At 51.2% G+C, this 70733-nt stretch overlaps 2 protein-coding genes across 2 annotated transcripts in view; one reads left to right on the forward strand and one right to left on the reverse strand.

Annotated features, from left to right (window-relative positions):
* Positions 1-7676: 7676 nt before the first annotated feature.
* On the reverse strand, positions 7677-36884 carry SOCS7 (suppressor of cytokine signaling 7). Its single transcript, XM_065422820.1, has 10 exons — positions 36046-36884; positions 28256-28320; positions 24411-24515; positions 23652-23753; positions 22593-22723; positions 21572-21740; positions 17550-17678; positions 14620-14755; positions 13996-14153; positions 7677-8087 (listed from the first exon to the last, which is right to left on the reverse strand). The coding sequence occupies exons 1-9, from the start codon at positions 36882-36884 to the stop codon at positions 14033-14035; spliced, it is 1797 nt and encodes a 598-aa protein (XP_065278892.1). The 3' UTR covers positions 7677-8087; positions 13996-14032.
* Positions 36885-46028: 9144 nt separating this feature from the next.
* The window catches only part of GPR179 (G protein-coupled receptor 179), a 31673-nt gene continuing 6968 nt past the window's right edge, over positions 46029-70733 (forward strand). The window contains 8 exon segments of the mRNA XM_065422481.1: positions 46029-46897; positions 57220-57328; positions 60650-60752; positions 62511-62740; positions 64021-64089; positions 66128-66237; positions 68149-68387; positions 69816-69954. Of these exon segments, the coding sequence (XP_065278553.1) occupies positions 46029-46897; positions 57220-57328; positions 60650-60752; positions 62511-62740; positions 64021-64089; positions 66128-66237; positions 68149-68387; positions 69816-69954 (1868 nt within the window).

Genomic DNA, 70733 nt, shown 5'->3' on the forward strand with positions numbered 1-70733 from the left:
CACTCAAAGTGCATTTGTTATGTTTATATCAAAAAACTATTTATTTTTTTTAAGATTGGCCTGCAAGTCTGGTTACCATTTAGTAACCTTTTTAATATAGTTTATGAAAATAAATTATACAGCAACTATTTTAATAAATTAAGCCAAAAAAAAAAAAGACCAAAAAATTAAGCAAAGCTGCATTTCTGCTGGATGGTGGTTAAAGAGTCTGGGGCTTGGAAACACGTCAGATCAGAAGCTTTTATCCACTTGGTTTACAACATGCGCCACACAGAGGGAAGTTCCTTATCTGGATTACCCAAGAGTCAGTGTCTTTGAGCTATGCAAGAATTTTGCATGCTACTTTGATTGAAATTAATCAAGATCAAATACAGTAGATATTTGCCTATATAAGCTCTGTTTTTTTTTTAAAAAGGATAGGAGGCTGCAACTCCAGTGTTTGTTTTATTGGTCACTGGTTTTAAAGAGTGATGTGCAAAAAAAAAAAAAAGGGGGGGGTGGCCCCCTTTTTTTGCTTTTTTGTATTAAGGCTTGGAAGTTTTTTTGTTTCATTTTTAGAGAGCGCACAAGAGTTTGCCCACATTTTTCTTGATTAGCACCTATAGCATTTTTCATCTGAAAGCACTTTAAAAGGAAGCATCTTTCGCCCCATTTTACAACTGGGGAAATCAGACATAGTGTTTAAGAGACTTGACCAAGGTCTCACCATGGCAAGTCAGTGGCAGAGAGAAAGAACCCAGGTTTAACACCTAGCAGAGTATGCTATCCCCTTGGGACTCACCTGCCCCTAATTTGTAGATTAGAACTTCAGGTCTGGTCAACCCTGTTTTACCGAGAAGACGTGGCATCAGCGATCAGCCAAGTGACACCTGATTGAAAGAGGGAAGGGATTTCTATTCAGGGTGTTTTTAAAAAAGCCTCCTATGAAATGCTTCATTGGTTTAAAGTTCAACTGAAAGCCGAGACGGCTGAATGCACATCCGAGACCTCCAATGAATGTTCCAACAGGGAGGCCTAAACCTGACAGTGATTTTAATGGTAGGATACAAGCCAAACCTGAGGCTTTATTTATCAATTCTGAAGAATCGAGAAAGGGCACAACCTAATTCTTCCCACACCCTGTATGTTTAGCAAACTCTGCTGCCTGGATTCCCTCATTGCCTGCCCTACAGTGAGCTAGAAAAATCCCACCGCTGGCCACCACCTGCACTAGAATTCCACCATCCTGCTCAGATCCACAAACAGCTGTTGTAAGCCTCTACATTGAGCTTATGTACTTGTCTATCCTACAAGATACGCGACCACGTACCTGGCTGGTGTTGCCAAAGAGGTACAAGCCCAATTGCCAGAGGGGCACAGTAGCACAAGCCCCTGAGGAGGAATGAACACTTTTGGGGTCTTCAATTGCTGGATGTGTAATGTGGTGCCATGGGCCTGGAAAACGTGCAGCAAGAGTTGAAATTCCCTCCCTAGCATCAGGGGTCTCTATAGCCCAGCTGCATCGCACCCAACCCAACCAGGATTCAGCTTTCGCTTTTTTAGCCCCAGGAGTTGCTAGTTCCTGAAATGGCAACGGAAAACTTTCTTGCACCAGTACAACTTACGGCATGACTTTAAACCGATTTCGGTAAATCCGTGTAAAAGGACTGTGTCGGGAGCTCTTCTTTCTGTAGACAAGTGGCTTACTGACGTTTAACTTAAGTCAATTAGGAACAGAGGTTTAAACTGAAATGAAGCCCTTCAAAAATCATCCACATGGCCTTTTGCAGTGGTTTCACTGTCAGTTTAAAAAACTGATTCGAGTTCTCAGTGCAACTTTCTCATCTTAGACTAAGCTCCTTGGGGCAAGGAACATCCAATTTTTACAGCACTTAACACCATGGGGCCTGGTGTGCCTACGCATTATGGTGATACAAATAATGAAACATGGGCAAGCCCTTACAGAAATAAACTATCGGAGTAAGTGCCTTTATACTGGTAGAACGGCGTGCACTAGGGGGTAGTACTGCTTTCATTGGGTGTAGACCAGGCCTGATTCTCAAGAATAGCCAAAATTAGGAGGCTCTGATGACTAAGATCTTGTCTAGATGGGAAAATCATTTTCACTATAAGCTAAGGTATGAATTTAAAGAGATACAGTTAGAGCTGTATAGTCCAAGCCCAGTGGGCACTTACCTCCTCTTGCATTAGGTTATCTTTTGGTTTAACTTCAACCCCTTCCCAAGCAACAAACTAAACTGACACAATCCACTTGTTCTGGTACAAGTGTCCAGAGAGAGGGTTACAGCCGTATCCTATACGCATCACCGGTATATCTTTAGACAAGGCAGAAGAGAGCAATGTCTATAAGGTGCTGCGCACTCTGCTTCCATTGACTTCATTTGGATTGAGGGGGCTTAGTCTCCGACTGTGTAAACAGGACTACAGGGCCTCTTGAGATTCGCTTGGTTAAGTCAACCACTTTAACTCTTTAAGCCACTGAAGAGAAGAGCTGTCTCCCTGTCATTTGACAGCAGGCACCAGGTCATAACTAGGAGTGGGGAAGGGGCTGGACATGCAGTGGGGAGCCCTTTAGAGAAGACCCTAGCCAGAAGTGTCACGCTGTGAACGAGACAATTTGGGCTCTTGCGCACTGAACTCACTGTACAGGGATATGGGATGGTTACTTACAGTAAGTTCTGGGTTTGAAGACTGAGCCAAATATTTGAAACACCATTTGATTTTGAGCTCCGCCTCCTTGCACTGTTTCCCCGTCAGAGAAGAGGTCTTCAAAATTTCTACACTCTTAGTTTTCAACTTAAGTATGGGAGCCTCACAGTTCAAATCCTGAGCTCCCTGCTGACCCTATTGCTGACAGCTGGCTTCCTAAACTAATGTCTCACTAGTGAAAAATGTCTGCAGCGTAACACCACTGGGGACATCAACTATGTTCTTCCCTCTTCCTCCAAAGATTCAGAGCTGCTTTAACACCAGGTCACTCTCATAAGTAAATTGCACCTGATGCTCAAAAAACAGTTGCCTTTTTTATTTAAAAAAGTTTACTCCCCAGGAGCAAGTCAAGTCATCTCACTACCTATAGACTCTGCTGCCGTGAAAAGAAAGATGGCGACGTATGCAACAGGACAAATTTGGTGTTTGAGCTAGCTACCTTTAAAGGCACCTTGTCAACTTGAATATGTTTGACTGGAAATTTTGTACCAGCTGTAGTTACAACCTCAGAGATCAGCATGCTTGAAAAGATCATGGAAGAGATTTCTTTCAACTTTAATTTGTGCATTTGACAGCACTTTAGTATTAGTCAATTTCACTGTCCATCTCCCTCGCCTCATCAATAGTCAAATTCTCCCTTACTAAAGGGCCCCAATAATCTGCAGCAGAAAAACCCCATGGTTACAGGACTCTAAGGGGCCTCCTTGGGTCATCTCATTCAGTCCCCTGCTAGCGCAGGCAAACCCATCATATAATCCTATTTATAAACTTATCAAACTTCCTTTTTCTTAAAGGAATCAGAGATCAGGACACTAAAGAACGCTTCAAGTAACTTTAAGAGAATCAAATTGATCGTGTCCCTTTAAATCTAGATAAGCCCACTAACCTACAAGGAAAACAAAATATTCCCATAAAAATGTGAAATGTTCCTCCCTACGTGGGGACAGGGATCATTGACCAAATGGGAACTAGGAACAGGTCACCTATAAGATCTCCATCCACAGGCCTGCTACATCCAGTAAGGAAGAACAGTGCCCACTTGGAGAGGAGATGGCTCTGTCCATTCCCCTCAGACCTTGATAGTCTCTGAATTGGAGCAGGAAAAAACATTTACACCTGCTGCTGGAATCCATGACGTTCCCATCCCTCCAGCAGGAAGAGCTACCAGCTCAGAAACCTAACCCTGAAGTAATAAGAGGTGCTTTCAATATGAACAAACTTCTTTTAAACATGGATTTCAAAAGCGTTCTTATTTACTGCAAGAGTGTCGGGAATGTTATCCAAGCGATACTAAAGAGGCAGCAGAATGGTTATGCAGTATGTGTGCCTCCCTTCGCTTGGCTATGCCAGAGAAATGTGGAGGTGGGGTAAATTTATAGGACAGGTGTGTAGCACCCTGTCACCCTTACATGTAGTGTTGCTGCTACGCCTGCCTCCATTCACAGATCACTAAAATGATCTTGCGTAAGAGACATGCTTCAGATTAGCCCATTTACAGATTAGCATGCAGAACCCTGCAAGCCCGTGGGAACAGTTTGGTGGAGTTTCCTACTGTTGAAGGCAACTAAAGTTGAGCCTTACAAATTATACTTGCCCAGAGTAATTTGCGGACAGATAAAGCCTTGTTCATTTCTCCATGGAAAAAGTACAGGCTAGTAAAATTGTGATAAGCTTCTGACTCTTGCAAGGTGCTTTTGGAATACCTGTTGGTAAAACTGAGGCTTCCACTAACAGAGGTACCTCCTATGCTCAGTAGCGGACAGCATTACATTCCATACCAAGGAATCCCTGGCACCAGGCAGAGGAAAATAAAGCATCTCTGACCAGCAGCTCAAGGATGCAAGCCACAGCCCTTGTTAGCCGACCACCATCCGGCTAGAACGCTCACCCGCTGCAGCGTTCAAGTTTCAAGTACCAGCAGAAATTGCCAAACAGCCCATGGGGGAAATTCCTTTTCGAGGATGCTTACAGCAGACCAAATACAGATGCAACAGCATTTCAAAAAGTTACGCTGCTTCTTGGACTGCTCCTGATGTTTTATGTATATGACCTGCCCTAGGACTCAATGGCTGAGCAGGAACAAGTCCTCAGTAGTTGCATCGGGCTTAAAAAAGGAGAGAAGTGGAGAATTAACATGCCAGAGAATTAAGAGGTCAAATAGTTGAGATCAGCATTTCTCTTTAAACCAGCCAATGCTGGGGTGTAGATTTGTGCGTTTTTATCCCGCCCCCCTCAAAAAAAAAAAAAAAAAAAAAAAAAAAAAAAGATTTCCCCCCCCAGGCAACCCCATTCAGGGATAGTAGTTCATTCTACAGGTTATTTCAGTGTTTGGCCATTCCAAATACATTTCCTCTTCTTTTTCCAGCCTGCCTATTTAAGTCTCCACCTTGCTTCCCCAAATCCAGCATCAATTTGACAGCTTGAATCTTTATCTGCTCCAGAAAGAACTGGGTGGGAGGTATGTGAGAAACAGCACAGACGTCTTCCGAATTTAAGGGGGGGGGGGGGGGAGGATAGGTCCTCCCCCCACTCTCTTTACAAGCAGATCCACAAGACTCCCAGACCCATGTTGATTGCAGGTGTTCCCCATGGCTGGCGGAAAACAAGGGACCATTGGAGTCCAACAGCCAGCCCCTTCACACTCTGCATTGCTCTCCCAATCCAGTGCCTCTCGGAGCTGTCCAATTAGAGGGAAGGTTAATGAGCTGTTAGTCTGCAGCTGCACATAAGTTTACAGACATTTTGGAGGTGTCAGATCCTCCTTTGCAGTCACTCCAGGGAAGCAGATTTTTTCCAGTGTATGAATTCGCTGGAGGTTGAATATTTGGATTCTTAATCCATGGCTAGGATGAGCTGTATCAAAGCTGGAGGGGCTACGCATCTAGGGATTGCTTTCACATCCAGGCCACCTCCCACTGTAAAGGAAGATGCAATCAGTCTTGTGCATCCAAGCGGCACGGCTGGATTTTCAAGCTGTGGATCATTCGTCCCAATTTGCTGTGCGCTCCTTGATCTTAACCAGGCCCATGACTATATGTGAACTGCAAATCTCTGGCTGGTGGGGGGGACGTAGGGTTTATGAGAGAGATTAAACTTCTGGAGCCTCGCTGGTGGGTCATGTTGTGCTATGGACCTAAAGAGCCCAGATTTCACAAGGGGACAAGACATGCTATAGCTTTGTCTACACTGCAATAAAACCCAAAGTAGCACGTCTCAGAGCCCAGATCAACTGGCTCTGCCTTGCGTTACGGGGCTAAAAATAGCAACCCAGCCGTTCCCGCTTGGGCTCTGAAACCTGGCCAGGGAGGTGGGTCTCGGGGCTTGAACACCAGCACAAAGAAGGAACATCTACACTGTTATTTTTAGTCTCCATAGCCTGACCCAGGCTCCGAGACTTGCAGTCATGGGTTGGTTGTTTTTTTGTTTTTGTTTTTTGTTTTGTTTTTTTGGGGGGGGTGGGAGGAGGAAGAGAGAAAAGGGCAGTGTAGACTTACTGTAAATGACCAGTCTAAGAGGGTATTCATCCCTCTCTGCTACCCGCTGCCCGAATAGGTAACCACCAACGGGATGCAGATTCAGTAGCAAATTTTTTCAGATGAGGTATTTCTAGAGACTGCTTAAGCCTTGTTGTGGTTTCATCCGGAAGTTAAGCTGTTCTCATTTACACAGGAAAGGACGAGCCCTGGCCTCCAGCCTGCTCTAGAGGAGCTCTTTACAGAGAGCGAGGCAGATTTCATGCTGCTCTCTCTAACCTCAATACGTACATCATTCCTTAAGGAACGGTGCGAATCCTAAAGGCTCACCAACTGCTACATCCAACGTAGGGGACACTCAGACCTCAGCGAACGGATGCCAGGTTAGAAGACCGCAGCCCGAGTGCCAGACACAAACATCACAACTTCCAGATCACCACACGGCTGGGAGGGGAGGTGGGCAGCAGTCACGCTCCCCTCCTTAGAAGGGCCTCATCCCCACCAAAGGGCAGACACTACGTTTTGCTATAAAAACAACTCCTTAGTAGCTGTGAAGACAGCAGCAGACCAGGCTCCTGGAGATGAGAGAGCTATTACTAGTGCCAAACCCAGTAAGCCATGGAAAATTTAGGAGCCACATGGCAAATACAGTAGAAGCAACTCTGTTTTAGCTCTCCTGTTACTGGCCCCATCTGCAGGAATTGTTCTGTGCTGCAATACTCCCAGATCACGTTCTAGTTCATCACCAGAAAGGCTAGAAATACAGAGCATCGCCCTCACAGGAAGATCAGGAAGCCGTCTCCAAGCATGCTGGGATCATCCTTCTCTCCTGCATCATCCCACCTAACCCATGGTCAGGGTCAAACATCGGTTCCCCATCCGTTGAGTCGGAGAGATGTCCCACAACAGTCTTCGCAATTAGTCGTCAGGATTCGACACGGCTCCTTTGATTAAAAAGCCATTTCATTCACAGCTTTTGGGAATAGCCAGCACAGAGGCCTGAACAAAACTCCCCGTGGTTCTGCACCAGTGAGGCAGGAATGCCCTTGGCTCACAGATTGCTGGAATTTAGACACAACAGCTTTGCCAGATTCCACAGCTATCACAGGAGGAACTGTAAAGGACTTTAGCCCGAAAAACTCTTGGGCTAGATCTTCTGGCATTTGCTGGGTGGCTGATAACCTCTTGCCCCTCAATGCTACAAGCTATTCCACTGGCAGAAGGCTTCAGAACATTTGAATGGAGCGCACACAGTTCCCCTCCTTGGGTAGGATGTGAAACCGCACAGGACCACTCGGCTACTCCAGGCTAGGTTGGGCTCTTGCACCGTCTCCTAGAAAGCACAGGATCTACGCAGCTGCACTGTTTAGAGCGCTAGCGCCTCCCCTCCCCCCACCCGCAATTATTCTACATAGCTGCACACGAATCTGGCTCAGTTTCCTTCCCAGCAGCTCTTTGGCTACCATCCATGTGGCTGTGGCCAAAGAGCAGTTTTACCAGGATGGCTGGATTGGATGATCTTGCTGCAAGATCCCTCTCTTCCCTCACCCTTGAATCTGCGGTGGACTAAAATCCAGCTGCTCTTAAAGACAATATTTCCCATGCTGAGAAATGGAAACATCAAAAATAAAAACTGAAATCGTAACTAGTGCCATGACATTCGCCGTTCTGCGAGGAGTCTGGGATCCAGTTCACTTGCTGTCAAAGGCTCCATCCCCAAGCCAGGAGCCAGAGCTCCAATTTCCATTCTGCTGTGCTTCTTAGGAGTCCTGAAGCCTCTTCAGAGGACAAAAGAGCTTGCGAGCAGAAGTCACTACTGCAGAGGCAGGCTTCCCCCTTCCTGCGCCTCCTTTCTGCTGTAGCTTTGCTACGGCTCTTTGCTACAGGATCTCAGCAAGCAAATTCCTAATTGGAGAGAGAAGAGTAAGAGAATTAGTCAGCCTGTTTTACATGGAAGAATCCAATGCAGATCAGAGACTCCCACAGGAGAGCTGGGCTGGTACAGGAGTGCAGAGGGGAGCATAGGAACCGCCATACGGACAGACCCAGCAATGTGGATAAGGAGTAAGCTAAAGAGGAAACAAGACTCCCCCAGTCAGAGAGGTAGAACTCCATTCCTTGGCAAAAACCCGAGAGAGTCAGTTAATGGCTCATTTTGTTAACCACTTGGATACCAGTATTGACAGCTTGTTCCTAGAAGCCTAGCTCTTGGCTTCAAAGGGTTAGATTACAAGTAATTGTTTCCTGAGCTACCTCACACCTAGATTCCCAGCTAGGGAACCTCCCCTCCCCCTCCCCTTATCAGATTGATCTGCCCATCTCATTGCTTGCTCTCCTGTTGTCTTTCTCCTCTCCAAAAACGCCAAGCTAGCACTAGCCTCTCCCATAAAGCAATTGGTTTAGTCGGAGTATACTCCAGATCTGCTTAGCCAGCGTAGCTAGACAAACCCTTACCCAGCACCTTCTGGCCTGGCTCAAGAGCCAGAGTGAACTATTTACACACGGGGGTTTATGAAGTGCGGCCTAGCTAGCACATTTCAGGGAAAATGCACAAAAACATTCTACAACTCTTGCAATTGTTTTCCAAGGGGGGAAAAAGCCATTCCCATACAAACCCCTCCTGTCTCATGTACCCGAGACGCAGAGATACTGAATGAAGGACTCAAAACCTTCCTGTAACAGGGCACGGGGCTTTCGGGGCACATGCAGGCCCCCCAGTACACCTGTCATGACCATGGGGAGCTGAAGTCACAGTCACATGACTAACTGCAGGCACGTGACCTGCAGGAAGCCAGATACAAGGCTTCCCTCATAGGCAGGGACAACAGCCTGTAGGGACCCCAAGGGTGAGGGAAGCCCTAGTGTGGGTCCTTCTACAGTAGCCAGAAAGGCTCAATGGGGGAAAGGTGTGTCCTCTTCCCCTGAGATGGCGGAAGCTGGAAAGGCTTTGGGTGGTTAGTACCCAGTAGCATGCGTTGAACCGCCCTGGTTTCCAGCTGGTTTTGGAAATGAAGAAAGGGATGCAAGGACAGCTGTGGTTGGGGCACTTTTTCCATTGCTGGCTCAGGAGTCGGTGCACCAGACTACACTTGCTGCCTGTGTACTGCAGGGCAAGCTGGACATACCCTGCAACATTCCTACCCCCCCCCCCCCCGAGAACCAGGAAGTTTTGCACCCACTTTGTTTCCATTCAAAACCGAAGGGGTTTTTTACTGTACAACAGGGAAGCCCCGGGGGGTTGGAACTCGCTAACAGTGTGGCTTTGTTCCCTCTAGTGGCTAGACCATACAAAGGGGTGAGAGTCTGCTACTGCCTTTTAGCTAATGGGCGTGGCCCTCAGCTCAAGCAGTAGAGGTTCAAGATCTCACATCCTGAGGCACCAGGTACAATCCCTGCTGACAACCCAATCAAGAGGGTCATTACCTGTTATTTCAGTGCGCCGAACGTTCCCAGTGCACACTAGGTGTCGGTACTAGCACCACGGCATCGGGAAGTTCTAGGGGGGAGCAGGACTGCTGGCAGCTGAGATGGCATGGGGAGCAGTTTGGGATTGGGAAATAAGCACATTAGCCAAGTAACTGCTGATCATTTAAGCAGGAACTAAATAAATAAATGTTGGCATTTTAAGTGTCATTTCTAAGCTTTGAGCGGTAACAGCTCATTGAGACGTATGGGCCAGTCCAGCCCTCCCAGAGCTGTTGTTCCAGGCTCTGTGCAAACATCACTGCATTGGTTACATTCAGCTCAGGTTGAAGTTTGCCTTCACAACCATAAGGGCTACAGGCTTTTTTAAAATACAAGCTGGAACAAAATTCTGCACCAAGAGGTAGATTCTACAAGTCATGGAATTATGCAGTACAGGACGACACTGGCTATGGGAGATGGGTCCAACTTGCAGGCGGAAGCTTCCTTAATACCTCTAATCTCAGCAAGCAGAATGAGCCAGAACTCCTAGAGGAGACCTAGCATCTGTCCTCATTGGAAATGAATCTACCTCTTCGTGGCAGCAGATTCAGTCTGATCGATTTTATCCATGAAGTAGATGGAAAATTCCTTGCAGCTTGAAAGATCTGCTTCAAAGCAGAGCCAGAGAGGATTTATCAGGCTGTCAAGCACTCCAAACAGTTCCCTGCGGGTGCAAAGGTGGAGAAGAAAATTCTCCTGCTCCTCCTGCTAAGCCTTGACATTGTTTACCAATCAGACAATAAAATAACCATTGGCATTTTAACTTCCACCCCAAGTGTTGACTCCGGCGCAGGTCATTACCACACCATGGAGTTCGGAGGGCAGTGGATAGCAGAGAGGTGCTTCAAGAGGTAGGACAAGTGATCCCTGTTAGTGGGCCTGCCACAGAGTGTTATCCCGTAAGAGAGTTTTGGAACCCAGTGGAGTCCTGCAATCTTTGTGGAGGAGTTATTAAAACACATCCATCGCTCTGCTGGGAGAAACAGTGAGCTCTAGCTTCAAACTGCAGAGAATCACAGAAAGGTAGGACTGGAAGTGACCGCAATAAGTCATCTAGTCCAGTCCCCTGAACTGAGGCCGGACTATGTATTCTCTGGACTATCGCTGACAGGTGTTTAGCTTACCTGTTCTTAAACACCTCCAGTGACTCAGATTCCATAAGTTCCCTAGGCAAATTTGTTCCAGTGCTTAACCACCCTTACAGTTAGGAAGCGTTTCCTAAGGTATAATCTAAATCTCCCTTGCTACAATTGAAGCCCATTACTTCTTGTCCTGTCCTCAATGGATAAGGAGAGCAATTTATCACTTTCTTTACAACCACTTCTTACGTACTCAAAGACTTACGTTTTCCCCCAGCCCCTTCTTCTCTTCTCCAAACTAAAGAAACCCAATTTTTTCCAATCCTTCCTCATAGGTCATGTTTTCTTGACTTATTTTTGTTGCTCTCCTCTGGACTTTCTCTGATTTGTCCACATCTTTCCAAAATTGTTGTGCCCACAACTGGACACACTACTCCAGCCGAGGCCTTATTGCTGAGAACAGTGCAAGAATTACTTCTCGTGTCTTGCTTACACTTGTGATAATACATCCCAGAATGGATGTTCAATTTTTTTTTTATTTTTTTTTTTGGCAACAAGTATTACATTGTTGACTCATTTAGTTTGTAATCCACTATAACTACCAGATCCTTTTCTGCAGTACTCATTCCTAGGCAGTCATTTCCCATTTATATTTGTGCAACTGTAGTATTCTGTATTTATCCTTAATGAATTTCCATCCTTAATTCAGACCACTCTTCTAGTTTGTAAAGATCATTCTGAATTTTAATTCTGTCCTGCAAAGTGCTTGCAACCCCGCTCAGCTTGGTATCATCCGCAAACTTTATAAGTGTACTTTCTATGCCATTATCCAAATCTTTTATGAAGATAGTGAACAGAACTGGACCCAGGATCAGATCCCTGTGGGATCTACCTAATATGCCTTTCCAACTTGACTGACCATTGATAACTACTCTGAGTGTATGTTTTTCCAACCAGGTGGGCACTCTCCTTCTAGTAGGTTCTCTGGGCTATATTTCCCTACTGTGCTTATGAGAAGGTCATGTGAGACAGTATCAAAAGCCTTACTAAAGTCGCTATAGATGACATCTACTGTTTCTTCCATATCCACAAGGCTTGTTACCCCATCCAAAAAGGATATTAGGTTGGTTTGACATTTGTTCTTGACAAATCCATGCTGACTATTACTTATCACATTATCTTTCTATGCACTTACAAACTGATTGATTATTTGCTTCATTATCTTTCCGGGTACCAAAGTGAAGCTGACTGGTCTACAATCCCCTGGGTTGTCCTTATTTCCCTTTTTATAGATAGGTACTATATTTGCCCTTTTCCAGTTCTGGGACATCTCCTGTCCTCCATGAGTTCTCAAAGGGAATAGCTAATGGCTCAGAGAGCTCTTCAGCTAGTTTCTTAAGTATTCCAAGATGTCTTCAAGTCGTCAGGGCCTGACAAAAGACATCTCATTTGTCTAAGTAATTCTTAACTTGTTCTTCCCCAATGTTAGCCTCAAATCCCACCCTATAATCTGGAAATGATCAAGACTTAACAGTCATCCACCCTCAGCCACCAACCCCCACTTGGAAGCAAGATCCAGCACATGCCTCGCTCCATGTGTGGATGCCTCAACCACCTAGGATAGGTCTATGGTGGCCACAAAATCCTGAGCCAATTCAAAGGCGACCTCGCCCTCAAGAAAGTTGAAGTCTCTGAGAAGCCTGGAGACTCCAATGCCAGCAAGCACTGCGGTAGCCATCAGAGGCACATCATGAACGCTACATTTCCTCTAAGTCAGAGAAAGGCTGGGGGAAGCAGTCTAACCTTTGCACTGCTCTTGATTTTTACCATGCATGTTTGATACAGGCCTAGCATCCACCCCACCCCTTATCAAGTAGAACTTGTCCCATCTGATAGAATCTATCCCCATGTGCACTTTGTCGTCACTCTGCTCCAGTGATGTCTAAGGCCTGTTAATGAGCCACAATGGACCAGGAGAGCATCCCCACAGGTCAGACAGCATGTGGCTGCCATAAACAATACAACGTGGCCCGTTCCTTGCAAGCTTCAGTATAGATGGCATGTTGGGATGGACCTTTAAGAGCTGGTACTGAAGGGATTTTTGACAGAGCTGCAATCCATAGGCAAACTGGGATGGGCTACTGCTCTGTTCCAGGCCTGGGCTGTTTGGATCCCTGGAGAAGCTTAGAACCTGGAGGGCCCAAAAGTGCCATAAAGCAACCTATCCCCGTCTCTCCCTGGTCTGCACTGCACCTCTTGGAGACCTGGCACAGAATCAGACCCAGGAACCTTTGTCCTCTACATTTAAAGAAAAGGGGAAAGGAAAAGGTAGCTTCACCTCCTACTCACGATATAATGCATTGTGCTGAGCTTTAACCCAGTGCCCCGGCACTGTCAGCCCACGTGAAAAGGCAGCCGGGCTGAAATTTAATTTAACTGTGTATGCAGTTAATACCAAGCCTAATCACTGCCTCCAACTCAGATTTCTGGTGATCTCCCCTACCCCGCAGCTCCCTCCATCCACTTTAATACCATTTAAAGAGTCATTAGAATTCTTCTGCATACACTGGTGTGCCAAGGAGCTTCGCAGGAAGATAAATTAGCAGAGGTCAGTCCACTCGGGCACTGGGAGAATAATCTTAGATTAATTAATTCCCCAGTTAATCAATTCTCTCCAACCATTTGCTTTTGCAGCCGCCTGAAAAGAGAGTCTTGTAGAGAAGGAGAGGCATCTCCCGAGCTTCCAGTGTCCCAACACTTGAGGCTGCCATCAAGCTTCCAGCTGCCCCCCGCTAAAATGGAGAAAACCACTCCCTACTGACCAGGCATTTCCCTCCCAGTCTTCGTTCCTGGATTGCAGCTTCCTTGTCACTGCAGCAGCTGCCTGAGCTCACTCCCTGACCACATGTGTGTGAGGGGAAAGCTCTGTATCCTGTACTGACTTCCAATGTGTTCATCCAGTCCAATGTGATTTGGGTCCCGGCTGGTTAGACCACCACCTCTGTGTACAGTGCTAGAGGCAGGACCCACCACCACCAAAGCAGCTGGTATTCCCCAAGCCCTCCCAGCCAAGCCCTATCAGAGATGAAACACACCAGAACATTGTTATCTTCCTGCAGCTAACCAAGAGACCAGAAGGAACAAACCCCAGGATAAACCCTGGTCAGCAAGAATGACCCTTGACCTCCTTGCACTTTCCCGCAATAACAGGATAGCAAGGGTTTTTTAACTGCATGGAATAATGGCTGGAATGGCAAAGTGGATTTTACCGTCTGTGACAGTGACAAGATGGGCGAGGCAGCCTCGCTACGTCAAGGATTCAGTCTCCTGCTTCTGTTTTGAGATCAGCTGAGCTTCCTTCAGCGACAGATACACCTCCTCTTGGGGGTCGTAGTAATAGAACTTCCGGATGTAGGAGATCAAAGGCCTGGAAAGGGCAGGGGCAGACACCTTAGCGAGGAGTCAGAACAGATAGATTCCTCCTGCCGCCCCACCCAAGGCCAAGGGTGCCAATTCCGAACAGGAAAGCAAGGGGCTTTGCAGCCAGAAGAGTGAGCCATCTAAGACTCCACATTCCCCATTCATCAGCTAGCCGCCACTCCTGTCTGTTCGTTTGCTGCTGCTACTTGCCATTGTGCCTGCTGTCCCTGCTCCAACAGCTCCTCACCTTGGCAAGCAGATGGGTGCTCCTGCCCAATGTCCCTCGCTTCCCCAGTTACACAGACAGATTCCCTCTTGCACTGCTCCATGGCTAAATGCTACAGCTGCCATGTAAGGTACTGACAGGCAAATGGAGGAACAGGGAAGGGGCTGCAATGCTCAGATCTGCCCTCTAGATTCTAGGCCCAGAAACAGAAAAGTTCCCCCACCCACCCCCAGTCATGAGAACGTACTTGGGCAGTGGGAGCTCTGGAATGTGGTCTATGCGGACAAGTTGCCTGATCCGGAAGCGGCAAAGGTGCTGGAGGGATTTGACGTTGCTGAACCTGGAGACAGGATACAGGAGCTGGACAGGCGTTGGAGGGAGACCTTAAAACAAAACAGAGGAGACCAAGGTAAGGCTTTATTAGAAGCAAAGTAAGTTATTTATCAAAACCAGGAGGGAGCAAACTGGCCCCAGCGGGAGAGGAGACCAAGGCACTGCTTTGCACAGGGGAGTGGAAAGTCTCCAAGAGGAGGGAGCCATTGCTTTCAGCTTGCATGGTTTTGCTGGCCATGTTCTACGTGGACGGGAGCCAGTCTCATGAGCAAATCCGGGGAGAACGGTCCCCTCTGATTAATGCCCCATCAGTTTTGCCATTTCCAGCAGTTACGCAGGTTCTAGGACTGCGCGCGTTTCCGACCGAGCTCTCTGGGAATCAGCAGTAGCCGATGCATCACTTACGAAGGAAAGCGACAGGGCTTTGAAAACCATCACATTTCAAGAATGTGGACGTCATGGGGGAGGGGAAGCAGGAGACTGAACTGGAGTAACCAGGGAGCAGCTGTATCGGCACTGGTTGGAATGAGCCTCAAACCATGGGGTAACTCACACACTCTTGAGGCTGGGCATAGAGGCAGCAGCAGTGTCAAGCCCTGGGGGCAGGAATTGTATTGAATCACTGGAGCCAGCCCATGCACCGAACAGCCTTCTGAGATACCCACCCAAGCTAAGGGCAGCTGAGAGGTCAGCAGCAGCAGGACTGTGTTTGATCTGTCTTTTCGGACGGATTCAGTACTAGTTCCACTCTCCCTCCCTCCTGCTGGCAGGGAGTTTTCTGACTGAAGCCTCGGAGGCCAGCAGAGCAGAGCAAAAGGAGAGAAGGCAAAAGCTCTTCACACTAAGATGGGCTTGCAACTGCTCCAGGCAGCTCAGGAAGCAGTGAGCCAGCTTTTGAGAAAGCAAAGAAAAGGAATCAATTGAGGGTTTCCCCCCCTGTGCCCCCGCAAAGAGGAATAAGCCTCTGGGAGCTCAGCCAGGAACTACAGGGACACAGCGAGAGATCTGCATACTGCGCTAGCCATCTGCCTCGCTGCTAGCAGCCCGATACACACGCGAAACCCCCACACCAAGAGGGTAACAATATTTCTGCTGCAATATAGCATACACAAGTGTGCAGAGGAGATATGGATCCAAGGCACTCTGACTCAGGGAGAGTGCACCAGAAATCACTGCTGGCATAGGGGTTGCACAACCTGTTCAGATTCAGGGCTGCACCCCAGCGGGGCGTCACAAGGAAAGCATTAAGATCCAGGTGAGACAGCAGGGGCGAATGTGCAGTTTGAGAGAGGCAAGCAGTGCCATTCAACGACCTTTCCTACACCGACCCCAGGGAGGCGGGTAGGAGATGATCACTTGCCTGGAGTAAGTTGCTTTTAAATAAGCTACTCTCCTTGTAGAGAGGAGGGAGAGATTTCAGGGAGAAACAGGGGGCTGAACGGAAAGAATCTTTCAGGTCTAAGCACATGGGGGTATTTTGGAGACAAGAGTAAGGGGAGCTGTATTAGTTACTCCAAGACATGGTGTGCGCAAATGTATCTTATTGACTCCCCGCACACCAAGAAGAAGGGCCTTAGTTACGCACAGGGCCTAGCACAATGGAGCCCCAATCTCAGCTGGGCTCGCTAATTAGGACTGTAATACAAGCTGTAAATTCACACCCTCATCACCCTGTGTAGATATCGCTACCATTCGCTTCCAGCTCTTTGCAACTTCCTGTTTGAGTGGCTGAATGTGCTGATTCCTCACTCTCCAGCCATTTAATTCAGGGGTCACTGTGCATCCCCACTTGAACTTGTGTACCCCGTTACTGCCCCCTTCAAATCAGTTTCACATTTATTCACTTTACAGAAGTATTTTCTTCCTTTCGTACTGGATTTATCCCATCAGCTTCTGGATACAGGGGGGAGAGGGAGCCAGTGACAGAATACCCCAGCACGCGAATGCGAATTCTGCTGTCAGATTGCACTGGGGCAATAGGGAATCGTGAGCATGCACACCGAGTTTGACTTTGGGGTGGAATTGCAAGAAGCCTGTTCCCTAGCAGGCCACAATCAAACATGCACTGACAGAACCCCACTAATGCTCCCTTCTTGTGGCAAGCACGGATGTATTCCAGCACTGCTGTTCCCCAAGGGACTCTGAATCGACAGTAGCAACTGCTTGAGGCTCACGTTTAGCTCACCACTTGGAAATCTTCCCATGCATCTGCACTGCTTAATGTGTCTCTGCCCAGCGAGATCAAGGGGAGAACTGGAGAGCTGTGAACTGTTGAGTTGCCCACAAGAAAGGGTAGCAGCATTGAGACTGGGGGAAAACCATCAAGTTTTAGCAACTAGTTAACTGGCTACAAACCAGGCGCACGGCGTGATGTGCACCGTGGAGCACTAGGAAGTGTGTCGAGGGGGTGGGTCCATTGTCTAGTGGGTACAGCCACATCTGTAATAGCAATGAGCTATCCATTACTATCGCGCTAGTGCTGAAAAGAACTGGCTAATAAGCGTTTAACAGTGCAGGGATCCAGGGCTACTGCAAATGATGGGAGCAGATACTTATGTCATTCATTTAACGTGGATAAAAAGTTAGCGATCCCCCAGTAATCCCTGCACTTCCTGGGTGTGGGAGATGTTGAGATGAGCTCCCGCCTGGGGGAAGGTTATTTCCACAACAAGCTCTGGGTGAGAAACTCTTTTCAGCCACACATACAAAGCGGATGTGCGAGGACACGTGTCAGAGTGTTGGTCACAGCGCACAACACACAGCTCTAGGACTTGCCCAGCCTGATCACAGATCAAACACATACACACACAAAAAGTTGTAAGTAGTTTTAGGTGCAAGACTCACCTGGAACCCTAGATCGCAGGAAGTAAAGGAACTTCCCGTTTTTCGAGTGCATGATCGCTCTCTTTATAAACTCCACCACAGACTGGCAGCGATCCTCAAATTTGGGGTGACACCACAGACTGAAGGTTCCTTCCAACAAGAAATGTTTCGTATTACAAAGGGGCTGGCAGGGAAGAGGAGAGACTCTAATCTGCGCTGCTCACTCATGTCTCCAAAGGACAGATGACCAAGTCACCACCATCGCTGGCGTACTTGTGGGCAATTTCAACAGACCGGCCAGTGACTGGGCTACCCTCTCAGAGCTGAATTAACACTGGTATTATGGCCCATGCCCACGCCACTGACAAGTACGCTTTTGCTTAAAAACGCCTCTAAGCCCTTGCTGTTGTAAAGAAACCCCCCAAAATGTGACCCGAGTGTACCTGCTGCAGTGATTTCTCCATGAAACTGCAGATAACCTTCAGCAATAGCTCTGAGAGGAGTGACCTGCCCCACTGTGTCTCGGGGGGGCGGAGGGGGGGGGAGGCAAGGGGGTGTTGCTCTAAAGGGCCCCAACACCACCATCCCAGCAGAAGAATGCGGCTGCAGCAGGAGCACAGCGAGCCCAGCCGACCCAAACAGATACATCCCAGCTGTTAGAGTAAGTACCGGGGAGCCTGTGTCTCTAGACCCTTTGGCCATCACCTCTACAAGCGGGCATGGTGTGGCCCCATGTTATGACACGCTTCAGTCCAACACTGCCCTCTCACTCTAGAGGCAGGGGTAAGATACACGGATAGTGATAGTTTCTCCCTTGTTGCCCTCTTGATACAATTTCTGCATTAAGCTAGGGTTGGAAATGATGAAGCTGGGAAGAGCCAGTATAGAGACAGCCCTCCCCCATCTAAGCTACTTTGAGATCTCTCAGTAGGTTAGTTTGACCCTTAGAAGCCACCCAAGACCATTCTCTCAACATCTTTGTGCAGTGATTGGAGACCACTTTCCTCCCCGACCCCAAGATGCAGGCCCACTCACCCCCCTGCTTGCAGGAATGCTATCTGCGCACCCCACAGTGCCAGGTCTTCTCCTTCCCTCTGCCTGGAACGTGTGACCAGAGCAGAGAGAAGACCCCTAGCAATGGAGGAGCAAGCACAGGGACTTAGAAGTACCTCAGGAGGGCACAGTATGGAATACAGCTTCATCCGAACAGCAGAGGTAACATCCCCAAGAGCTACACCTAGGGCCAACTCGACATTAGAGATGTGGGCACCTACTCCAAGGCTGGTACCCCCGTGGGGCAGACCCTGAATGCAGACATGCTGTACTGGCCCAGAGCAGCGCTTGCAATGCCACAACTTAAACCAATAAGTTATCAGTAAATTCGGTATTACAGACATGCAGAGAGCACTTAAATTAGGGACTGGCCAAGGTGTAGCTAAATCAATGTAGTTATCCCAGTGCAAATTTCAGCCTTTAGGGCTTGCCTACCCATGGAATTATTCAGGAATAGCTATTTAGTAACACTGAGCTGTTAATCCCCCAGAAGTATAGTATAAACCCCAGGCTCTAAAATCTACCTGCTTCAGGAAGATCAAAGAATAGTTGTCTGCATGTTGCTCAGAACGCAGGAAATTTTTATGTAGCATGTATGCTACAGTCCCTAGGCACAAATAAATGTCCCACTGTGCCATTTCACCCACCTGAAATCTGAAAGTCAAATATTTCCCTATTTACCATTCCTCTAGCTCAGTCACTTGTCACTTCCATTGGTTTATCAAAGTGCTCAGCTCTGCAGTTTTCAGAACAGCTGTAGCACATTCAGCAGACAGCTCAGCCAATCCTAGTGTAAGTGTAGAGTTAATTACACAAACAGGAGTGCTGGGGTCTGTCTGTCAGGCGATTCCTGGGAACTGCTGCAAGTGACCCGACTGTTGGAGTGGAGAGGCAGCTCTGAGCTTTGGAATTCATCTTTTATATTCGACTGGGCCCCAGAGGCCCAAATCAGGGTCTCATTACACTACACACCGCACACAAAGACATGGGGTAACATTTTCAAAACCACATTAGTTACTTAAGAGCCAAAACCCCAAGCACCTAGGATCTTAAGTCCCATTGACTTTTAATGAAACTTGGGCTCCTCAGGGTCTGTCACTTTTGAAAGTTTTATTAATGGACTACGCGCCGAACAGTTTATAATCTATGGCCCCAACCCTGCAGAGCAGCTAAGCACATGCTTAACTTTAACCATGAGTAATCCCATTTAAAAGTCAATAAAACTACTCACATGCTAATAGCTAAGCACACGCTCTAGGTGCGTTGATGAACCCGTGTCTAAGCAACTTGTGAAGGGCAGTTGGGAAAGGGGGAATACAACCAGACATGTACACAGGTGCGATTGATCATGGCCACACAGTGGAGGCGACGCCGAGTGAAGGGTAACAGCCTTACAGAAGTACTGGAATGAAGCTCTGGTAACAGAGACCTCTCACCCTTGAGGTGTTAAACCTGAGAAGCAGCAAAGGAAACTTGCTCCAGCTCTTGCTCATGGTAGGAGAGAGTCACCATACAAGAACTTTTGTCAAGAGGGCCTCAAATTACAAATTGCTACCAGCATCTGCCCTTTCCAGCTTTATGGCAAGGGCCACTGTCTAAAGGGGAAGTGGGCTAGGCAATCTCAGAGGGAAACCCTTTTTGCAGGCATGACTTTAGAGGTTAATATTGGTATCCACCGAGGTTCCCAAGTACTTTGGTGCTTCTGCACCTAGTTAAAGGCTGCTGATTTGTTACAGGGGAGTTGTAAGACCATCTGTTTTGATGGTACTCCTCACAACATTGAGTATCTCAGGCATTTTGCTACCCTCCAGAACATTTTGTGCAGTCCCAACACAGAAAACCACATTTGAAATGCAAATGCTTGTGGGTAGGGGGCAGTATCCTTCAGCAAGATGACAAATGAGGCAGGAAGCTGGTATAAGCAACATGCAAAGAGTTCTCAGAATAGAAAAGCCACAAGATCAAAGTTAAAACTTCAGCTTGGACATCGGCAGTTTGTACCAGCCAGACACATGAACGCTGAAGTTCTGCTCTAACACAGTAAGTGTGAAAGTGACCAAAAGGCAAAGTAACTCATCAGCAATGACATCCCATGATCACCTCCCATTTAACAGGTGAAACATCAAGACTAAATAGTCCCAAAGTTTTAGCCTTGCTAGTCTCCAACAACCAAAATAACTGAACTCTCTCATAAATAAGAACAAGGTACAATGATTGCACACTGAGCTAGGTCTTCTATGCAGGTCAGACTTGATGATCACAATGGTCCCTTCTGGCCTTAAAGCTCTATTAATGAATCAATAAGCTTTTCCTTCATGTTTTCTTGCACAGCAACTTTGGAAGTCCATTAGCTCCTTCTTAATAAGCTTTCCCAAAATGAAGCATGCGGAATGGGCATGGAGGAAAAGGGACTAGGGGATTTTGATTATATTGCTCAGTTTCTCAATGGAGTGATGTCTGAGAAGGAGGGGGATGGGAAGATGCCGTTCAGAGGAGTTAAGGGATTAATGGAGCATTCACAGCCCGAGACCCTCCCTTGGCCACTAAGTCTGTGATCACTATGACAAGAACAGTCCGCAGAGATGGCTGCAAATTAGGCTAGTCTGTGTGCTATGACAACTCATGAGGTGAATGGCTCCTTATTCAGCCTTCCCTGTCGTGCGAGAGTAGAAAAGGTTAGGTTTTTTGTTTGTTTTTTTAATAGGATCAATCACACACGCAACTTAGAGCCAAATATTCCCACTTAGGTCCTTCATTATAGCCTCTGGGATCAACCCACAACAGAACCCTCACTGAGGTCTGCAGTTTAGCACAGAAGCAGAAGGCAAGATATGGCTGCATTCAGTTCCCCCTTTGCAAGCAGGTCTCTGCACAACGCATTGTTCTGGGCTCCTACAGACAGGTGGAGTTGCAGCGCAGAGCTGATTAGCAGATGGGTCACAGCCACATCTCAGTGAACGAGACTATTCCAAGAACCTGGCTGCTCTTACCTCTGTAGTGCTCCATTCTGGTGTGATGGGTGATCCCCTGTGATCGAAAGCTTAAGCTCAGGATGTAACGAGGGTCGGAACTGTCTCGTACCAGGAAGGATCCGTCTGGCTTCCCCTTCAGCTTCATTTCTGCGTCTTCCCAGTTCATTGGTCCCCAATACCAACCACACTACCAGTAGAGAGTGCAAAGATGTCTTCAGACTTCTGGTAAGCTAGAAAGGCACTTGCCCATTAACAGCTCTGTACTAAACGGCTTAACTCAGCCATCAACGGATTCAAAGAACTGCCAGTCTTTACTGCCCCATCCTAGCACCAGTGCGCTCCCAGGAAGAATTAACAGTTTGGCATTGTCTGTAGCTGTTGGCAAAAGCAGTGCTGAAGCATTTCCTCGGCAAGGCCAGTATTTCACCACAAGAGGAGCAGTTTAGCATCCTGGTATAAATTGCCATCAACAATCCAGCCTACACTGGGGAACCATCTGATGCGGACCAAAGGTATCAGCCACAGGTCCCCCATAACCTGCTGCTGGGGAACACTAAGAGCAAACTTAGACACTGTTACAGAAAGTCAGATGACATTAAACCATTTTGTTCTAGCTATACTAGCAGATAAACCTGTTTCATCACTAGTCCAGGAAGAGAGATGGTCAATCATTGACAGCAATGAGTCAATTTCCTAGAATAAACAAGGCCATCACGTCCCTCTACCACATACAAGCAACATCTCTTTACACATGCAAGCTACCAGAATAAGGAAGACATTACCCCTCTTCCAATTATATCCAAGTGCTTCTCAAGCTGGTGGGGATATACAAGTGAGGAACGGATCACTGGCAGGGCTATCATTAGGGAAACACATCTTTCCTTTTGTCCTATCCCCATCACACGCTTCCAAATGCATATGGGGAAAATAATGAAGCCCATAAGGCTGATCTCTGACTTAGTCCAGCAATGGAGAGCCTTTGCCCACTGGAGATCTTGTAAGAGTGACCCTAGATCTAGACCCCACAGGAAGCCTTTACCTTTTCCAGTTCTCGCAAGCTAGCCGCAAAGCTGCTCGAGTCTGGTCGGTAGAGAGGACAGTGAAGATGCTGGGTGGCCTGGCTGTTCACTGCCTCGGTCGGTCTGAACGGGACGATCCGGGGAAACGCATCTGCAAGGAAACAACCAACAATGGCAGGCAACGGTCACTCATTTACAAGCAACACTGCAAAGAATAAGAGCCGCCCTCCCCAAACAGGCCCTGGATTCTAGAGGACAAAGCAGGCGCAATGAAGCCATGGCATAGAAAAAGAAGCTTTACTGATGGATGGACAGTGTTCTTGGGAATGAAGACAGAGTGAGGAAACCTGGGTAGCAACTCCAAGGCAACTAATTCATTGTCTTCACCAGCTATTCACCCGTGTCCCCTCAGAGGCCTGTCCATGGAAATGCCAAGGCCTTTTCACCTGCTTTTAAAATGGATTGGAGAGGGATGTTGTCAAAGTAGTTTAGGCCCAAAATTTGACAGCTTAAAAAATTTGACGCGGGAAGATAGAAAACGGAAGGTTAAGTGATAGAGCTATGTAGCTGCAGAGCCCTGTATGTGATTTTACTCCGGTGCCTAGGGAGCCAGTGTTGAGCCCTATTCCCAGAACTACGCTAACACTAGCAGACAAGAGGCCCCAGTGATCACAGAAGACACCTGTTAGGCCATGCAGTGCATCCTGCAGCCAGTTTAGGGTTAGAGGCTGTGATTCATGCACATTCTAGTTCTGCTGAGCCTAAGGGAGGAAGTGGAGATTTGAGAGTTGCCAAATGGAAGAGGGTAACTAAGCTATTATGAGCAATGCAGACAGCCACATTACATGTACAAATAGTTTAAAAAGGAACCTAGAGGTTTGACTCAACCATGTCCCAGTATGTAACATGGGTAGAAGACCAGCTCAATCTTGCATTACCTGAACCAGCCAAGGGGGCAGCACCCAACCCTTGCTATCGTTCTTACAGGCAATACAGACTTCAGTAAGGTCAGACATTTGCCAAAAAAGATTAGTCCAGATCTCTGTATAACACAGCCTTGCCACTAAAACTAAGCTGACCTGGGGCATGGGGTGGAGGAGGCGGAGGCAGAGGGAAAGACTGCAGGGAAGACCCCATCGGACCCACTAGAACAGATGTAGGCAGCGTCCCACTGATATCATCTAGAAGAGAACAAAAGCAAGAGAGGTTCAGAATATAGGAAAGTAAGCGAGCTGCTACATCGCCAAGCACCTGCCAATGGAGCAAGAGCAAGCCCAGCGTTCAGCTCTGCCTGCAGCGCTGAGCAGGAGGGGAAGGGATGGCACATTAGCCAACAGCTCAGCCTTTCACTAGCTTCTCTGAAAAGCAGATATTGATGTCACCTCAGAACTTGTGTCACTCAGTGTCACCTGGATACATACACCACCTCTCCTGCAAATCAAGAAGTTAGTTTCTAAACTGGGTATTTAGGGAGAATGTGTCCGGCAATACAAGATTAAGAACATCAACAGCCCAATATGCAGCCACGTATGAGACATGCAAGTTTGCGTTTCAATCTCAGAAGCCAGGGAGTGCTGTCGAGTTAGCATGCTGAACCCGGGAGAAAGGGACCACCTCACAGTGTTCTAGAATAACCCGCCCTGCCAACTGATTCAGCAGCAGCACTGGATATGGAATTGGAAGAAATCCTTTGCTTGGGAAGGCGAGATCAGTTTATCGGAAGGGATCCTGTAAGAGCCTGCATTGTACTCCAAAAATGGAAAAATAATTCAATCCCTACCACTTACAGCCACAGACATGACCAAGAAGGAAATTCTAGGGGGATGTATGTAGAGTACCTAGCAGGCTGAGGCTTCTCCGTGGCGGAGGTGGAGGAGTCGGAGGGTGAGGCGAGGTCAGTCCTCGCTGGGAGATGTCCACATCCACTAGTGACACAGTTTCACCTGAAGATTCATGGAGAGAGACTGGTAAGAGTTTGCACATTCTCCAGAGCATGCAAAGGGAAGAGACAGTCAAGCAGCAAGGAGGTGGCTTTAGAAAGTTTTTGGAGGTCAGTTTCCACACAGGTCAGAGGCCTCTGCTTCAGTCTCCTATTAAATGCTTTCAAGTTGAATTTCCCCATTGCACTGATTTTAAGACATTGATCAACTCTGCCCCAGCAGCCCAAAGGTCAGGCTCTAAGCAACAGTCAAGTGCGAGCAAATGGCAAATACTGATGCATGCTTCTGAACCCAACCTAAGTTCAGCATACACAGTAGAAAGTCTTTCAATAGCACAACAGACTCAGTCATTTTGAAGGCTATTACCAGGCAAGATTTCCAGGCTGACACAGCAGGCAGTGAGTTTGGGTGACTGAGGTATACCGCAGAAGGGGTTGTGTTTTGTTTTTTAACTCTATTTGCTACATTAAACATACCAGTGCTTGCCAAGGCTTCCTAACGTGTGCATTTCATGCACACTCCTAGGTATTTGCTAGACACAAAGGGAAAGACTCCAATAGCCAAAGGCACATCTGATGGAACAGTCAAATTTTGGACTTAAAAACCCATTCATGTTTTTAGCTATTAAAGAGATTTTCCCACCAACCGACCCAAATGGAAGATAGTCAGCAATACTTCAATGGCAGTTCTTTGACCACGTTCTCTCTCATGATATTAACCCTCAATATGCTTCGTTGTGCACTTCTGATTTCTAGATTCAGATGCTGACCACCACAGCATTACAAAAACTCCCCTGAAGTTCTCTATGGCTTTAATGCTCACGACGTGGCTTAAAAGGCCAATTTCATGCACTGGTACCTGTGGCCAGATGCGATAAGCCAGGGATGGGCATCTAGCAGCCCAGAGGCTGCCAACAGCCTGCCAGATCATTTTATTTGGCCCATCACAGCCCAGCTTGGGGCAGGTACAATGGCCAAGAAGGGGACAGGATAAGGTATTATGGGGGGAGGGCCTCCCTTACATGTAGGCATGTGGGTCAGGTGATGCTGTGGTGAGAGCTAATGGGCCAGAGTGGGGTACCAGGCCCAGCCCCATGGTTCAGGAGTCCCCACTTCAGGGTAGGTGTGGGGCTGGCTCACTCTCTAACACCCCCCCCCCCCAGGGGCTCTCACCTCCTAGGTGCAGGACCCAACCCCCCACGTCATACACCCCAGCCTGCCAAAGGGTTTTAGAGGATTTTGTGGCCCTCTACCACCTTAAAGTTGCCCATCCCTGCCAGAAGTCTTACAGACAACATTCCTGTTGACTTCAAGGGGAGTTTGCCTGCTTACTGCTGCAGAGTAGCCCTTAAGATCAGCGTCCTGCTTGAACCAAATAACTGGGAGAGCTGTTACCTAGCTGGTATCGACCCAGGTGCTCAAAGGTCTGGACCCCATTGCAGTGAATGTGTGTTAAAACACATCAGTAAAACCGAGGAAACATCACCAAAGCTAAACTACTACTATTAAACTAAACTAACCCTAAAGCAATCCAACTGACAAATCCACAAGTTAGTCCCACTATTGGATTGGACTCGCATCAAATACTAAAAATAACCAAGCCTCATCAATTCTAAAGAGGATTCTAAGCAGGTGGCTGTCTGTGTAGTTATAAATTCCAGCTAAACAATTTCAAAGTCAATCAAATCCGTAACTTGGGGCTGGTTAAATATCTTAATACTGAAACTGAACCATCTGAATCACAACCTCAGAGCCAATTATAAGGCTTCCTTCCTTCGATGTCAATTCTTGCGGGTGGCTAACTCGCTCAAACCCTCTCAAGATGTAATATTTGCATTGTCGTAGCATGCAGGGGCCTTAGCCAAGCACTATGTAAACACTGAACAAAGAGGATAGCCCACTGAACAGAACTCTGGAGAACCAGAAGTTTGACAACTCTTGTTTACTAGAAATTACAGATGGCAATCTCAAGTCTCTGGATTTTTAAACAGAACACGCTGAATAATTTCAGGAAACAAGATTGAAGGCGGTTTATTTGGGTAGCTTCTCTCTTTCAGGTGCCTTCCCCACGTGTGGGTGCTCACACCTGCGTGCCTACTGCCACCCCCTAAAAATAAAGCCAAGTAAAACAAAAGACAGAATAAAAATACTTAAGGTAACGGGGGCTGCAAACACATCAGCTCTCAGTCTTGTGGACTAGAAGCTAGCTAATTAAGGATCCAGCATTTCCCGCTAATGGACCTCCAGGTGCAGGGAGAAACTGGAAAAGGAAGGAGTGGCCTGGTAGTTGAGATCCTGACTTCCCCACCCCAAGGTAAAGAGTCTTGAGATTCTTGACCATACGTCTCCCGATAGGTAGCTTATTGACCTAGAAGGCGAGGCAGGCTTCTTGGCCTTACCTTTGATTTCCAAGACCTTTGGACAAATCAGGTACAAGGCCCCTCTTTGATCCATGCAACTTGGTCCAAGCAGGTTCTAATTACGTCATCCTTAGTGAGTGTCAATTTTTGGAAAAGTCCCATTTAAAATCAGCAAATAAAAAACTACCCGGTATTTTGCATAAGAGAACCTGACGTCTGTGAGCAGACAAAGATATCAATAATCCAGACACAAGACCATTTGAGGAAGTTGGCATGGTGAAAAGGTCTTGAGATGACACGGTCTCCAGATTACAGAAAGTTTAGCTATTTAGAAGATTTTTGTCAATCGGAAAAACCCGAGTAACAAAACCAGTCACAAGATTCATTCACCGGCAAAATTAAAAAGTGATTTCAAACTTGTGATCGATTTAGTCATTTCCAGTTTCTTCTCTGAAGTTTCTCTGGAGAAAAGTTACTTTAAAACCCATCATGATGAAGTTCATTAAAGTTTTAATTTCTTTATAGAGAAGGGTTATACAAGGTTTGTATTCCCACGTACGTACACACACACACACACACACACAAAGATCCCAGGACACTGGCAACAGCTGGGGAGCTGGTGTTAGGAGTTTCGGCTTTGTCAATCTCTGGTTTGCAGAATGAATGCACATTATGCACATCTACGGGAAGCTAGGCATGTTACGGAAAAAAACCAAGCGTGTGCTGCTACCATAATATTAAAATGACTTCTGTGGGGGTTTCAACTCATGTTGGTGCAGGAACACACACTGTTGTGATTGCATAGTGCCTAGGACAGGGTCCTGGTATGTGACTGGTGCTCTCCATTACAGACTTCTGCACCGATGCAACTGCACCAGTACAAAACCCAGTACAGAAGTGTTGCTTGCACCAGGGTGAAGATTCTTGCTTTTAAACATGGTAGGTCACACTGCTGTGGCTACAAGTGCCAGCATGTCTAATGAAGACAGCCCTTTGCGTGCTAGGATCACAGTTCAGACTCCCGTTGCCCTTTCAACAGGGGAAAATAAAACATGAAGCAGAATGAGGAGCTGTGTTCCTCAGGGCTGGTCTACACAGACTTGCTTCTGATTAACTGTTCCTGTCAACAGTGTCCCCCACAGGCATTTAATAAGGAACAGCTATTGTGCTTTAAATTCACACCCTACCTTTATCCACATTAACTTCCCAGTGCAGACAAGCCTTATGCTGGGTTCTAGTTTTAGGGGGTTGTAATTCCTGGGATTGCATAGCTCTTAGTAGATGAACAGAAAGGAAGTCTTTTAATTATCTGTAATTAAATCTAAAGGAGTAACACACCTAAAAGTGTAAAATAAAGTGTTTCACTTCATCTTTCTATCCTTACCTGTGAAGAGGGGGCTGAAAGCAACCGGAGAAAAGGCACTTTGAGTTCTTGTCAATCGGGGTTTCCTATTGAGAAAGAGAAAGAGCTAATGAATGAATACAGGAAAGTAGCAATTCTTCCTCAGCTCTGGAAAAACCGTTCAGCTTGATCTTCTGAAAAGCTGGTAGAGCCCAGTCACTACACTTGCAATGCAGTTTAAGATTTATGAGAAAACGTATGCCAATATTAAGCCAAACCTGCTTTAGAAAATGTAAGTACAACCACCAATACACAAAGCTAAGTCTCAGTCTTCATATCACGTCTCTAAATGGATAAGGAACGGGTTAATTTCAGGAGGAAAGTCAGTTAGAGCAAATATACTCCAACTGGAGTCGTGCAGCCTATTTAAAACGGAGCTAATTCTTTCCCTAGGTTGGCCATTACATCAAGATGCCTTAGTGAAACACGGATATTTCCATGTAGCTGAATGGGCTTAAACGCATCTCTAAGGACGCCCGTAAAATTTCCTTTCCAAAATTTACTTAGTATGAGGCCTACAAATTTAGCCACGTACTACCACTACCCAGTGAAAATTAGCCTGTACTGTATCCTTGACTGAAGCACCCTGAAGGGCTTTGCACGGTTGGGTATGATCACCAATTAACATAAAAGAAACCAAGGCAGAGTAGCAGTGACTTGCTCAAGATCCAAGTCCATTGCAGAGGTGGGAATTGAAACTCAGCAGTCTCCCTTCCAAGGCTCTCGTCTAAAAAATCTAGCTCTTTGTGCAAGAGGTGATCTTGCAACAGTAACGACAGAGTTAAAAAAGTGGTCAGAATTCTCTAACTTGATCCCTTGCTTTATACTTGAAAGGACTATTTATAGCGAGCCCAACCACAATGGTATCTGAGCACAGCCAATGCTGACCATGAACTGTTGTTTAAAAAAAAAAGCCTCCGACAGGCAGGCCAGCTGGCCTACAACCTCACAGGAAGCAGTTTTTTGTCCCACAACAAATAAAGAAGCTAGCCTGTTTAAAGCTTGCTGTGCAGAAGTTTAGTTTCATGCTAGAGGCTGCAAGGCAAAGTTCCTGTGTTGGGGGTAAGAAGTACATGGCTGCTACTTGAGTGTTTCCAGGCAAATCAAGCCTGTATCTTGGCCTTTGTGCAAGACATGATCTTAAAGGTGTGCTACAGAATTCTAATAAGTGTGTCTACAGTGGTAGCTCCCAGTATCGCAGACAGCAAGCTAATACTAGAGCATTGTCTTAGCAAGACTCTACCCAACTGCTGGCCACTTGAAAGATGTCAAATGCACTGCTCCGGAAATCTCCCCCCAGGCCAGATGAGTCAATTACTTAGTGCCATGCTTCACAATTTAAGAGCAGTGCCATCCAAACAAACATGTTTTTCTACATTCAGCCTTGCAACATTGACATGAAGATTTACCAACCTAGGCATAAGCTCTTCTTTCCCATCCTTACCATGATGGAAATGCCAATATTTTACTTGCCCACCCAAGAGAATCTCTCACCCTGGGCAAGTGGGATTTTACAAGGCTGACTTGGTTCCTCATGAGCTCTCTTCTCCACCTCCATTTTTAGATTTGCAAGGAGGAAGCGCTCTCCATAACCTGAATGCTTCCCTTGAATCCACTAGAAGGTTTTGCCTTTGTCCCTTGGCTATCCTAACACCAGCCCCTTAAGATGCTAGTCAGTTTCAGAGAAAGTTAGCTGTCTCCCATCTTCTGCAAAGTGTTACGCTCCACATGATATCATTTAACCAAAAAACTACAAAGAATCCTGTGGCACCTTATAGACTAACAGAAGTATTGGAGCATAAGCTTTCGTGGGTGAATACCCACTTCGTCAGACACATGTTCCAATTTAACCAAGTTATTGGAACACTGAAATCTAAGCTCCAGTTTTGTATCATCGGGCATTAAAATCTGTTAAGAGTGCAGAATATGCAAGTATAATCCTGCCTTTTCTGCAGGGCATACTCAGGTATAAAGGAGAGCAGAATTTTGTAACTTCATTGACTCTGATGGGGTAGCACAGGTGTGAAGGAAGTATTTAGTTCTATTTTTGCAAATAAGGACAGTAGTGAGAAATACTCCTACCATTTAGATACTGATCACTTTTACGGAATCACTTAAAACCAAAATAGTTTGGAATTAAACCTCTAACCATCTATTATTAAAGCCCTATTTTATCCTTAGAGGAATGAATAGCACAGAGCAGAAACATTTTGGACCTCTCTGTGCCATTACCAAAACGGCTACATTTTTACGCTACCATTCTATAATCATGTAAAAAAAAAAAAAGCACCATGTGTTATTTCTCACTTCTAGATCTGCAGTGGGGTCAGATCCAGAAATGATTCACAAGGACTGGACTCTGCTACATTTCACTATTAAACTCAAATGATCTCTTCTAACATTTCCTTTCCCTCTTCTCAAGTACAGCAATGGTCTCCAAATGATGGTGGAAAATATTAATAGTAATCAAGTGTGACCGTCAACAGAACACCACTGCATCAGTTTAACTTAATACTGCAGAAGATCCCTTAAGTGTCCTGAGGGAGCCATAAGTGGGCATTATGGTGAACATGGCAGTTGCTAAAGAATGCTAGTGATGGAATTTCCAAGCGGCTCACATGGCACGAACGGCAAGTCTGAGCATCAGATGAGCCATGTCAAACATCACAGATGACATGGCTAAGATGGGGTATCTTTAAATCATTAGAAATCAGAGGAGAGGAAAGTGTTTTAGGTTCAGTTGTCCATCAAATCAATAGCAGCTGAGACAATAGGCATGAGAACTCATATTGTTCTGTAGTAAGTCAGGACAAGGTGACATAAATCTTTTCCATTTCCAGTTTCTGTAATTGGTTCCAGACAGGCAGAGATGGTAATAAGTTAAACTGGCTTAGATCAAAGTCCTGGCCGGTCATTCCCACTGGGGTCATGTGGCACCTTCTGCATATGAATGCATAAAGGAATGTTAGAAGGGGCTGAAAAAAAGATCAGATCCTTGACCATTGGGTGGGCAGATGCTGCTGGCCAGAGCTGTATGTGAACTCTACTAAATGACAGGTTTCAGAGTAGCAGCCGTGTTAGTCTGTATCCGCAAAAAGAACAGGAAGAAGAAGTGGGTTGTAGCCCACGAAAGCTTATGCTCTAATAAATTTGTTAGTCTCTAAGGTGCCACAAGTACTCCTGTTCTTTTTGTGAACTCTACTGTAAACCAGCTATAAGACTAGGGCCACAAGCCTGCAACTGGATTCATGCAGGCAGCCTCTTGTTGAAGTCATTGGGACTCTGCGTGTGCAGATGCAGTATCCATGCCTAACTCCGCACCCACATGCTTAATATGAATGGAGCAGTGGTGCACAATGGCTTCGGAGAGCCATTTCTGTGATGCAGCATTTAAATATCAATGCTCAGGCCCAAAGGCAGGAATGTTGCCACGGGTATCCCTATATTCAGCTGCAGTCAAAGTCTACCCCAGTTCATCAGAACAGACTATTGATCTTAGATAATGGGGTCAGTTTTCCTTTTAACTTTTGCTACATTTACTAAGCAGTGTTGCAACATGGTCCCTGGAGGAATCTGAATGCTATAGATTGCCTAGACCGCAACTTCAAATACTGGGGATTCTGCTTAGCAGTAACATTTAAGAAAAAGTCGCACTGGGTAAACACCCTTCTGCAGTATAGAGACAAAACGTCTAAGCATCAGTATCTTAGAACAGGAATTATTTGGGAAGGGTGTGGGAAGGAGGAAGGGGCAGAGAGTCAGATATACGGACAGGAATCTGCCCGAAAGCTAAGTAGCAAGCCCAGGAATAGCAGCCTTTGACTGGACCAAAAGTCGACTTGGAACTAACTGGAGAAGCATTCCCCTTAGACTGCTGCAGCCTCTTCCCCAGTCCTAAAGTTAGTCTTCATGGAACTGTTTTTTCTCAAAAAGCCCTGAGCAGCGATAGAATTTGGTCAGGTCAGCCATCTGTGGCACACTTTAAATGCCATGTCTATATTAGAAAAAGTTTATTTTAACATGTTAGCTAATAGATGTTAAAACCCTGGTGCAGACAAGGCATGCTGCGGTTTTAACATGCATTCGCTGATTGAGGTAAACCCAAAGGGAGAGCATAGGATTTACCTCAAGCAGCTAACGTGTTAGAACTATAAACTGACATGTTTACACTAGACTTTTCACAAGTGTTAAAGACTCCCTTTTTCTTCTAGTGAGGACAAGGGCAAAGAACCAGCAGTCTGCACAAAACACCCCTTGCCATGAGGAACCTACAGATATAGGCATCCTTGGGAGAGCAACTCAGCTAAGCAGTGCAGCTGAATTGGTATCTTGAGAAAGGGTACCCAGCACACAAGTTAGGAAACCTAAAAAAATCTTCCATACTTTGAGGCAACTCGGGAGAAGGAGAAAAGACACCATATAATCCCAGACGGGAGGTTAAACGAACAAAATAGGGGGCAGAAGCAGCTGTAAGAACCCTGGTGCTGCCCCACTGCTAAAGCACAGCGGGTCCAGCAAATGTGGGCAATGCAGTACATGGTTCCTTGAAAGCAGCCTTTCTTCCTTCCCACATCTGCACAGAAGCAGATTGTGCACATAAGGCTGCAGACTTGGGCAGCAACCCACCACCCTAACCTACTCTTCTTCACTGGCACGAGATGGCATAAAGCTGAACTCTCTAGTAGCTAGCAATGGATGCTTTAACTACTATGTAGCCTCCTGGCAAGTAGGGGAACTAGAACAAAATACAACAGTGATGTGCCTTCTTTCCTATCCCTCACAAGGAGACCTCCATGAAAAAGTGCCCATGTGAACAGAAGGCACAGTTCAAATCTAGACCTTTTTGAGAGGGCTCGTGAAGTTCGATTCAGCACATTTAGCTAATCTTTGTTAAAATACTACCTAATGTGTGCAACAGAATCCCATGCTTCCATGTGTAAGAGTTGGAAATTGCAACAGCGGTGACCATTAAATTCTCCTACAAAAGGAAGAATCCATGTGGCAGTATGCTCTTTTTGATCAAAATCCGGTAAAACGTAACAGCTAATTTCACACCACTTTATTTCAGTTCTCAGAAATCCTAAAGACTTCCAGTTCTGGTCAATAGCAAGAACAAGGAGTGAGTGAATAAACCACAAGTACATTAGCAAAATAGTGTCATTACAAGCAAATGGAATCTCTCTGCCATCTAAGGTCCATTTATGGTAAATGGAGCTTGTAAGCCACAGTATAAAACAGCTTCAACATCCCACATGTAGAGAACCACCAAGGCTCATCTCAGGAGTGCATTAACAGTACTTAAGGCTCAAACACATTGACCAGCGTTAAGTGGTAACAAGCTGACACTGCAATGTAGCAAGAAGTTTAGGCTATATGATCTCAGATGCTAACTCATGACATCCCCTTTTAGAAGGAGCCAGTAATTTCAGTCTCCCAGCCTACACCAGTAAGAAGAGCAAGGTTTTTGGCATATTGGCTGTATAGTTACCACAAACTGGTGCTCTGGCCCACAACTCTCCAAAGGTTGTTAGGAGCGAGTAGCAAAGATGTTGGGGGATTTTCTTGCTCACCCATCATAAATTCTTAAACTACGTCCTTCTATATGCCCTCTCTTCACAAAGGACTTGCATTAGGCCAATCAATTCTCCTGGTCAAGGACTAGACTGTTTCCTGAGTCCATTAAATGCTGCTCCTGGGCTGACCAGAAACTTCCTTGAGATCTCAGCAAGGCACTCCCTGCCTCCCCACCAACAAAAGCCAAGTAATGTCACCTCTACAGCATCCCCGGCCGCAAAAACAAGCAAGTAGCCTCTGCAGCGCAATGGAAGCTTGGAACTCCAAAGCCCACATGGTAACATGGAGAGCAGAGAACAGGCCACCACATGAGCCCCTTTTGGTCCCAAATACCTCACTCCTCCTGCTGAAGCAGTTTCCTTTTGTCCCTATTAACTTATGGCTGTCACAGGAATACAAGCTCACTGGGCATGCAGAGCTCACATGTGACTATTCCTACTACAGCGCTGAATATTATTGCTGAAGTCATATTGGAAGTGGCCCAGGAGAACATAAGGCTCGTTCTTTGGACAACACTGTTCAGCTCCACAATTCTTTTCATCAATGGCTCACGAGATAGGTGCTGATTTTAGTGTCCCAGGAATAAACAAAATAGAATAGTTCAAACACTGGTTCAAAACCCTGAAGTCACCTGCTGATGGAGACAACAGTACTGTTAATATCACCAAGTCTACAGTAAAATTTAGATTGTGATACTAGTGCTTGCTAATTTTTGGACAAAAAGAGGGGGTTTGTTTAGTTGGTGTTAATGGGCCACTCTACCTTGAATGGTTGCTTAGAATGTACGCTAACAGCTTATGCTAAACACCCTGTTCCACCTCATATTTAGCTGTAATGCTTGGACTATCTTTCCCAGACCTGAAGAAGAGCTCAGTGTGGCTCCAAAGCTTGTGTCTCTAACCAATGGAAGTTGGTCCAATAAAAGCTATCACCTCCCCCACCTTGTCAATCCAAGTACAAGACAAGAGACAGCAAAGGCCAGCACAACAGGCTGCTGTCTCAGCACACTCCAAGCCTAGCCAATGTCAAGTGTTTTTTAGGCATGCCATGACTGCAGTGACTAACCAAAGAACTGCAGTTAGAAAGCTCTAGGAGTAATCAATGGCCTGATGAACTAAAGCCTTCTTCAACTAAGAAGTTCTGCCCTGAGGATGCATACACCAGATACTACAACAACACAAGAACCCAAAACCCCATGGCTCATGCTCGTGGGTATTTATCAACAACTATTCCTTCCCAGGTATGCTCCCAAAGCATTGTTAGGAGTGTATTCCTGCTTACACCTACATTTCATATGCCTGAACTCTGTTGGTGGGAACAATGAGCCCCTCAGAGCAGGGACTGAACAGCAACCAGCACGATATTGGATATACATAACCCACAACCTCCTTAGACCTTTGTGCTGAGAACACACTCATCATGGTGCATGCCTGCCCACAGAGCTGAACGGGCATGCTGTTCCATATGCATGCCAACCTCCTTCTGTCAATGACAGGAATGTATCCTACAGCGTACCCCATGCCTCTCCTGGTGAATGGACGCTAAAGCATCCTTCTGCCCCACACCATGGCACGCGTGTGCCATCTCCCATACCCCCCTCCCACCCTTACACTAAAAGCACATACTATGGCATGCAGCCTCTATATCCTTCTCCCTCCCTTGCATTAAAGCTGTACACCCTGGCATACACACACCTCCCCAGTATGGCTTCCCTGGACCCTTGCACAGAGAGCATAGGTCTGTGTGTAGGCTGGCCTCATTCCCCACACCCTTAGGCTAAGCACAGGTTGTTGCTACTCGCATGTGCCACCACTTCCATACTCTTGACATCTGCACCCACTCAGCCCTTTGCCTGGAAAACACCCCCCTAGTGCATCAAGAACATGATGGGGGCACCCCCAAAACCATTGCTCCCTCTGAGATGTCAGCATGATGCAACACAACCACTGCCCCTGTGCCCCCTGATGTCTTGTGCCCCCAGCACCTCACACCCCTGTGCTTAGTGCACCGCTGCTGTAAGCCTGCCCCTCCCAAACAGCCCCAGCCCACCCCCTCAGTGTCCCGCCCCCCTTGGGCATTCCGTGCCCCAAGCCTGCAGAGCCCACCAGTGCCTTGCCCCCCCCCCCAGCACCATAGAGCCCCCAATCCCGAGCCCTCCCCCCATTGCTGGGCCCCCTCTCGCGCCCCCCCCCCCTTACCTGCCCGAGTCCTGCTCCCGGCCCCTGGGGCTGGACACGTCGGACAGGCTCCCGGCCGAGGCGGGCAGCTCCCCCGAGCGCCTCCTGCCGGCGGCGGGCTCCCCCCCGGCCGAGGCGCCGCTGCAGCTCTTGGTGCGGAAGAAGCGGCTGAGGCGGATTTTGAGCGAGCCCTTCCTAGCGCCGGGGCCGCCTCCCCCGGGCGGCGCGGCGGGGGCGGCTGGAGGGGGCGGCGGCGGCGGCTGGGCCCGGCTCCCCGGCCTCCCTCCCACGCCGGCCCCGGCCCGGCCCGGGCTGCCCAGATCCTCCTCGGAGCCGCTCTCGGCCTCGTCGGGCTCCAGCGCCTCCAGCACCAGCAGCGCGTCGCTGGTCTCCTCGGCGGCCGGGCCCCCCGGCGCGGGCAGCAGGCTGAGGCAGGGGCAGCCGCCGCCGGGGCCCTTCCCGCCCACCCCGCGCTGCAGCTCCAGCGCCGCCAGCTGCAGCTCCAGCCCGGCCGGCGGGAGCCCCCCCCAGCGCGGGTCCCCCTTGGGCTCCAGGGCGCAGCGGTGCCGCGGGCAGAGCAGCTCCGAGGGGCCGGGCCCGTCCCCGCCCGGGCCGCCCCCGTCCCCCGCCGGGCCGCCCCCGTCCCCCGGCCGCCCCACGTTGCGGAACACCATGAGCTGCGGCGGCGGGCGGGAGCCCCTCAGCGGCGGCGGCGGGGACCCCCCGGCCGCGCCGCCCTCCTCCGCGGGGCCCTTGGAGCCGCCGCCCGGCTGCGGCCCGGCCCCATAGCCCAGCAGGCGGCTGAGCACCCGGTACGAGGCCGCCGCCGCCTCCCCCTCCCGGAGCTCGGCTCGCTGCATCCCTCCAGCCCGGCTCGGGGCGGCGCCTCGCCCGCCCGGGCCTTCCCCCCCCGCAGCCCCCGGGACCCGCCGCCGCTTCCTTCCCTCTCCCTCAGCGGGGGGGGGGAAACTGCCGCCGGCCACGCCCCCTCACTTCCGCCGCCGGCCACGCCCCCTCGCCCCGTTCGCTGCCGCCGGCCCCGCTGCAGGCCCCGCCCCCCGCCTTAGGCCCCACCCCTCACCTGCGTCCCTCGAGCGACGTTAGCTCCGACCTCCCTAGGCCCCACCCCTTATCTACGTAACTCGCCCTACGTCAGCCCCGACTCCGATAGGCCTCGCCCCCTCCCCTAGGCCACACCCCTATTCCAGCCTAGTGTTGCTCCGCCCTGTCTCCGATAGGCCCCACCCCTTCTATCATAAGCCCCGCCCCTCCTGAGTCTCTGCCCCACAATCAGCCCTATGCTCCCCCTACCCTTCCTCCTGGCGCTGTCTGTGGGGTGGGGCTTAGCCTGCCCTCTGATTTCCCCTATCCAGCCCATCATTGTGGTACATGAGCGCGCGCACACACACACACACGCAGCATTTGCAGCCTTGTTGCCTTCAACTCAAGCCATGTTAACTAGATGCCAATTATGGCCTGATGTGACACTGACCTAGGGTCACCAGACAGCAAGTGTGAAAAATCGGGACAAGGGGTAGGGGGTAATAGACGCCTATATAAGCCTCAAATATCAGGACTGTCCCTATAAAATTGGGACATCTGGTCACCCTACACTGACTGGTCTCCTCTGATTGCCCCGTTATGTTTCCTTTTCCATCAACCACCTTCTCCACCCGTCTGTGGTCTTAGGCCCCCAGTATTGTAAGTCGTTCTGCACAGGCAGCTCAATGCATCCTCAGTCACTGATGATCCATTTGCAGGATCAGGGCTTAAATCTCCCCCGCTGTCCATTCCTCTCTCTCATCCCTGCTCACACCAAAAATATAACTGGATTCAAAAAAGAATTAGGTAAGTTCATGGGGGACAGGCCCATCAGTGGCTATTAGCTAAGATGGTCAGGGACACAACCCCATGCTCTGGGTGTCCCTAAACCTCCAACTGCCAGAAGCTGGGGCTGGACGACAGGGGATGGATCACAAAATTGCCCTGTGTTGTTCATTCCCTTTGAAGCATCTGGCACTGGCCACTTGTCAGAGACAGGATAGTGGGCTGGCTGGACCATTGGTCTGACCCACTATGGCCCTTGTTATCTTCACTTGGACTAGCTCACCATTCTCTCCATATCCCGTCACAGCTGCCTCCAAACCCCCAGCTCCCTCTCGGCTCTATAACCCTAGGCCCCCTTGCTGCCCCCATCCCTCCCAAAGCATTCTTTAAGATCCTTATTTGGGACCAGTAACATTGCTCCTCGATCCCATCTGCTCCTCACCAGGGCTAGTTCCTGACTCGGAGCCCCAAATGCTGCGGCTGAAAAGAGGAGCGTTCGTCAAGCACTTACAAGTCCAGCAGAGGTTCAGCCCCTTCACATCTCAATGGAGCAAGTGCTAGAAAGGCAGTGTGACCTAGTGGGTAGGACACTGCTCTTAAACTCGGGGTCTTGGGGTCTAGTCTCAGCTCTGCCATTGGCCAATGTGTGTGAGCTTGGCTCAAGGGCTTCGCTTCTCTGTGCCTCCTCCGATTAGGCTGTGGGACGGGGTCGGCCTTCGCAATGTGTTTGTACAGCACCATTAGCCTTGATCTTAGCTTGGGCCTCTGGGTGCTACCAACAAGCTGCTGCCACGTTCTGGAGCCCACCAGGCTTCCCAGGGGCATTTCCAAGTCTGCTGGGCTCTTTTCTCCTTTCACGGTTTTTACCTTGGGTCCACACTGTTTCTTCCACCCATTTTCATTTCCTCCGCTCTGCCACCCCACCCCCATCCCCAACACCTCAGCCTACTCCCTCCCACCGCCCCACGCTGCCTGCCCCCTGCGCAGGGGAGGGAGTTAAAAGCTGGCTTTACTAAGCACACAAAAAAGTTGTTTTAGGTTTTTTAAGCAAGGGATGAGCCTTGTTTCTTGGCCCCTGTGTGTGGGAGGGGCCCTGAGCGCTTGCAAAACACAACATCTGGAGATCCAAACTGAGCTACGTAAAGGAGGAAACCGACCACGGGCTAACGTTAGCCCTGGCGCTGGCAGGGCCAAGCCACCGGAGTACCCCGTCAGGGTTTGATTCGCAAGAATTCACCCCCTTTCGCTGCACCATGGCACAGTATTTTGGGGTGATGTGAGCAGGGGTCCTCTAGAAACCAACCATTTCCTCTAGAACCAGAACCTCAGACCCCAACCCGACCCGCGGGGACAGCTAAATTCAGAGCCCAAATCTGCAGCCTGGCCCCATCTCCTTCCCACTGCTGCCCCTCTGCAGAGAGTGCAGGACAAGGCTCCCTCACTGACTTGCACTGAGTCAGAAGGAGGCGCTAGAGATCAGGCTCCTCTTTGCGGGGCGTGATGAGCGGGTCTAAGGCAGTAGTTCCCAAACTGTGGGGGGTACCCCCCAGGGGGGCGTGGAGGAATGTTTGGGGGGGGTGCGGCAGGGCCTGGGCAAGCCCCCACGGTGGGCAGGGAGGGAGCACCACCCAGCACCGCTCTGCCCCCAGCTCACTCCTGGCCCCGGCCCTGACCACAACCCCACCCCTGGCCCCAGCCCCGACTGCGGCCCCGCTCCCGGACGCGGCCCCCAGTTCCTGATCCCAACCGCGGGCCCGCTCCCAGCCACCGTCCCTGGCTCCCGGCCCCAGCCACGGCTCCCAGCCCCACCCGCGGCCCCACTCCCAGTTCCCGGCCGGGGCTCCGCTCATGGCCCCAGCTCCCAACTGGGGCTCCAGCCTTTCTCCTGGCCCTGGCTCCTGACCACGGCTCTTGGGAGAGGGGGAGTGCGGACCAGGTAAGGGGGGTGCAAGGGGGAAAGTTTGGGGACCGCTTGTCTAAGGCGGTAAGCATGGCACAGTGCAAGGCCTTGCTGCTAGGTGCTACCACAATACAAATTGGGAGTGGTCTCCTGCGAGGGGTAAGGCAGTTATGAGACTGTAATAACCTGAGATATTCCTTTAGCTCAGCAACAGAGGCATGCTTTTAGTGCTGAAGGTAGGAGGTTCAAAGCCTGCTATTGACCCGAGCAGCACTAGCTGCCTCTTCCACAATGCGAAACCACTTGTGTGTGCTCCGTAGGAAGCAGGTTGCACGTGACATCCAGCGAAGAGTAAAAGGGCAGGTCCCGGTGAATTACAGCCCGCCACAGTTCGCTGCAAAAGATGCGCTAAGGTGACGCCGCTGCTGCAAAGCAGGGAGTTGGAGGTAACAATATGGAACTTTACAGAAAAGGGGCTGAATGGAAAACCAAAGCACAGCCCAGCCTTGGAGCTGGGGCAATGGAATGGAGAAAGCAATTCACTTTCACATCATTACATGTGATTTGAGTGAAGTGACCAGAAGGCAAGAGCTGCATTCAGAGAGAGTTAAGCTGAGCGCGGGGGGAGGAGACACGCAGCTGCTCTCAGCATCCCAGATCCCTTTAAATGATGGGAGAAGTTAGACCCAGCAGCGCCACTGACCGCCCGGCTGGCTTAGGGTTGGCACTCGAAAGTGGCCGTTTCAGCCCAGTCGCGTTTCCGGGAGAAGGATTAAGGGCAATTCTCTGAGGATACCAGTGAAGGAGGGCATGAAACAGCAGCAAAAGCAACTAGGGAGACATTTTCCAAGGCCTCCCTATGATACATGACACTGGATTTTTCAGGGTTGGATCAGCTCCCTCCGGACAAATGTTCTGCTCTGATTGCAAACTTTAATCTCCCGGGGCAGGCCACGTCGGTCAGGAACATGATCCCCATTTCACAGACGGGGAAACTGAAGCCCAGGGTGGGAGGGTGAAGACTTGCCCAAGGTCACGCAGCCCAGCTCGCTGGACGTACACACCCGAGCTTTAACCACTAGGCCGTGCTTCCCGCTCCCTGCTTCCCTATGAGCGTGCAAAGGGGCACCATGCCACATCACGCAGGGAGAAGTGCGGATTCAGTTAGCAGCCTGGGGCGTGTCTGTTTCCCACCTGGGACCCTGACTCCATGGAAAAGGGCTCCCGACCGTGCACGTGGCATTATTACAGATACGCGCCTAGATCCAGCAGCCCTCTCAGGGTGCCAAGCAGGACAGACTGCTCAGTCCACGTGAGCAGGAGCTAGGCACCAGACATAGACAAGGGAGACGCAGCATCTTCTTTGTGCTGAGGAGGCGCGTAGCTACTTGCTCCCCTCTTAGGCCTCTCTCCTGCTTCGAGGCAGCATCGCCAGGGTCCCTGGGCTCCCCATCACTTTGTAACTTGCAGGCCTGTGGGCCACACTCTGCCCCTGCACCGTCAGGACCAAGCCTGCACTGTGATCTCGCAAGTCAGGTAACCCCTCTGTGCCTGGGGTGTCTCTGTAAGACACGGGGCTGACCTGCCCCTCGAGGGGGCTGGGCGGCTGCATTCCTGTGTGCAGAGTGCTTCGAGAGCACCCAGGGGCCAGTGCTTTGCTGCAGAAGGGAAAGCCTCATTGTAGCTAGGATCTGGGTTGTAGCTAGGATCTGGGTTTGCTTCCTGGCTCCCCCACGTGACCATAGACAAGTTGTGCGGGGCCAGATCTTTCAGAATTGCTCAGACTATTAAGAAATGAGCTGTTCTCGAACATCTGGCCCTGGCTGTGGGTGCTCGAAAAATCTCACCCTTATTTGCTCTGTGCCTCAGTTTCCCCATCTGTAAAACGGAGACCATAATACTCCATTGCTCCTGCCCCTTGTCTGTTTAGACCGCCAGCTCTTCCGGGTGGGCCCTGTCTCTTACCATGTGTCTGTGCCAGGCCCAGCACCATGGGGCCTGATCTCAGGTGGGGCCTTCTAGGCTGTATTGCGATATAGCTAGTAATTGCCCTGTGAATCCGGGGGACGGGGAGGTGTTCTCCAGAGAGGGTTTCTAGGGCCAAGGTCTCTCCCCTGCTTCATCAGAAGCCGAGTGATTCCATCGTGGTTTCTGTCACTCCCCCATGGCACCGACCCCTTTGCTATTTTAATGTTCACCTGGGCATGCCTGCCCCAGGGCACAGCGCGGGCTTTCTGGCTGCGCACGCCAGCCCGTCCCTGCTGGGGGCCCCCACAGCGCATGCAGGTGAGGCGAAGGGCTGAGAACTGGACACTTGGGGCAGGAATGAACTATGGGCCTGTAGAGTTAATGGGAAAGGGGATTGCTGTGATGTCACAGCGCCCTCTGGTGACACAAAGCCAAGCGGCTGGGCAAGGTGAAACCTTGCAGTGTGGGTGGGTGGGTCGGGGGAGTCCTCTTGTGGGGGATGTTCAGCCGTCTCCCGCCAGGTCATAAAGCCTTTGGAGCTTGTGGGGGTTCAGGCGCATCCTTCCCCAGGGAACCTGCTGCGTGGGACATCCTGGTGCATTTGCTCTTCCACGGCTTTTGATGAGATCGGAGGTGGGGGGAGCAGGGCCGGTGGGCAAGCAGCCAAGCTGAAAGACTTTCTCCCCAGACGCCCCATCACCCTTCAGTTCAACACTCTCTGGGCCTGACCCAGCAGCCGGCACTAAGCGAGCTGCTTATGGACACAGCTGGGCTTCCGCTAAGGAGGCTCTATAGGGAATAGTTTGCACATTCCCACCTAAGCCGGTCCCCCCCACACCAGGCCGTGGGTGGCCGGTGCCAGTCCCAGTCCTCCTCCCTGTCAGCCTGACTCCAGTGGGATTGGTGCTGCTCCGTGGCTTGGGGATCACGCCCTGGCAAGCGCTCCGGAGCCCACTGGGCAAAAGCATCGTCGTGACAGGCCCGGGGCCGAGCCTGCAGGCCCTCGCCACGGAGAAAGCCCTAGACACTCTCTCCAGCTTTGTCGCTGCTGCCGATCCGCCGCCTTGGGCCCGGTTTCCCTCCTTGCTCGTTGCAGGGAAGCCAAATGCCATTAGCTGCATGCAGGAGCCCCCCGGGTGAAGTCTATTGGCCGGACAGGTTCAAGTGCAGGGGGCCACCATCGAGGTGTTAAAGCCGGGAGCGTCAGTCAGCGCTCGCGAGACTGCAGCAAAGGTCCTTTTCCACAGAGCCGAGGGCCTGGCTGATAAACGGGCCGGCCCGGCTGAATGACTCGACGTGACATGACAGCGCCACCCTCGGTGTGCTGATGGGGAGGCGGCAGCGGGAGCTGGCCGCACGGGCTAGCCGCTGCAGCTCACGGCCACGCTTCAGGGGATCTGGGTCCTCTTCCTGACTCTCTGTGGGACCTGCGGCAAGTCACATTGCGCCTCAGTTTCCCCGCCTTCACAACGGGGAACGGGCTAGCTAGGCGGCAGATCAGGACCCAGGGTTAGATGGAGAGGAGGAAGCAGGAGCCACCAGTACTGTGGGCTGTGGCACTGGCCGAGCGGAACCATCCCCGGGCGAGAGAGATTCTGTTTAAGCCTAAATCAAAAGGCAGCAGCCTCCGCTTTCCCCCTGCTCGGGGGGTCCAGCACGTCTCTCGCTCTGAACCGTCAGCACAACCACCCCGGCTGCCCAGGGCTTTGAGCTCAGCTCCAGCCACACCAACGCCCTCCTCCTCCATTCACCCCATTGGATGGAGTCACTGCAGCGGGCTGAGCGGGAAGAGAATCAGGCTCCCTCTCCACAAGCAGAGGGGTGGCCACAACAGGGGTTTGCCACCTGCCTCTAGCCTAAATCAAGTGGCTGCAGATTCACGGCCGGCCCCTTCGCCCTGGGACTCTGATCCCGGGACCCCAGGTGGGAGGGTTACACCGTCCCGGGTCTCTGGCCTTGGGTGGGAGGGTTACACCGTCCCGGTCTCTGGCCCCAGGTGGGAGGGATACACCGTCCCGGGTCTCTGGCCCCGGGTGGGAGGGTTACACCGTCCCGGGATCTCTGGCCCCGGGTGGGAAGGTTACATCATCCCACTCTCTGGCCTTGGGTGGGAGGGTTACACCATCCCGGGATCTCTGGCCCCGGGTGGGAGGTCTACACTGTCCCGGGTCTCTGGCCCCGGGTGGGAGGGTTACACCGTCCCACTCTCTGGCCCCAGGTGGGAGGGTTACACCGTCCCGGGATCTCTGGCCCCAGGTGGGAGGGTTACACTGTCCCACTCTCTGGCCCCAGGTGGGAGGGTTACACCGTCCCAGGATCTCTGGCCCCAGGTGGGAGGTCTACACTGTCCCAGGATCTCTGGCCCCGGGTGGGAGGGTTACACCGTCCCGGGATCTCTGGCCCTGGGTGGGAGGGTTACACCGTCCCGGTCTCTGGCCCCGGGTGGGAGGGTTACACCATCCCGGGATCTCTGGCCCCGGGAGGGAGGGTTACACCATCCCACTCTCTGGCTCCGGGTGGGAGGGTTACACCGTCACAGGATCTCTGACCCCGGGTGGGAGGGTTACACCGTACCGAGATCTCTGGCCCTGGGTGGGAGGGTTACACCGTCCCACTCTCTGGCCCCAGGTGGGAGGTCTACACCGTCCCGGTCTCTGGCCCCGGGTGGGAGGGTTACACCGTCCCAGGATCTCTGGCCCCGGGTGGGAGGGTTACACCGTCCCAGGATCTCTGGCCCCGGGTGGGAGGGTTACATCGTCCCACTCTCTGGCCCCAGGTGGGAGGGTTACACCGTCCCGGGATCTCTGGCCCCGGGTGGGAGGGTTACACCGTCCCGAGATCTCTGGCCCCGGGTGGGAGGGTTACATCGTCCCAGGTCTCTGGCCTTGGGTGGGAGTGTTACACCGTCCCGGGTCTCTGGCCCCGGGTGGGAGGGTTACCTGCCTCCTCCTGGTTCATAAATAGCCACTGTCTGCAAGGGGCTCAGCCTGTAGGGGCCTCCCAGCTCATGCCCCACTCCCAGCAGCCGTGCGTGTGCGTTAACAGGCAGTCGAGGCAGAAACTCTCATCTGCAGGAGGGGAGGAGAGGCCGCTCCCAGCCCCCCACCTCTCCCTCTGGCCAGTGCCCTTGGAGCAATGTGTACAGTGGGGGTGTTGAACCAAAGCCTACACCCTGAGTCCCAGCCCTCCCCCCCCCCCCGGCTCTGGCTCTCTCCTGCCCGGATCGTCTCTCGCTCGCGCTTTCTGGGTCTCCTTCCCTTTTTCATTCTCTCTGCCTCACTCCCCCTTTTCGTCTGCTCCCCCCATCCCTCCGACACGCTGCCCATCACACACACGCCGCATGGTGACATTGGGCTTGTGAGCAGCACAGACTGGCTGAACCCCCACCCAGCCCGGCCTGGCCCGGGGCTAGGGTGACCAGATGTCCCGATTTTATAGGGACAGTCCCGATTTGGGGGTCTTTTTCTTATATAGGCTCCTATTACCCCCCACTCCCTGTCCTGATTTTTCACACTTGCTGTCTGGTCACCCGACCCGGGGAAGGCGGCGCCGAAAGGGTTACTGACACGTAGCGGTGTGATGCAAACAGCAGTCGGTGACCTTATCAATGCCCAGCCTGGCCTTGGCGAAGCTGCTGAATGGGGAAGCGGGGTGGGAGCGAAACATTTTCAGGCTCCGTTGCCATGGAAGCCATCGAGGATCTGCTTGCATCACAGCCAGCCCCAGATCTCCCTAATGGAACTAAAGCAGGAGGGAGAGTCGCCTTCAATCATCCCCAGCCTCCGGCCCCGGGTGGATTTCTCCATTGGGAGCATTAGTGGGCAGCGAGCCGCTCTGGGCGTGTGCGGCGGGGCGGGGGGAGCGGGGGAGGATCTGCAGCGATTTAAAAGCCTTCGCATTAGGTCCAGGCGTGGACGAGCGACCGGGGAGGGGTGGCGGAGAGGGCAGTGCCGACAGATGTACAGATTTTGGAGCCGGTGACGTCCGTTCCATCGCCAGCAAAGGGGAGGGGGGACCAAAAAAAAAAAAGAGCAATTGAGAGAGAGTCCTGCCTATTTCAGGAGCTGCAGAGGGCACTTGGGCCGGCATAAATGCACGCCGGCGCTGCTTCTCTTAGCAATGAGCCCGTCACCGCTTTGTTCCGCCTCCTCCTCCGCCTAAGGGTCCCCGGCTCTCCCGATGCACCACCACTTGTCCGCGGGGGGGGAGGCTTCTTCCCCCCGCCGGCTTCTGCTGCCACCGCTGCTGAGATGAGCCCTGCCGGCTGCAGGGCGGCGGGGTCTCGGCTCTTTTGATCCTTTACCCAGCCATGGGGGTCTGGCTGTGGCCTCTGCTCTGGGGCTTCCAGATGGAGCTTGTGTGGGGCGCGGGGATCTTCCAGCCCCAGAGGTCGCCTCCCCCCAAGGCCAGGACGCCCAAGGCGAAGGAATGGACCCCGTCGTTGTCCTCTTCCTCAGCTTCCACTTGGGTGCCGACCCCCGACCTGGAGAAGATGGACCTGGAGGGTGCTGCGGCAGCCTTGACTTTCCTGTACTCGGGGGATGCGCTGAGGCTCTCCCAAGCCAACTGCAGCCGCCGCTTCGAGGTGCGGGACGGGGGCAGGGCCTCCAGTCCCCCGCCGGGCCTGCGCTCCGCCCTGCGGGGGGCCACCGAGACCCTGACCCACGCCACCAACTTCCTCAACATGATCTTCCAGACCAATGACATCAGGGAGTCGAGCGTCAAGGAGGACGTGGAGTGGTACCATGCCCTGGTCCGGAGCGTCGTCGAAGGGGATCCCCAGGTCTACCGGGCCGTGCTGACCTTCGACGCCCACCCGGCGTCTTCCAAACCCCAGCTGATGCTCCAGGCCACCAAGGAGAACAACGAGATCCTGCTGCAGGACCTGTCGGCCTCTTCCGAGAGCCTGCGGAACCTGAGCTGGGAAAACCAGTGGTTCAACAGCCTGCAGGCCCAGCAGCGGGGCCTCTTCCTGCACAAGCGGGTCCTCTGCAACGACCTCAAGAGCCTGGACACCCCCAAGTGGAACCGGGGCGACAGCTACGTGATGGACGCCAGCCACGTCAAGTGGTCGCCGCCCTTCCTGGAGTGCCAGGACAGCCAGTTCCTGCCCAGCTGGATGGTGACCCTGTCCTCCTCCTTCTACGGGCTGAAGCCGGACCTGACCCCCGAGTTCAAGTGAGTGGGGGCAATGCCGGGGGTGGTGGTGGGGGGATGCCTGTGGGGGGGAGGTGCATGAGGATGAGGGTAGGGGGTGCTTGGGAAGGAGCGTTCAGAGCACTGCATTCCCCCTCCCCTCCAGCCCGCCGCCGGGGGTGGGGCAGATTCTCTTCTCACTTCCCTGGGCTGCAGACTTGGAGGGATTCCCTCCACCCCCGCACTAAAGAGTGCAGAGCTGGGGAACACCCCCCCACCTAACGTACCTCCTGGGGTGCCAAACTGGGGGATTCCCCCCACCTAACATACCCCAGCCCAGGGTACCAAGCTGGGGATACCCCACCTAATATACCCCACCCCAGGGTACCGAGCGAGGGAGCCCCTGACCTAAAATACCCCACCCCCATGTGCAGAGCTGGGGATCCCCCACTTATCATACCCCACCCTGGGGTGCAAAACAGGGGGATCCCCCACCTAACACACCCCTGGGATGCAGCGCTGCACGGTTCCCCCATCCCTCACGCTCGGGATCCCTGCCACTGACACGCTCAGAGGCGCAGAGCTGCGGGAATTTCTCCACCCCACCTACACTTTGGCACAGAGCTGCAGAGGTGCCCGTCAGCCTGGGACGGAGCTCTGGGGACCCCCTCTCGTCCATCGCTCTGGGTGCGGACCTGCAGGGCCCCCATGTACACACCTCTGGGTCTCCACCACATCTTTCCTCCCCCCTTCCCTGGGTTTTCCAGTGCCCTGGACTCTGCTGGAAGACAGGCCGGACGCCAGCTGACATTGTCATTGTGTATTCAGGTGGGGTGACCCCAGCAGACCCCCAAGCCACAGCCCTGGCCAGCCAATCCATGGCTGGGCCCTGAACGAACCTGGCTCCGGGTGGTTATTGCAAAGGGGGGTTTGAGGTACGCCATGATGGATGGGTCGCCGATGGATTGGGAGTGGGGGGAGCCCTTTCACCCCCCCTTGGCCTCAGCCCTCCTTTCCTGCCGCGGCTCTCTCTGATCACAGGGAACCCCAACGCTCCTGCCAGACTCCAGGCATCCTACGCATTCGGTTCTGCTCCACGTCTGGGGGTTACAAGCTTCCAGCGAGCAGCTCCGGCGCTCGGTGCCAAGTCCCCGTGCGACCCTTGGCATCCCCGTCCTTCCTCCCAGGCTCCCCACGGGCGTCCTTTGCAGGGAAACATGTAGGGGGAGGGGAGAAGCTATTTTCGGCCCCCCAGAGTGGCCAGGGACCGACTGAAATGGGAGGGGGCCTCCGACCTCCCTGTTCGCATCCCAACATTCCAGATCCATCGGGGACCGTGTCAGAGCAGGGAGAGGAGCAGCACAGGGGCAGCAAAGGGTGAACGCTGCCTCGCTGGCGTGGGCTGGGCGATCGGCCCTATTACAAGCCAAAATGGATTCCCCCCAGCAAGCCCCTGTCTTTCCATGCCGTGACCCGGACCAAGGAGCCAAACAGTGGCTTGGCCAACGGGAGGGAGGGCAGGCGAGACAAGCCAGAGAGGGGACTATAGAAGCGCAAAGACAAACAGTAGGTCAGAGGCAACACTGGGATTTACCTGGATCCCAGTCTAGCGTTTCCCCCACTGGACCATAGTGGCTCTCCTCCTACCCAGCTATGGTTTATAGGGCCAGCTCTGGACTCTGTTTGATACCGAGGTGTTTCTGGAACGATGATGCTAAAGGGGGTTGATCTATGCCGGTGCGAAGGGACGGTAAACCTAGGCTCACAAGAGAAGGTGCAGGACCAGAACGCTGGGTGATAAGACCAGAACATTGCCAATGCTTTACCAGGGCTCAGAGGTTAACCTTCTACAGGTCCCAGTCAGAGCCTATTCTCTAGGATATCCATCCAGAAATGGGATTTACGCGTTTCCTTCTAGCGATTCCCAACCTGGAGCCCAAACCAAAAGTTCCAATCCAGAGTTGCGTCCAAATTCTCAGCTCCGGTGGGTCAAATCTGAGGACCTCCCCAAACTCTGGGTCACTGAGGATTTGGAGCTGAAACCCCCCCTATTTGGGGTGGCTGGAATCTAGTTCAGCCCATTAGAGAGAGAAGAAGATTGGAGCTACATCCAGAGCTGGGAACTGGAGTCAGACGTCCTAAGGCCAGCAGGGCCCATTGTGATCATCCAGTCTGACCTCCTGCATAACACAGGGCCAGAGAACTTTCCCCAAATAATTCCTAGAGGGGATCTTTTAGAAAAACACCCGTCTTGATTTTAAAATGGTCATGGATGGCGAATCCACCACAACCCTTGGTAAATTGGTAAATCTGATGGTTAATGTCTCTTACTATTAAATTTCCAGCCTGAATTTGTCTAGCTTCAACTTCCAGCCATTGGATTCCGTTAGTCCTTCCTCTGCTAGATTGAAGAGCCCATTATGAAATGTTTGTTTCCCCCCGTAGGTACTTATAGACTGTGATCAAGTCAATCAAAAGATTGGTTTCATCTTTTCTTGGGGCGTGTCCCCTACAGGTGATTCTGCTCTCTGGTCCTGCCTTAGTGGCTCGGAAGTGAGAAGCAATATTACCCTCTAGCCAAAGACTAGGGTGCTGATGGAGGCATGTATCTCCTTCTATTTGTTTTCTGAGGCTGGTGCCGTCTGGAGCCCTCCCTTCTATTGACAGCTGTTTTCCTGCTTACAGAAAACAGAGACAACAGGTGGTCCTTTACTCTGTGTCTTGGCACCCCCTGGCCATGAGTTTATGCAGGCGAATAAGTCTGATCTGAGCATACGTCATGCCCTCCTGCTTGTTTCTGGTCACCTAGGGCCATATGTGTCAGTTTCAGCTCCTATAAAGTCATGCCCTGCTACAGAGGTACCACCATGTTGTGTCACCGGCAGTGCCTTTTGTATAAATCGCAGGGTACAGGCACACGCACTCGTATACATACACAGTCACACGCACACAATCCCACACAGTCACACCCCCATGGACTCAGAGTCACACCCAATCCCACACACGCAGAGTCACCTACATACTCAGGACCACACACACTCAGATACACACGCACTGATACACACACAGTCTCACAAACACACACACAACCGCCAGACAAGTATTCTTAGCACCGTAACAAAAAACAAAAACAACCCTCCCCATGGCTGGAAATGCACAGCCAATGTTTCTACCAGCAGACGCCTCTCACTAGGGAAACGTGAATTGTTGAAGTTAGCCCCATTGAAAAAAAATAAAAGGAAAATGGCTTCCCTGGTGGAGCTTTAATACTTCTCAGAACCTGGACAACAGCTGAATAAATACACAGTCAGCCCCTTTCCAGCATCATCCAGCTAATCCATCCGTCTAGCGCTCATACACAGCACGTTCATGTTGCTCTCTGGACGGCGATCAGGCCCGTCGAGCTTCGGTTTTATTCCAGCTGCAGGGTCAGTCGGACACAGCCAGCAGCAGCGACACGGCAGTTGTTTCAGTTTTACGGTCAATGAGGTTCAATCTTAGAGGATTTCAGACCCTGCCTTGGCTGCCTGGGCAGCTATCTGCACAAACCAGACCCAATTCAACACCTCCTCCTGCCCAGCCCACCCCTTGGTTTATTTCCTCACCTCCCCTGTATTTCACGACATGTCCCACGTGTCCTTCGTGCGTTGCCGAATCCCTAGTCGCTGCTCAGTGTGGCCTGTGCCGCTGACACATTCCCTTAATAACTCCCTGACTCGTCCCTCCCTCCCCACCACTCTCTTTCTCCCTGGTTTCCCAACTCCACGTTGGACTGACTTTCCTCCTTGATTCAAGGGGCAGAGTCCCTGTTGGGAACAGGCAGCATGGTCTAATGGGTGGAGCAGCAGACTAGGGAATCAGGAGACCTTCATTCTGTGCCACTGACCTGCTGGGTGACCTCGAGCCAGTCACGTCCCTGCTCTGTGCCTCAGTTTCCCCTCCTACCTTGTCTATTTAGCTTGTACGTTCTTCAGGGCAGGGTCTGTCTCTCGCTGCATGGCCGTACAGCACCTAGCACAATGGGGCCCTGATCTCGACTGTTGTAATATAAATAATAATTTGATGGGTGCTGGTCCTCATTTGCATGCTCATGGCTGGTCTATTGGGCACTACAATGGCCTGAATTAGTTCTCCTAATTGTGTTAGCTAAATGAGCGTTTCCTTTCACATACATATAAAAACCCCGCCTGAATTCTGATCACTTCCAGGTCTGTTGAAGATCTGTCACTGTTTGAGAGCCCTGTAACGGGGAACACCGCTGGGGCCTCTTGGCGGAAATGGCCATACGGGAAGCCCTTTGTGCTGGGATAAGGCCCTACCATCCCCTCCTGCAGAACCACCTCCCTTCGGGTCAGTTCTCTGCAGAGAGGTTCCCGTGGGCCTCGTTCTCAGAGGGCCGGGGGGGGGGACGGGGCAAGGAAGCCCTCCCAGCCAGCCTCTTAGTTCTGCTTCTCAGCCTGCAGCTCTTCCTAGGTGCTTATCTGCCCTCACCCTAGCCCCTCACGGGAACTGATTGATTTCAGCCTCGCAGCATCCCGGGGAGGTGGGGACGTCTCCTGGCCACTTTGCAGGTGGGGGGACTGAGGCACAGAGAGATTAAGACCCAGATCCTCGAAGGTACCTAGGCGCCCAACTCCCATTGAACCCCTAACCCTGCCCTGCTTTCAATGGGAGTTAGGCACCTTTGAGGACCTGGGCCAAAGTGACTTGAGCGAGGTCACACAGGACATCTGTGTCTGAACCGGGACGCGCACCTAGTCTCAGTCCTGTGCCCGATCCATTAAACCACCCGTCCTACACAGCTGCACAGTACTCTCTCTGTCCCCCGCTTTCTGGGCAAAATTCAGCTCTGTGCCGAGGGCCCCAGGGCTGATGCCCCACTTAATAATCCCACTTAACCTCTCTTTGTTTGTTTGTTTACTATGATTACTATTGTGCCGAGCAGCCCTGGACCAGCACTGCACTGTGCTCGGCGCTGTACAATCCCAGAACAAAAAGACAGGCCCGGTCCCACAGAGCTTGCAATCCAAGCTGCTCTTAAGTAACTGGTCCTAACCTGACTTAAATAGGGCATAAGCCTCGTGCTGACACCCAGAGAGAAGGCTGGGAGTCCCCGAGTGGCTCTAACAGTGTTGTGAGCAGCAGGCGCTCCTGGTGGATTTTCCAGTAGGAAATTCCCTCAGACAACGCCACCTCCGGCAAACGCTGAGGTTCAGCCAGCCACTGCGCCTGGAATCACGCAGAGGGTCTGTCTACACTGCAGTCCGAGGTGTGGCTGTGGATCTAGCCAGCTCCAGTAACAATAACAGTGAAGCTGCAGCAACATGGGCTCACCACTCGAGTACATTCCCAGTGGTCCCATGTGGGTTTGTACAGCCCGTGCTACCCCTGCTTCACTGCTACTTACCGGAGCTCCGCTAGATCAGAGCTAGCTGGGATACGCGTGCTGCCGTCGCTTCTCTGACTGTAGTGGAGACAGACCCAGAGCCTTAACCATGTGGGATTTACATGGAGCTGTCTTTGTTGTCCCTCCCCCTTGCTTCTGCATTAGAGCTCAAGCCTGCAAGGTGCTGAGCTCTCTGGATCCAGCAAAAGCACATCGGCACGTGCTTAGTTTGACGTACGTGAGCAGCCCCATTGACTTGAGTGGGACAAAAGTATCCATTGGTCGCCTTTCGTTTCATACTTCGATTATAAACCTTTCGGGGCAAGGCCCATTTTTTGGTTGTAGCTGTGTACAGCTCCAGGCACACTGGGGCCCTGATCCCTGATGGGGACACGTAGGCCCTACTCCGATACAAACAACAAATAGCAATTAAAAGACATTCAATCCTGAATTCTTTACTCAATTATTCGACAGTTTTTCCACGGTCACAGCAGCAACTTGGCACTCATTAAAGACCAAATATATAGGTGCTGGAGCTGGGGGGGCTGCTGCACCTGCTGTCCATCATATCCAGGGTTTGCAGTTTGGTTCAATGGCTCTCAGCCCCCCCACTGTAAACATTGTTCCAGCCCCCCTGCTCTTATGTCAAGTAGGACTTTATAACCCCAGAAGGGAAAAGAGCCAGAGACTTCACAAAGTGCACTATGGACTTTGCTCTTGCCAACGTAGGGGCTCCGATACCATGGTGATGGGCAATGACACAAAACCCTAAGGTAGATAGGCAGATTTTACTCAATACTTTAAAAAAATCTCCTGCAGAATTCCCAAAGGTGAATTTCACCTGAGTAAATATTTCAGGATTTCCCCCCAAGATTTAAAAAAACCCCAAACCCCCAAAGTCCTTAGTCTTGAGAAAATAAGACTGCGGGGGGGGGGGGGGGGGGGAACCAGGTAACAGTCTTCTGTTGCAAAGGGCTGTTGCAAAGAGGACAGTGATCAATTGTTCTCCATGGGACAAAATACAACATGGTTTTATAAAAGGTAGATCGTGCCAAACCAACCTGATCTCCTTCTTTGAGACGGTAACAGATTTTTTAGACAAAGGAAATGCAGTGGATCTAATTTACCTCGATTTCAGTAAGGCATTTGATACGGTTCCACATGGGGAATTATTAGCTAAATTGGAAAAGATGGGGATCAATATGAAAATTGAAAGGCGGATAAGGAACTGGTTAAAGGGGGGACTACAAAGGGTCGTACTGAAAGGTGAACTGTCAGACTGGAGGGAGGTTACTAGTGGAGTTCCTCAGGGATCGGTTTTGGGACCAATCTTATTTAATCTTTTTATTGATGACCTTGGCACAAAAAGTGGGACTGTGCTAATAAAGTTTGCGGATGACACAAAGCTGGGAGGTATTGCTAATACAGAGAAGGACCGGGATATCATACAGGAAGATCTGGATGACCTTGTAAACTGGAGTAATAGTAATAGGATGAAATTTAATAGTGAAAAGTGCAAGATCATGCATTTAGGGATTAATAACAAGAATTTTTGTTATAAGCTGGGAACGCATCAGTTGGAAGTAACAGAGTATTGGTTGATCGCAGGATGACTATGAGCTGCCAATTGGATATGGCCGTGAAAAAAGCTAATGTGCACCTTGAAATCTTTAAACCACGATTTGAGGACTTCAATAGCTCAGACATAGGTTAGGAGTTTGATACAGGAGTGGGTGGGTGAGATTCTGTGGCCTGCGTTGTGCAGGAGGTCAGACTAGATGATCATAATGGTCCCTTCTGACCTTAAAGTCTATGATTCTATGATTCTATGTCCACTGGAGGTAGGATAAGAAGTAATGGGCTTAACCTGCAGGTAGGGAAAACTTTCTAACTATACGAGTAGTTGAGCTCTGGAACAGGCTTCCAAGGGAGGTTGTGGAATTCACTGGAGGTTTTTAAGAACTGGCTGGACAAACCCCTGTCAGGGATGGTCTAGGTCCTGCTTCAGCGCTGGGGGCTGGCCTGGAGGACTTCTTGAGGTCCCTTCCAGCCCTCCATTTCTCTGATTCTATGAAATGTCCTTCCCTGAGTTACTGCAAATACCTCAAATGATTAAACCTTTTACAAATCTCACTTTCCACCACTGAACTGATGCTCTGTGTTCACCTTTTAGAGCCCATCACGCAAGTGCTGAAAACACGTCAGTTTCACTTATGGTTTATAGTCAATTTCTATCTAATCTAATCTAATCATCTAATCTAATCTATCTATCTAGCTAAATCATCCTAACCTGTCCATCTCATAAGGCTATGGGTCATTTCTATGGATTTTAAGTTTCTTAAAAAGTCTGTGGTTTTTGTTGAGGGGAGGACTGGGGTGTTTTTTATTTTATTTTGTTTTTGTTTGATGGATTGATTTTATGGAACGTAAATCTAGGCGTTTAGGCCTGCAGGGGACCCCAGCACCCACCCGGAGCTCACTACAGGATCAGGCGGTAAACCTGGCAGTGTTCCTTTAAGAAACCCTACTCTTTTTTAAATGGGGTTTATAATTAAAAGGGTGATCAACCTTAGTGCAGCACTAGTGGGAGATGCTGTAATATGTCCAGCCAGCCAGATTAGGGAGGTGATGGGGGATTCACCCGCACGTTGCCCTAATTCAGGCTGTATTCCTACCTCCCTTCCCTTCCCCCTCCACCCCCCCAAGACCTCACCCCCATGCCTCTGGCTGCCACCCAAGGCAGGTGATATAAATAGAAAGGTGGTTGTGACTGCCTGGATCGCTCAGTGTCAGGCAGTGCAGCCTCGAGAACAGCTGTGCCGAAGACACACCCACAGGCTGAGCAGTCAGTAAGCCCTAAATCTCATCTCCCTGCATCCAGGGCAGAAGCGTGCCGGGGGGAGCCCAGAAAGCCAGCTGGCCCACCGCCCGTAGAGGCAGGCCTGCTGCAGCCCACGCTGCTTGTCCTGCCTATCGGGGTTTGTTTACAAAACAAACAACCCCCCAGGCAACACCTGGCGCGGGCGATTCCCCCTTCCCTGCCAGCTTCTGGATCCATGCTGATTAAAAGCCTCTCCCTGTCTCTGGATGGAGAATGCCAAGGGAGAGAGACATGCAACAGGGAAGGGAAGTGGCTGTCATCCTGTGCATGGAAAATGGGTCAAAACCTGACTCTAAATAATGAATGGTTCCTGAGTGGAGCTGCACAGGCAGATCTAATCTATCTATCAACGTATGCAAGTCAAGATCCATCTGTCTTTCTATCTCCTCACCCCATGCATCCAGCCACACGCTCTTTCTCCCCCTAATTTGTCTGTTTCCTTTTCCTTGCTCTCTGTCGTCTCCTTCGTTGGATGGCTCCTTGCCTAGGATCCTTAGCTCCATAGCTCCCAGGCCCAATTATCTTCTTAATCACACCAGTGCAACTGCGGGGAAGTCAGAGGACTAACGGGCTTAACTGAGGGGAGGGATAGCTCAGTGGTTTGCGCATTGGCCTGCTAAACCCAGAGTTATGAGTTCAATCCTTGAGGGGGCCATTTAGAGATCTGAGGCAAAAATCTGTCTGGGGATTGGCCCTGCTTTGAGCAGGGGGTTGGACTAGATGACCTCCTGAGGTCCCTTCCAACCCTGATATTCTATGAATTTGCCCCAATGGGGCCTAGTTCTCCCATTTGATGAGTAACTCCCCCACCTTCCCTGTCATGTGGCTACACCTCCCTCGCTCTGGGTAGAGAGCCAGTGTGATATGTTAGCACCACTTAAGTCCCCAGCCTGCCACTGTCCCCCTGCCTGGGGGCAGGGCTCACCCAGTGAGGACACCTTTCTTTCCAGCTCAGGTTTTGGTTTTGCAATTTGCAGGTCGCATTCTGCTGAAATACGATGGTTATTTACGTGCAGTGGTGCACAAGGCTAATATCACCCCGGGGTGTATTCACAGGAGCTTTGTATGTAAGACACGGGAGGTAACTGTGGTGATTCTCTCGTTCTACTCGGCGCTGGTGAGGCCTCAGCTGGAATTGTGCGTCCAGTTCTGGGCACCACTTCAGGAAAGATGTGGACAAATTGGAGGGAGCCCAGAGGAGAGCAACAAAAGTGATCAAAACCTGAACGATGAGAAAAGGTTAAAAAAAACAGGCGTGTTTAAGCTTGAGAAAAGAAGGCTGAGGGGGGACCTGTAACTTTCTTCAAATACGTTAAGGGCTGTTACAAAGAGGACAGGGATCCATTGTTCTCCATGACCACTGGAGTTAGGACAAGATTTAATGAACTTAATCTGCAGCCAAAAAACTTTCTACCTTTCAGGGTCGTTAAGCTCTGTGAAGTGAGGCTTTCAAGGGAGGTTGTGGAATCCCTGTCATTGCTGGTTTTTTAAGAGCAGGTCAAACAAACACTCGTCAGCGCTAGTCTAGGTTCACTTGGTCCTGCCTCAGTGCAGGGGGTTGGACTGGATGATCTCTCGAGGTCCCTTCCAGCCTGACATTGCTATGAGAGTAGCCACTGGAAATCTGAGTCCCATTGCGCTAGGGGCTGTACAAACTCACAAGAGACATCTGTCCTAAAGCACTCACAGGTTGAATAGACGAGACAGACAAGGGGCAAAAGGGTAAACTGAGGCAGAGAGAGGGGAAATGACTTCCACGGGGTCATGGAGCTCATTAGCGGCAGAGACAAGAATAAAACCCAGGCCTCCCACGGCCTTAGTGAAAGCAGAACAAGATGTCTGAGCCACTGGGAGCCCGTGTGGCCAAGCCCAATGTCCTGGCTATTAGACCACATGGGCAGAGCCTGAGTTTACAGTCTCGGTCCAGGTGTTATTCATGGGGCGTAGGCGGAAGGCAGCCTCCTTTCCCGCCCTGGGCCCCAGAACAGCTGTGGGGACCCTTAGTGCTACGGCCCGGTCCCATGGGACGCAAGAGGGGGAACCTACGGCTCAGCTTCCCAGCTCCTGCTGCACCCGACCCTTGCTCCTCTCTTCCAGGGGCGTGGTGAGGATGGACGTCAAGCTGCAGAACGTGGACATAAACCAGTGCGCCAGCGGCCCGGGATGGTTCACCGAGACGCACCAGTGTGATCTCAACAGTACACAGGTAAACGGCGCCTGGGTTCCTAGTGCTGCCCACACGCCTCCCTGCCAGGCACCACTTCGCACCTTGTTCGCCCGCTCTGCCTCTGACAGCTCTTGGGTTCTTGCCTCGCGGAAGCCCCTGTGTAGGAGCAGCTGGGCCTCAAAGGCCCAGTCCAGATCCAGACTTTCCCACAGCCCAAGCTGGGATCTGGGGACAGGGGAGTTTCCAGCTCCCCAGGCAAACCCCAGTGCGACTGAAAGCCCTCTCCTTGGGCCGGAGGGCCTGATCCAAAGCTCAGTCGACCCAACGGAAAAGCTCCCTCCGACTTCAGTGGGCTCCGGTTCAAATCCTGAGATCTCCCTTCCCTCCACCCCCAAAGGACATTATCCTTCTTTGCAACGTCACTCCTCTTTCCAGAGTCCTTCCTCTCTCCTGGTTTCCGCTACGCCCAGGCTCTGATTACAGGATCTCCTTCACCGCTGAATATTATCCCCACTCCTGCTGACCCATCTGCTTAGCTTAGCCGCTCCCTGCCTCGCAGCCAGTGAGGTTTACTGCGCAAATCTGCATGTACGCACATTGGTTTCTGTTTCGCCACGAGAGACAGTGTGTGACCTGGCCCCCTCCGAGCTGCGTGAACCCATCTCCATTCACAGACCATCGACCCCCCTCCATGGCAGCTACCGCCCCTATCCCATGAATTCAGATCTCGCAACCCTGCACTGACCAGCTGCTGGCTCCTATGCCCTCCTATGGAAAGAGTTCCCAGCCGCACGCAGCGGGCAGTTTGAAAAGCTTCTGGAATCAGAGCCATCTTCAGTGCATCACCACCACCCCCCGCCCCCAAGAAGGGACCCCATGGGAATAGAATGATCTGTCTATTTTAGGTACCGATCTGCCACCCATGACCCTACTATCTGAACACCTCACACTCTTCAACATAGTTAGCCTCACAGCCCGCCAGTGAGGCAGGTAAAACCCCATTGTACAGATGGGGAAACTGAGGCACAGAGTGAGCCAAAGAGGCGGATCCTCAAAGGTATTAGGTTTTTATTATTATTAGGCGTTTATTTGATTTCAATGGGAGTTGGGTCCCTGAATAGCTTCGAGGGCCTGGGCCTAAGAGACTTGCCCAAAGTCACACTGGAAGTCTGTCCTGGAGGAAAAAATCGCACGTACGTCTCTGGTGTTCCAGGCTACAGCCCTAACCACCGGGCAATGCTGTCTCTTTGGGAGAGGCAGGGGTGCATAGAGGTCTGCCCTTAGGAGGCAGGAAGTCCTGAGTGCAATTCTGAGCTAGAAGTGAAGCACTTGCTTGTAGGGTTGCCAATTCTGATTGGACGTATTCCTGGAGATTTCATCGCAGGAGGTGATCTTCAATTCAAGATTAATCTTTAATTCCTGGAGAGGCCAGGAAAATCCTGGAGAGCTGGCAACCCTACTTGCTTGCTGTGTGGTGTCGAGCACATCCCTTCGCCTTTCGGGTGATTTCCCCATCTGTAGAATGGGGAGAAGCATGTTTTCCTCCCTCACAGGGGTCATTAGCTAATGTCTGACCATACAAACCGCTGAGTGTTGTTTGTTAAGGACGAATCAGATTTCAAGAGTTTTCTAACCCCGCCCAACCCCCTCCTCCCCCACTGAAGACAACACCAGTACAAAGTGTGACTTTTCCTGTAGGTCCTACAAAAATAGGCTGCTTCGTTGTGGTGTGGCAAGAATGCAGCCTGGAGATCTCAAAGGCGTTTAAGGGAGTCAGGCCCCCAGCTTCCTTTGAACATCCCATTTGTCTGGAATCCAGATATTTTAGCATCATTAGCGTGCGCTGTTTTCCTCCCCATCCCCTAGGGCTGAGTGCCGTATAAATGCCTGGATGATTAGATAGATCGAGATACCAGATTATAACCATGTTAATGTAGGTCACATTTCGGGGCTTAATGTACTTGGCAGTGTCTCTTAGCCATCACATTGAGCATTCACCTCTCTAATACCCATCCTGGCAGCCCTGGCATGTCCCCTCTGCTCAGCAGGGAGAGAGGAAAGCAGCAGCTTCTCCAAGCAGGCGCGGGATGGGGATCGAGATGGTTGCTTTAATCATTTGGGGATTAGGAGGTTCAGCGCTTGGGATCTAATGTCCAATCAGATCTCCTGCAGCCTCCAGGGCAATTTTAAATGACAACCGCAGCAAGATCCCACCCCACGCCCCTTTTGATGTAATTATCCATTAAAAAATAAATAGAAAGGAAGTGCGGCCGGCTTTGTTAATTAACGAATCTTGCCTCGTCCTGCTTCTCTTTTTGCTCCCCTCTCTCCCATGCTGGGTAAATACCAGGGACACACGGCTCTCTCTGTGTGTAATTAAAAGGCTGCCTTTGAATTACTGGAGCGCTGCTGAAGTTTGCAGGGTTAATGCACTCTGGTCGGCGGAAATCATGGAATTCGCATACAAGACCAGGAGGGGAAGGGGGCAGTTTTCAAGGCATCCAGGAGCAAAATGAGAGGGATGGGATGGCGGAGGGAGGACAGGCGAACGGGATGGGCTAACAGAGCCAAGGGTAATAATCCTGCCTCCGTTAGCGTGATCTTTGCCACCACGACCCGGCTCAGAGACATCCCCCAAGAGCATTAATGAGCATGGTGGCTCCTTGTCTCCCTAGCCCCCACTAGCTATCAGTTTCCTTGGTCTGTTTCTGGCTCCCCTGGGGGATTGCATCTCCCCATACTCACCACATGGTTATTCGGCTCCACCCCACTTCCACCCATGGGCCAGCTGCTGCCCCCTTCCTGCATAGCCACTGGTCCTGCATGAGCAATGTGCAAATTAGCATACAAAGCTTGTGCTTCCCCTTATGACCATAGAGGCCTCGACTGAGATCTGGTCTCCACTCCTGCCCTGCTCCCTGTTCTAGGCCTCGCATGCAATCTGTCCCATTTCTCCATTGGCATCTGGCCTCCGGTGTGGGATCTCGACGTCCCCGGCATTAACTGGGAAGCTCTTTGCAGGCTGCCCGCGCCCGGCTTTTGCCCTCGCGGTAGCGGGATTAGCGCTTGGCAGCCTTACGCGTCCATTTAGGTTTTAGGAGGGGATTTGAACATCAGGCTTTTGCCTTTAATTCTTAAATGTTTAACCACTGGCTTCCAGAAATAAACTGAAAGGGACGGGGGGACTGAACTGAGCGGGGGCGGGGGGAGGGAACCCCTCCAGGTACAGTCATACCGAAGGAAGCCATCTAGATTCCTGCCCGGGAGGGGTCAGGGAGAGGCCAAACATTCCCATTGAGGCTCCAGGTTCCCCCCGGAGAAGGGGATCCGTGTCACTCACATGTGGCATGTTTTGTTTAGTGTGTCCCGCAGGAAAGCCGCGGCTTCGTCCTCGGAAGATACCTCTGCCTGTGCAAGCCGGGCTTCTACGGCGCAAGCAGGGCCTCCGGTGCTGGCCGGTCCGGTAGGTGGTAACCCTGCCTGGCCTACCCCAGCCGGAGCATCTCCTCTGGGTGGCTGGGCGTGGCTCTTTCCTGGCGCTGCATCCACAATGCAGAGCCAAAGCTTGGTACTTGGCTCTTCTAGCGACCGGCCCCATAGCATGCGAGCACCTCCCCAACACCCCTCCCCCGTTTCCCAGCGGCGGAGCTGAAGCTAAGTGACTTGCCCACGGTTGCGCAGAACGTCGGAGGCTGAGCGGGGAGCTGAAGCCTGGTCTCCCATAGCCACGGCTGGTGCTTTAACCATTGCACCCTCCTTCCTCTCTAGCGTCCCAGTTCTGCGACTCCACAGCGCCCCCCCGCCATCTCCGAGCATTCTAAGCACCTGGCCTCTCCAAAGGGCTCCCATTCCCAGATGCCGCAGATCCACCATCTGGAAATGCATCCATGGGTTTGGACCCTTGGGGCTGATCTGTGCCCTGCTTTGCCTTAACCTTGCCCCGATCGCCCGCCCAGTACAGGAAAATACCCTTCATCGGCGGACAGGGATGGGTGGGACTGGAAATCACAGGGCCCAGATTAACCCTACTTGGTTGAGCCAGTTTATGTCACACCTTGAGTTAAACCAGTGGTTCCCAACCTTTAACAACCTGTGAACCCCTTCCACTAAAATGTCAAGTCTCGCGAACCCTCTCCTAAAAATGAATATTTTCTCCTTTACCCGAGTATAAATTATAAAAGCAGTGATCTTGGAAATATAAAATTTGTTTTTATGACATGCTTATTACACACTATTTATTATTAATTACTATTTATCATTACAGTATTTTTATTACATTATGAAAAGGGCAACACTCTTCCAAGACCTCACTTTCATAGCTTGTATCACTTTGACTAAGCCTGTATAAGACAAGGCTCCTATGTTTCATTAAGGAGTATCAGATGTGAAACAGCAGGAAGGTATTTAAGAAGCCAACTCAAAGAGTTCCTCCTACACAAGCATTCAGGTCTTGAGCAGTCCAGGCAAACAACGCACATTACAACAAAGCTTAAACTTGTTCTTCATAATAATTTTATAAACAATACTAGCTGCCTATTTAATTTTAAAAACAGCAAAAAATATCCACCTCCCTTTCCATTTCGTATAAGGAGCCTTGAAGTTTAAATCTCCTCAGTGTGATAGATACGCTTGCTTTGATCTGCTTAGCTCTTGGAAGTCCAGGGGCTCCGGGCTGCTGGTCCCGTGCTGCCCGGGGTCCCTAGGGACAGCTCTGGCCGCCACTAGGGAATTTTTTCCTGAGAACCCCCTGTAACATTTCGTGAACCCCCAGTTTGGGAACCAGAGTTCAACTGATGCAGCTCTGGCTCTAGACCAGGCCTAGCGAGACAGAAGAGCGTCCCAATGATGGCTCTGCACCTTGGGCTATCATCGATACCAGCGCAAAGAGGGTGCTACCTACGCTGCGCTGGTATAGATGACAGTGTGTGGCGCGGGGCAGCAGAGAATCAGGCCCAGAGGCAGTGCTAGCCCATTGGGTGCCGTAAACAGGAATGTTTTTGCTCCCCCCACCCCGCAACACATAATAAAAAGCGAATAGGGGGCCCCCTTGAGCTGCTCGGGGTCATAAGCGATTGCTTAGTCTGCTTACCCCTAGCGCCAGCTCTGATCAGGCTGAGGACCGGTCACGTGAATCTGTTTTGTGGGAGGAGAGAAATCAAAGGCTGTGCAGAGTCGCGATGGCATTTTAACCTTCCCGCGCGCCTCCTCTTCACCCCTGCAGGCCCACAGGAAAGCTCATCCCAGTACGCAGGGCAGTACGGAGCCGTGGACTCTGGGACCTTGCTCGAGTGCCGGCCCTGCAAGGAAGGATGCGTGACGTGCGTGGACGACACCCCGTGTTTGATCCAGGAGGATTGGTCCCTGCGGGCTGCCGTCCTCTCTTTCCAGGCCTTCTGCATGCTGGCCGTCTTTCTCAGCATGCTGGTCTCCTACCACTTTCGAATGAGCAAGGCAAGGCATGCGGCGGTCACCGAGGAATGCACTTTTACTACGGGGACTTTTCTGCTACAGGGGACTCAAAAGAACCTGGTTCTCCCCTCTGCAGCACCTCGGGGCCATATTGTGGAGCCTCCGAGACCTGGTGCAAGTTCTCTGCGGTATCCTTGGAGAGAGAGGAAAGCAGGATGCTAAGCCCGGCTCAGAGCCCACCTCACCCAGGGAAACGTTTGCCGGGGTCTCTGGTTTAGGTGCCTCCGTTTTCTGGAGCCTCCTCAGCTCCGAGCCCCTGGAGCAGGGGGGTGCCCCGGCGCACCCCTCTGTAAATCAGGTCTTGAATGTCTCCAGCTGGACACCCATACAAGGGAGGTAGCCAAAATCAGAGGCCGCTTCAGAAAACGTTGCTTCAACCTCTGTGAACTGGGGGGATGCTATTGACTCTCCTGCCTCAGTGGGGCCTGGGAGGGTCAGCTGGCTGTGTGCAATGGGCAGGGGACCAGCACAACCTCTATACACACCTTAAGTCCCAAGAAAGCACTGCTTAAGCCTTGTACTGGTGCCCTACCCAGGGGTCGATTTCCCCTCCAGTGCTCCGGAGCTGAGGAGTGCTAAGCAGAGGATGAGAAGCCAGGTGACCTCAGTTCTCTTCCCAGTGCTGCCCCAGAACCTGGACAGGTCGCTTTCCCTGCTCTGTGCCTCAGTTTCCCCATATGGAAAACAGGGTGATATTTAACTGCTTCAGTCATGGGGGGAAGGCGGGGGGGGCATCCTAATTGTTTGTGAACTGCTTTAAGGGCCTCATCCGGAAGGCACTAGAGGCGGCAAAGTATTATTGTTAGCAGCTTGGTTTCCCGCCTGCCCCGTCCATTTTCATTTAAAATAAAAATCTTCACCTGGCAAGAGCAAGGTTTCCACCTGCTCCTGTTCGTTTCCATTGACAAGGGCACCTCCTGCTGGTGCACAGTCTCACCTGGCACACTGGATTAACTCCACTTTCAAGCCACCGCTTTTTCCAATGGGATTATTTCAACAGCCCAGGTCTAGACTCTCTATATATTAGTTTTATTAGAGAGGGGTGCCCATGCCCAGGGAGCTGGATTTTGGGGGGCTGCAGTAAGGGGATGTGGAGCATTTCCCCCCCTCCAAGTAGGGGCACATTCAGGAAATACCTTCTCTGCATTCAGCTCCCCTGCAGATCCATCCTCCACATTGGCAGCATATGCTTGCTTGGTCTGTTCCCCCAGCACATGGATTCTCTACCACATGTGTGTGTCTCTCTCTCTTTGTTTCCCTAGAGGATCCGGGCATCAGGAGTTATCCTGCTGGAGACCATCCTCTTTGGATCTCTGCTTCTCTACTTCCCTGTAAGTATCTGGCTTGCACTGGGTGGTCAGCACTCCGTCCCTTGCCCCGAGAGCACCCTGACTCTTGAAGGAGCCTGGGCCGGATAGAAGAAGGTTCAGTGCTTTCCCTCTTCTCAGACCTTCCTGTCTGGTGATCTCCTTGTGCCATGGTACCTTTGACTCTAGCCAGGACAGAGAGACCCCAGGGGGCCAAATCCAGCCAATAGAGTTACACTGGGGATGGATTCACTCCAGGAATCCCAATGAAGGCACGCGCTGGGCAGTTAACCCGTCCCACTGCACACGCCAGCACAGCTACGCGGCTATTTTTAGTGCACTGGCTTGATCAGAGCTAGCACAGATCCATCTACCCCGGCTGGAAATTATACCACCGGACGTACCCTGAGTCTACCTGCCAGGCCCTCCCACAGATCCATCATCCAGCAGAGGAGTCAGAGGCTAGAACCATGTTTCAAGGCCTTGCACGTACTTGAGTGTCTCTAGTATCTAGTAAGAGCCGTCAGGTAGCAGAGTGATGCGCATGGAACTGTGTAAATTCCTAGGCAGAGAGGAGTCCTCAACTGCACAAGAGCATAGACATGTACTGCCCCCTCCTCCCCGGGGATTGGCTCTGCTCCTGCTGTCCCACGGGACCCTAGTTCTCTGGGGTGGGGAGCTTGTCTATTGGTAGACAACATCACATGGTCCCCTGATAGGCCCCACGGTAGCTAGGAAAGACCATGTGAGGGTTTGGGTCCAGTGGCACATTTCACACCCAGAGTTCGCTAGCCGGAGGGTACACTGCCTACACTTCAAATGCTACAGCGGCGCCGCTTCGGTGTAGACACGATCTACGTTGCTGGGAGAAGCCACCTCCCCGAGAGGCAGTAGCTAGCTCAAAGGAAGACCAGCCCTGTGTGTTCCTGATGTTCTTCTCCCCTGAGAGCTGGGCGTGATCCAGCCAAGCTGCCTTTCTCCCCACCTCCCCGGACGTAGCTCAAAGCTGATCACAGGGCACCCCAGCCCCTGGGATAGGTCACAGTGCCCCTGCCTGGGGGAGGGGGGACAAGAGGAGACCCAGCACCTTCAGATCCCCAAGGATCATCCTCTTCCCTTCGGCACACAAGAGTCCGTGGCAGGTTCGCACGCAGCTGAGGGACAGGAAGCCGCCGACGGTGTACAAAAGGCGGATGGAGAGTGTGGATCCAGGATCCGGGGTTCCTCCTCCAGGCCAGGAGCAGCGAAAGATCTGCCATCCAACAGGGTGTGAGGGCAACTACGCTGATGGCTAATTTTGCTGGCCCGGCCACCAGCTCCCGTGAGATCATCCTTCTCAGGAACTCAAATCCCTTTTCGGTCACCGGAATTAAATTAAATGATCTTAATCCTCTCTCTGTCCTGCAAGATTTACAGCTTCTGCCTTTCAAGGAAGCACCAGGGAAGGGGAGTGAGTCTTTTCCAAAGTAATTGATCCTCGCGTTTTTCAGCAAATTTCTCACACGTACGTACCCTCGCTCCCAAAATAAGGGGGCAGAGGGGAGTTACTTAGTTTAGTATTTGGTTAGTATTTGCTAGCCTTGGTTTGGTTAGTATTTGCTAGCTCTAGAATTCCCATTATCCCTATAAACATCCAGCCCCTTCTGTGAATCATGCTAGGGTTCTGACGCACAACACTGCACAGAAGACGTCGGGCCTAATTCACATTTAGACTAAGGCTCTATCTAGACGAAGATAAAAGATGTTTTGTTAGAACTTGGTAGCTAACCCAATCCAACAACACAACTTTTGTCCGAGTCTAGATGAGCCCAAACCCCCTTTTTCCACCGCACTGGCGGCGTCCCAGGGCCTCAATGTGGCTATTAACATCACTGACACCCATTATAATGCCCCAAAATGCTGCCAGAGCAGTCTCAAAATCTCCACAGGTGCAAACGAGACCTAGGACCCAAATCTCAGATGCAGTCCAAGCTGGGGAAGTCGGAGCAGCAAGGCCCTCTCAGCTTCCCCAAACAGAGATCTGAGCTGCCCTAGAGTCACCCCCTCTCTCCTTTCTGTCCAGGTGTTTATCCTGTACTTCAAGCCGAGCATTTTCCGCTGCATCGTCCTGCGCTGGGTGCGCATGCTTGGGTTTGCCATCGTCTACGGGACCATCACCCTCAAGCTCTACCGGTAACGCAGCCAGGGCAATGACCCACCAGACAGCACCTCCTTCTACCAGCCCTCCCACAAGCAGCTGTTTCATAGACTCCAAAGCCAAAAAGGGACCATTGTGAACAACCAGTCTCACCTCCCATCTGACACAGGCCATAGGACTGCCCCAGAAATAATTTCTAGAGCAGATCTTAATGGGCAGCAGGTTTAAAACAAATAAAAGGAAGTTCTTCTTCACACAGCGCACAGTCAACCTGTGGAACTCCTTGCCTGAGGAGGTTGTGAAGGCTAGGACTATAACAGGGTTTAAAAGAGAACTAGATAAATTCATGCAGGTTAAGTCCATTAATGGCTATTAGCCAGGATGGGTAAGGAATGGTGTCCCTAGCCTCTGTTTGTCAGAGGGTGGAGATGGATGGCAGGAGAGAGATCACTTGATCATTACCTGTTCGGTTCACTCCCTCTGGGGCACCTGGCACTGGCCACTGTTGGAAGACAGGATACTGGGCTTGATAGACCTTTGGTCTGACCCAATATGGCCATCCTTATGTACCCAATTAACCGTATTTTTCTTTTTCTTGCCTCAACCCAAACTTTAAATAAGATCATGCCGGTATCTGAAGGTTCACACAGATCTAACACAAACCACCTGACTTTCTCAGGATCTCCTTCTTTCGGGTCACGTGCTTTGGGCTTATCACATATACTAGCAACATGGCTTCAATTAAAAGCCATAATTCACCCAGGCCCAATGTCGGTCTATAGGCATACGGGCAGATCTTGCTCCATACAAGAGAGGGTCATTTTGTTTCGTATATCGTAGCACCCAGGAGCCGCCTGGCCCCCAATGTGCCAGGTGCTGTACAAACACAGAACAAAAAGGCAGTCCCCCACCCAAGGGGTTTACAATCTCGCTGTTGAACTCACAGCCCCATGCTAGTTTGCAGTTACAGTAACTCCTCACTTAAAGTCGTCCCGGTTAACGTTGTTTTGTTGTTACGTTGCTGATCAATTAGGGAACATGCTCATTTAAAGTTGTGCAATGCTCCTCTCTTTCGTTGTTTGGCTGCCTGCTTTCTTCACAGCTGGCAGTCTCCCTAGCCCCCCCCCCCATCCCCACAGCGCCTCCTGCCCGCCGGCAGACCCCGCGGATCAGCACCTTCCCCGTCCTCCCCCCGCCTCCTGCCCGCGGCAATCAGCTGGCTTGCTGCGTTTAGGAGGCAGGAGGGAGGGGGGAGAAGCGAGGACGCAGCGTGCGAAGTAAAGGGGGAGGAGGGGGAGGGGGAGAAGAGGGGGGTCAAGGGTGAGGGCTTAGGGGAAGGGGTGGAGTAGATGGGCCGAGGGTTGAGCCCCCTGCCCCTGGCAAAGTCAGTGCCTGTGCTTGTAAGAACAGCAGCCGGACAATCCACCCTCTTCCACTCTCTGACTCCACCACCTCAACCAAGCTTCATACTCAGCAGTGATGATTGTAATATTAAATTGTTTCTTTAAAATTGTTTAAAACTTATACCTCTATTAAATTGCTTGTTTACAATTGTTTAAAATGTATATGATGCCTTTTGTCTGGCAAAAAAATTTCCCTGGAACCTAACCCCCCCCATTTACATTAATTCGTATAGGGAAATTGGTATTCGCTTAACATCGTTTCACTTAAAGTCGCATTTTTCAGGAACAGAACAACGTTAAGTGAGGAGTTACTGTACACCTGCATGGCCTCGGAGCGGAGATCAGTCATATTGTAATCCCCTTCTAGCAGGTGGGCTTTCCTTTTAGCGGCGCGACGGCGCAGACAAGATGCAACGAGAGGCTGAGGGTGAAAGCCACCCGGCGCAAAGGGACCCCTTGAAGTCCTAAGTCCGCCATCCGCTGGCCGTCGAAGGAAAGGCCCAGGGGGATGCTAGAGTCACCTCCTCCCTCTCTGTCCTGCAGGGTCCTGAAGGTGTTTCTCTCCCGCTCGGCCCAGCGAATGCCCTACATGACCAGCGGGCGGGTGCTGAAGATGCTGGGGCTGATCCTGCTCTTGGTGCTCTGGTTCCTGGCCGCCTGGACGGTGGGGATGTTGGAGAACATCGAGAAGAACATCCCGCTGGTGATCCGCTCCCAGACCGCCAAGGGGCTCCAGTTCTACATCTGCGACCACGACCGGTGGGACTACATGATGGTTGTGGGTGAGACCCTCCGTCCGAAGCTTCGGACATCACAAGAGAGGGAGGGGAGGGAGCCTTCAGTTTGCCCAGAGACGTCATTGTCCCAGAGTCTACAAAGGTCTAAAGATACAGAGCCCCCAAATGGGGCAAGGTGCTTAAGAGACTCAGTGGGCTTGTCTGTAGGACCCAGGCTTGTGGACTCGGTGTTTCCAATCCCACACTGCAGTGTAAACCTGGGTTTACAATTGCTAACACGTCCTTCTGACTCGAGTCTGTGGCTTGAACTGCGTCCACATTGCAAAACGACAGGGCTTGGACCCAAGTCTCAGCAGGGCTTGGACTCTGAGCCACCCCACCTAGCAGGGTCCTAGGTCTTGGGTCCTGAGCACTTGCTGACCTGGGTCAGACTGATTTGTGTGTGGACAGAAGTGCGGGCTTGGGCTCAAACCGGAGTCAGAACCCAAGCTTAGTGTGCAGTGTAGACACATCCACTGCGACCAGTTCTGGCCCAGAGCAATTCTCAGCGAGGAGGCAGGAAAGCCCCAAGCAGGTTCAATGTAAATCACACGAGGCCGGGTTTTCATACCGACGCTTACCCCGCTCCCCAAGTGGCCCCGTTGACACAAGCGGGATTATTCCTGCTTTAAGGTACCACTTGAGAGAGCGAGAGTGGCAGGACCTGGCCCGTGGTGAGGAGGGTCAGAATGGCCCCTGGAAATGTGCCTGGCTAATAACGAAAGGCCGCGCGTTAGCGCTGAGACGGCCCTCATGGGAGACCCCTCTGCTGTTGGTCCTCCACGCCACCCGCTGTGCTGTGGAGGTGCTGTGGCAGGCCTCCTTTCAGGCTCCCCCACCTGCCTCAGCAACATGGCGACGTCCCGCACCGGGCACTGATGGGGAGGCGCGGGCTCGAATGCACAATGGCTGGGATCTGCGGCAGAAGCAAAGGAGCAGCTGCTATTGTACTTATTGCATAACGTAACACATGGGCTTCCCCTCCTGGTCTCTCTTGCGGGTTTCCCTCCACGGATGCAGAGAGGGGCAAATAAAACAAAACAGAGGGGCTATCCAGGCAGGTCTCCAGGGCTGCCCCTCTTTCCCTTCCTGGTCCTGACGACTCTAATCATGTGCCGTGGTTCTGGGGATCACAACGCTGCCGTCAGAGCCACAGCGATCCTGCCCCGCAATCAATCTGTTCCACTTGGCCACCATTGAGGGCTTGCGGCATACAGGCCATTCTGGCTCTAGGCAGAGAAGTGCTTGGAGGATGGGCACGGAAGAAGGCTGCCCTCCTAACAGAGAGTTCATGCCAGCTAGCTCGCCTTAACTAGACCATCAACCGGCTGCCACCTGCGTGCCACGGAGCATGGCTTCGCGATATAAAAAACTGAATGTCCTAGAGCAACGGCCCCTGACCTTTATTGCTCATCTCTCTTTTTCTCCTGGCAGCTGAGATGCTCTTCTTACTCTGGGGCAGCTTCTTGTGCTACGCCACCCGGATGGTGCCCTCCGCCTTCCACGAGCCTCGCTACATGGGCATCGCCCTGCACAACGAGATGATCATCTCTGCAGCCTTCCACGTTGTCAGGTGGGGATGGGGAATCGCCCTGCCGGAGGTTCCCTTTGGCTGCAGGACCTGGGGCTGTCTCTGCCCAGGGTGCCCCACAGCTCAGTCCAGTTCAGCTAGAAAGGGAGCTGGAGACTCACGTGTCAGCCATCCCGTTCCCCTCTCCCGCCAGGGCCGGACCTAGATTTTGCACACCCGCTGAGGCTTGCGCTGTAGCTGGCGGTCACGGGGGCAGGTCAAGTGTAAGCGGGAGCTTGAGCTCATTCAAAACCAGGTCGCCTCAACCGGCTGCCCTTTCCTCCTCCTCTTCTGATCTCCCAGCTCAGCTCCAAGGACACCAGACAGTTGAGGCGCAACAGCAAGATCCCCAGCCCATGAACCAGCACTGCAGAGTGAGATCCCCAACAGTGTAGAACAGGACCAGTGACGCTCCCTGCACTGTCCCACCAACGCCCCACAATGGGGCCTAGTGCTTAGAGCAGGGGAGGGGGTTCGGGATGCCTCGGTTCTGTTCCCAGCAGGAGGGAGAGTCGTTCAGAGGCCGGAGGAGAGTGGAAGTCCGAGGAATCCTGGGTTCTAGTCACTGACTCGCTCTCTCACTTTAATCACTCCGTGCCTCAGTTTCCCACCCCCGGCAGCACATCCTGGAGAATAATGCTTACCACTTTGGTAAAGCTCAGAGAGGTCCACCCCTGAGAGTGTTAGTACCTAAGGAGACCGGCAGCGTTGCCTAGCGGGTAGCACCCTGGAGCGGCAGTCAGGAGACCTGGCTTCTATTCCTGGCTCTGCAACTGGTTTGT

Source organism: Emys orbicularis, chromosome 25 (genome assembly GCF_028017835.1).
Source record: "Emys orbicularis isolate rEmyOrb1 chromosome 25, rEmyOrb1.hap1, whole genome shotgun sequence".
NCBI lineage: Eukaryota > Metazoa > Chordata > Testudines > Emydidae > Emys > Emys orbicularis.

What these genes read in the sequence shown, in the direction of transcription:
- SOCS7 (XM_065422820.1), bottom strand. Translation starts at nt 36,884, where the DNA reads ATGCAGCGAGCCGAGCTCCGGGAGGGGGAGGCGGCGGCGGCCTCGTAC. An exon ending in TCCTCCACCCCATGCCCCAG is followed by an intron (nt 22,724 to 23,651) that starts GTCAGCTTAGTT and finishes GTTTCCTTGCAG; the next exon opens with ATGCGTTTCCCCGGATCGTC. An exon ending in GCTTGCGAGAACTGGAAAAG is followed by an intron (nt 21,741 to 22,592) that starts GTAAAGGCTTCC and finishes CTCTACTGGTAG; the next exon opens with TGTGGTTGGTATTGGGGACC.